This window comes from Pristiophorus japonicus, chromosome 12, assembly GCF_044704955.1.
Source record: "Pristiophorus japonicus isolate sPriJap1 chromosome 12, sPriJap1.hap1, whole genome shotgun sequence".
Taxonomy (NCBI): domain Eukaryota; kingdom Metazoa; phylum Chordata; class Chondrichthyes; family Pristiophoridae; genus Pristiophorus; species Pristiophorus japonicus.
Window position 1 is genome coordinate 207,180,379 of NC_091988.1, and position 72,089 is coordinate 207,252,467.

General features: G+C 46.9%; 1 protein-coding gene across 3 annotated transcripts; it reads left to right on the forward strand.

The window, feature by feature from the left end:
• Positions 1 to 692: 692 nt before the first annotated feature.
• Positions 693 to 43,454, forward strand: tubd1 (tubulin, delta 1). 3 transcript variants are annotated; one of them, XM_070896522.1, is made up of 9 exons: positions 693 to 855; positions 3,041 to 3,191; positions 3,472 to 3,564; positions 10,504 to 10,720; positions 27,824 to 28,055; positions 35,473 to 35,637; positions 40,289 to 40,429; positions 41,723 to 41,906; positions 43,092 to 43,454. In XM_070896522.1, the coding sequence occupies exons 1-9, from the start codon at positions 708 to 710 to the stop codon at positions 43,198 to 43,200; spliced, it is 1,440 nt and encodes a 479-aa protein (XP_070752623.1). In that variant the 5' UTR covers positions 693 to 707; the 3' UTR covers positions 43,201 to 43,454. The 3 variants fall into 3 exon arrangements, with proteins under 3 accessions (XP_070752623.1, XP_070752624.1, XP_070752625.1); XM_070896523.1 differs by lacking the exon at positions 3,472 to 3,564; XM_070896524.1 differs by lacking the exon at positions 41,723 to 41,906 and having other exon boundaries at positions 43,092 to 43,204.
• The last annotated feature ends 28,635 nt before the right edge of the window (positions 43,455 to 72,089 follow it).

Genomic DNA, 72,089 nt, shown 5'->3' on the forward strand with positions numbered 1-72,089 from the left:
CTCCCCTCCCCTCCTTTCCCTCCCCTCCCCTCCCCCTCCTTTCCCCTCCCCTCCCCTCCCCTCCTTTCCCTCCCTCCCCTCCCCTCCTTTCCCCTCCCCTCCCCTCCCCTCCTTTCCCCTCCCCTCCCCTCCCCTCCTTTCCCCTCCCCTCCCTCCCCTCCTTTCCCCTCCCCTCCCCTCCTTTCCCCTCCCCTCCCCTCCCCTCCCCCTCCCTCCTTTCCCCTCCCCTCCCCTCCCCTCCTTTCCCCTCCCCTCCCCTCCCCTCCTTTCCCCTCCCCTCCTCCCTCCCCTCCCCTCCTCCTTTCCCCTCCCCTCCCCTCCCCTCCCCTCCCCTCCCCTCCTTTCCCTCCCCTCCCTCCCCTCCTTTCCCCTCCCCTCCCTCCCCTCCCCCTCTCCCCTCCCTCCCCTTCCTTCCCCTCCCCTCCCTCCTTTCCCCCTCCCCTCCCCTCCTTTCCCCTCCCCTCCCCTCCTTTCCCCTCCCCTCCCCTCCTTTCCCTCCCCTCCCCTCCCCTCCCCTCCTTTCCCCTCCCCTCCCCTCCTTTCCCCTCCCCTCCCCTCCTTTCCCTTCCCCTCCCCTCCTTTCCCTTCCCCTCCCCTCCTTTCCCTTCCCTCCCCTCCTTTCCCTTCCCCTCCTTTCCCTTCAGCCGAAACAGGGTGGTACTGCGCACGCGCGGCCCCTGTGTGTGCACATGCGCAGAGGGGCCCAGATGGCGGCGGTTGTTGTCCAGCTCGGGCAGGGCGGCCTGCAGCTGGGCCGGGCGCTGTTCGAGGAGCTCAGCCGCGATGGGGACAGCGACAGGTCCGCCTCACACCACAGGTTCTTCCACAGCCCTCAGGCCGCAGGCCCCGGACAGGGTGAAGCGACCCCTCCCCCACCCTAGGATGTAGGCCGCCAGCTTTGTGGCCATTGAGTCCATGAGTTTCTCAAGTAGTGATACTAGTGACTAAGCTCCTCACTCTTATTAGCCCCTTGGTTCCTCACTATTTTTGCTATGCATTGTGTGTCTTCTGCTGTGAAGACAGATACAAAATATTTGTTTAAAGTCTCTGCCATTTCCTCATTCCCCATTATACTTTCTCCTGTCTCAGCCTCTAAGCGACCAACACTTCCCCATAATATACCTGTAGAAGCTCTTACAATCTGTTTAGATATTTCTTGCTAGTTTACTCTCATTCTATTTTCTCCCTTTCTATCAATTTTTTGGGTCTTTGCTGGTTTCCTCTCCCAATCCTCATGTTTACCATTGTTCTTCACCACATTATCAGCCTTTTATTTTAATCTAATTCTATCCCTAACTTCTTTAGTTAGCCATGGATGGGTCGCTTTTCCCATAATGTTTTTATTTTTCAATGGAATATATATTCATTGAGAATTTTGGCATATTTCTTTATGTTTAATTGAGGAACAGCAGTGGCAAAAATTAGGTGAAAAACATTTACAAATAAGCTGTCTGGGAAGCATCTGTGGAGAAAGTGCGTTGGCACATTTTCACTCCCTGAGAGAATTATATTCTGTTTAAACAGAAGTGATGTAGTTTATATTGAAATTCAAACTCGCTGCACCATCTCCTCATTGTTTACCAGGACCACAGGATTGTGGCACTCTGGGTCTTTTAGTCTTTTCCTGCTACAATGCAGAAGCTGAGTGCCATCTCAATACTTCCTCCCCTTTTATGCCTTCTCTCAGACCAGGTCCTGTGTCATAAGAGCATAAGAAATAGGAGCAGGAGTCGACCATTTGGCCCCTCGAGCCTGCTCCACCATTCAATAAGATCATGGCTGATCCGATCATCCACTTCCCTGCCCGCTCCCCATAACCCTTTATTCCCTTATTGCTCAAAAATGGCCAGAATTGTAACTACAAAGGTAGTTCAGAAAAATCAAGTTGCTCCCCAAAAAGAGGAGCAACTCCTGGGGAAACTTGGGTCCTAAGTACCCTCGTTTTAGTTTCCCCTATGAGTGGAAATATTCTCTCTGCATCCACCTTGTCAAGCCCCCTCATTATCTTATACGTTTCGATAAGATCACCTCTCATTCTTCTGAATTCCAAGATTGAGCCTATACATATATCTTCATAAGTCAACCCCCTCACCTCCGGAATCAACCCAGTGAACCTTCTCTGAACAGCCTCCAATGCAAATATATCCTTCCTTAAATATGGACACCAGCACTGTATACAGTACTCCAGGTGTGGCCTCACCCATACCTGTACAACTGTAGCAGACTTCCCTGCTTTTATATCTATCCCCCTTGCAATAAAGGCCAACATTCCATTTGCCTTCCTAATTACTTGTTGTACCTGCTTACTATTTGTGTTTCATGCACAAGGACCCCCAGGTCTCTCTGTACTGCAGCACTTGCAATTTTTCTCCATTTAAATTATAATTTGCTTTTCTATTATTTCTGCCAAAGTGGATAACCTCACATTTTCCCACATTATACTCCAACTGCCAAATTTTTGCCCACTCACCTAGCCTGTCTCTATCCCTTTGCAGATTTTCTGTGTCCTCTTCACAATTTGCTTTCCCACCCATCTTTGTATCAACAGCAAACTTGGCTACATTACACTCGGTCCCTTCATCCAAGTCGTTAATATAGATTGTAAATAGTTGAGGCCCCAGCACTGATCCCTGTGGCACCCCACTAGTCACTGTTTGCCAACCGGAAAATGACCCATTTATCCTGACTCTCTGTTTTCTGTTAGTGAGCCAATGCTCTATCCATGCTAATATATTACCCCCAAAACCGTGAACTTTTATCTTGTGCAGTAACCTCTTGCATGACTCCTTATCGAATGTCTTCTGGAAATCCAAATACAACACATCCACTGGTTCCCCTTTATCCACCTTGCTCGTTACATCCTCAAAGAACTCCAGCAAATTTGTCAAACATGATTTCCCTTTCATAAAACCATACTGTCTCTGCTTGATTGAATCATGCTTTTCCAAATGTCCCATTACTGCTTTCTTAATAATGATCATACCTGGATTGTGCATGTTTAGATATTGTAATGTTATCTCCCAGTATCTGTGATTTGCAGCACTGCCGGTAGCTCGGGCTGTTCTAGTCGACATGGAGTCAAAGGTCATCAGTCGCACTTTGTCCCAAGCTACAAAATCCGGGCGGTGGAGATACGGAGATCAGTCCTACTTCTGTCAGAAACAAGGATCCGGAAACAACTGGGCAAATGGGTAAGAATGAATCGACCTGTGAGCATAGCGTTCTCTGACCTTTCCTTTAGTGATCCTTTTCTTTGAGACACCAAACCAGCAAAGTCCCTTGCAATAACACTCGGTGATCGGCTTGTGACACTTAACATCATTGAAGGAAAATGTAATTTCCGGAAGTGTCAGTCAATCTTCAGTATTTATGAATGAATGTCTGTACACTGACCGGAGTGTGTCAGTCACTCATTGTTTCATTGCTTTGGAATGTTGATCAGAGACGGCCATTTTCTTCCCTGTTCCCCAGACCCTTTCCTGAAGGTGCTTATACTGGGTATGGTTCTCGTGCTGTTCGCAGCCCTCGTTCGATAGTTCGAATCTGCAACCCTCTAACTCCGAGGTGAGAACTAAACTGAGCCGTGCTGGTCCGAAAACGAGCTTTTATACAGAATATTATGTAATAGTGGTCTGAAATACTCTGCATGCTTTTAATAGCATAGCAGTCATGGCACACTCTCTCGCCTCTGAATCAAAGGGCTCAAGTCCCACTCCAACAACTTGAGCACATAAATCTAGGCTGACATTACAGTGCAGAGCTGAGGGAGTGCTGCACTGTCAAGAGATGCTGTCTTTCGGATGCAATATTAAACCGACTGCCTGCTCAGGTAAAAGATCCCATAGCACTATTTCGAAGAAGAGTAAGAGAGTTATCCCCGGTGTCCTGGCCAATATTTGGGTGTGCTTATTTGTATTACAAAAATGGCCACCTGCACCACCTTTTGTTTATGATTGCCCCCCTTGGAGGATAAACCACACCCTGAAGTGTAACTGGAACCGCCCATCCCAAGGTCTCACTGACTTTGCAAATTGTAACTCGATCCACTTTGACTTCCTGAAGTGACAGAGGACAGAGCCCTCCCCCAGCTGAAGTGGCTTAGCCCAGTGCAAGTGCATCCTCTCCCCACGCCCCCCCCCACCCCCCTCCCCTCCACTGCAGATGGGGCAGGCATTGTGTACAGATTGTTAGCAAGTTTATCGGATATGAAGTGAATAGTCTGTGTTGTGATTTCTAGGTATAATCCACTCCAACAATGTCCCTTATAGGGAGTTGGAAAAACATCATGCATCTTCCCCAAGTTCCCTCCTGCTCCACCCTGCCCCTCGCTCTCTTCCCCCGGCCCCCCTCGCTCTCTTCCCCCGGCCCCCCTCGCTCTCTTTCTCCCCCCCCCCCCCCCCCCCCCCCCCGGCCCCCTTCGCATTCTTTCCTTCCCCCGCCCCCCCCCCCCACACAAGCAGGTCTGTCAAAAAAAAAAGTGCAGTACAAATAGTTACACTGCAATATTTATCCCTCAATCAACATAACAAAAAAAGATTATCTGATCATTATCACGTTGTTGTGGGAGTTTGCTTGTGCGCAAATTGGCTGCCATGTTTCGCACATTACAGTGACTCATCATCATAGGCGGTCCCTTGGAATCGAGGAAGACTTGCTTCCACTCTTAAAATGAGCCCTTAGGTGGCTGAACAGTCCCAATACGAGAACCACAGTTCCTGTCACAGGTGGGACAGATAGTAATTGAAGGAAGGAGAGGGTGGGACTGCTTTGCCGCACGCTCCTTCCGCTGCCTGCGCTTGATTTCTGCATGCTCTCGGCGATGAGACTCGAGGTGCTCAGCGCCCTCCCGGATGCACTTCCTCCACTTAAGGCGATCTTTGGCCAGGAACTCCGGAGTGTCAGTGGGGATGTTGTACTTTATCAGAGAGGCTTTGAGGGTGTCCTTGTAAGGTTTCCTCTGCCCACCTTTGGCTCGTTTGCCGTGAAGGAGTTCCGAGTAGAGCGCTTGCTTTGGGTGTCTCGTGTCGGGCATGCGAACTGTTGTGTATCTGTAAAGCATGCACTCCCATGTTCCGCCACCAGGGCATTCATCCCCTGAAGTCCCAAGGGATCCCAGCATATAAGGCCTGTTCCTCACTCTGGAGTGTCTTAATAAAGACTGAGGTCACTGTTACTTTAACCTCCCTGTGTGCAGCATCATCTGTGTTAGGAACACAATAACTGGTGACGAGAATACGAATCCAACGCAAAGATGCAGCAAACTGTGGGCATCCTGGAGAAGTTCTCGGAGGGTTAGGACTGGGAATCCTATGTCGAACGGCTTGACCAGTACTTTGTAGCCAACGAGCTGGACGGAGAAGGAAACGCTGCAAAAAGGAGAGCGGTCCTCCTCACAGTCTGCGGGGCACCGACCTACAGCCTCATGAAGAATCTTCTGGCTCCAGTGAAACCCACAGATAAGTCGTATGAGGAGCTGTGTACACTGGTTCGGGAGCATCTTAACCCGAGGGAGAGCGGGCTGATGGCGAGGTATCGGTTCTACACGCGCCAGCGATCTGAAGGTCAGGAAGTGGCGAGCTAAGGCGACTTGCAGGACAATGTGAGTTTGATGACTACCTGGAGCAAATGCTCAGAGACTTTTTTGTACTGGGCATTGGCCACGAGACCATCCTACGAAAACCTTTGACTGCAGAGACACCAACCCTCAGTAAGGCCATTGTGATAGCACAGGCGTTTATGTCCACCAAACAAATCTCTCAGCACACAAGTGCTAGCAATGTTCATAAATTAACTGGAACTGTGTTTGCGAGCAGAAATGTACAGGGCAGAACCCACGAGTCTGCAACTGCCAGCAGGCCTCAGGTGACCCAGATGACTCAGTCCCCAACAAAGGATGAATGCAAGACAATTCACACCTTGTTGGTGTGGAGGCTTCCATTCAGCCTATTCATGCCGCTTCAAAGGGTATGTTTGCAAGAGCTGTGGAACAATGGGGCACCTCCAACGAGCTTGCAAACGAGCTGCAAGCTCTGCAAAACCTGCTAACCACCACATGGCAGAGGAAGATCGGTCCATGGTGGATCAAAGCAATTTCGAGCCTCAGAGAGAGGAGGCAGATGCTGAAGTACATGGGGTGCACACATTTTCGACGAAATGTCCACCTATAATGCTAAACGTAAAATTGAATGGCTTACCCGTAGCCATGGAACTGGATACTGGCGCTAGCCAATCCATCATGAGTAAAAAGATGTTTGAGAGACTGTGGTGCAACAAGGCACTCAGACCAGCCCTGAGCCCCATTCACACGAAACTGAGAACGTACACCAAAGAGCTTATCACTTTCCTGGGCAGTGCCATGGTCAAGGTCACCTACGAGGGCACGGTGCTCGAACTGCCACTCTGGATTGTCCCGGGCGATGGCCCCACACTGCTTGGAAGGAGCTGGCTGGGCAAAATCCGCTGGAACTGGGAAGACATCCGAGCGCTATCACATGTCAATGAGGCCTCATGTACCCAGGTTCTTAACAAATTTCCTTCCCTTTTGGAGCCAGGCATTGGAAACTTTTCTGGGGCGAAGGCGCGGATTCACTTGGTCCCAGAGGCACGACCCATTCACCACAAGGTGCGAGCGGTATCTCACATGATGAGGGAGAGAATGGAAATCGAGCTGGACAGGCTGCAACGCGAGGGCATCATCTCCCCAGTGGAATTCAGCGAGTGGGCCAGCCCGATTGTTCCAGTACTCAAAATTGATGGCACGGTCAGGATTTGTGGCGATTACAAAGTAACTATTAATCGTTTCTCGCTACAGGACCAATGCCCGCTACCTGAGGCAGATGACTTATTTGCGACGCTGGCAGGAGGCAAGACGTTCACCAAGCTCGACCTGACTTCGGCCTACATGACGCAGGAGCTGGAGGAGACTTCGAAGGGCCTCATCTGCATCAACACGCACAAGGGACTGTTCATCTACAATAGATGCCTGTTTGGAATTTGGTCGGCTGCAGCAATCTTCCAGAGAAACATGGAGAGCCTACTCAAGTCGGTACCACACACGGTGGTCTTTCAGGACGATATATTGGTCACGGGTCGGGACACCGCCGAGCACCTACAAAACCTAGAGGAGGCCCTCCAGCGACTGGATCGCGTAGGGCTGCGGCTGAAGAGGTCGAAATGCGTCTTCATGGCAACAGAAGTGGAGTTTTTGGGGAGAATGATCGCGGCGGACGGCATTCGGCCCACAGACGCCAAGACAGAGGCTATCAGGAATGCGTCCAGGCCACAGAACGTCATGGAGCTGCGGTCGTTCCTGGGACTCCTCAATTATTTTGGTAACTTCCTACTGGGGTTAAGCACCCTTTTAGAGCCCCTACATGTATTATTGCGTTAAGGTGAGAACTGGGTATGGGGAAAAAATAAGTAATTGTTTTTGAGAAAGCCAGAAACATTTTATGCTCCAACAAGCTGCTTGTGTTGTATAACCTGTGTAAAAGACTTGTGCTAGTATGTGACGCGTCGTCGTACGGAGTCAGGTGTGTATTACAACAAGCTAACGTTGCGGGGAAGTTGGAACCTGTCGCCTATGCTTCCAGGAGCTTGTCCAAGGCCAAGAGGGCCTACAGCATGATTGAGAAAGAGGCATTAGCGTGTGTGTTCGGGGTAAAGAAAATGCATCAGTACCTGTTTGGCCTCAAATTTGAGCTGGAAACCGATCACAAGCCCCTCACATCCCTGTTCGCTGAAAACAAGGGGATAAATACTAATGCCTCAGCCCGCATACAAAGGTGGGCACTCACGCTATCAGCGTATAACTATACCATCCGCCACAGGCCAGGCACCAAGAACTGTGCGGATGCTCTGAATCGGCTACCATTGCCCACCACGGGGGTGGAAATGACACAGCCTGCAAACTTGTTGATGGTGGCACAGCCCGCAGACTTGTTGATGGTCATGGAAGCGTTTGAAAATGATAAATCACCTGTCACGGCCCGCCAGATTAGGACTTGGACCAGCCAAGATCCTCTGCTGTTCCTAGTAAAAAACTGTGTACTGCATGGGAGCTGGGCCAGCATCCCCGTTGAAATGCAAGAGCCAATCAAGCCGTTCCAGCGGCGAAAGGACGAGCTGTCCATTCAGGCAGACTGCCTGTTGTGGGGTAACCGTGTAGTGCTACCAAAAAAGGGCAGGGAGACGTTCATCTCGGATCTCCACAGCACACACCCGGGTATAATAATGATGAAAGCGATAGCCAGATCCCACGTGTGGTGGCCCGGTATGGACTCTGACTTAGAGTCCTGTGTACAGCAATGCAGTGTATGTGCTCAGTTGAGCAACGCGTCCAGAGAGGCACCACTAAGTTTGTGGTCCTGGCCCTCCAGATCATGGTCGAGGATCCATGTCGACTATGCGGGCCCGTTTCTCGGTAAAATGTTCCTGGTGGTGGTGGATGCTATTTCAAAATGGATTGAATGTGAAATAATGTCGGGAAGCACCGCCACCATTGAAAGCCTGAGGGCTATGTTTGCCATCCACGGCCTGCCTGACATACTGGTCAGTGACAACGGGCGATGTTTCACCAGTGCTGAATTTAAAGAATTCATGACCCGCACTGGGATCAAACATGTCACCTCGGCCCCTCCAATGGGCAGGCAAAGCAGACAGTACAAACCATCAAACAGAGCCTTAAACGAGTCACAGAAGGCTCACTCCAAACTGCTCAGCTACCGCACAAGACCCCACTCGCTCACAGGGGTGCCCCCGGCTGAGCTACTCATGAAAAGGACACTTAAAACCAGACTCTCGCTGGTTCACCCCAACCTGCATGATCAGGTAGAGACCAGGCGGCAGCAACAAAATATAAACGATGGTCGCGCCACTGTGTCACGGGAAACTGATCTCAATGACCCTGTGTATGTGCTAAACTATGGACATGGTCCCAAGCGGATCGCGGGCACAGTGATAGCTAAAGAAGGGAGTAGGGTGTTTGTAGTCAAACTAGACAATAGACAAATTTGCAGAAAGCACCTGGACCAAACGAGGCTGCGGTTCACAGACTGCCCTGAACAACTCACAGCAGACACCACCTTTTTCGAGCCCACAACACACACCCAAAGGATCAACGATACCACACCGGACCAGGAAACCGAACCCATCACGCCCAACAGCCCAGCAAGGCCAGGCTCACCTTGCAGCCCTGCAGGGCTAACAACATGCCAGCCCAGCAAGGGCACAGCCAACACACCAGAACAGACATTTGTACCGAGGCGGTCCACCAGGAAAAGAAAGGCTCCCGACCGCCTCACGGGGAGTCATGTGTATCTGTAAAGCATGCACTCCCATGTTCCGCCACCAGGGAGCTCATCCTCTGAAGTCCCAAGGGATCCCAGCATCCCTTGGGAGCACTGTATATAAGCCGGCCCCTAATGTTTGTTCCTCACTCTGGAGTGTCTTATTAAAGACTGAGGTCACTGTTACTTTAGCCTACCTGTGTGCAGCCTCATTTGTGTTAGGAACACAATACAAACTATGTGGTCTGACCAGTGGAGCTGATCAAGTGCAGTCAGTGCTTCAATGCTGGGGATGTTGGCCTGGTCGAGGACGCTGATACTGGTGCGCCTGTCCTCCCAGGGGATTTATAGGATCTTGCTGCGACATCATTTCTCCAGCGACTTGAGGTGTGTACTGTACATGGTCCATGTCTCTGAGCCATACAGGAGGGCAGGTATTACTATAGCCCTGTAGACCATGAGCTTGGTGGCAGTTTTGAGGGCCTGGTCTTCAAACACTCGTTTCCTCAGGCGGCCGAAGTCTGCACTGGCGCACTGGAGGCAGTGTTGAATCTTGGCGTCAATGTCTGCTCTTGTTGATGAGGCTCCCAAGGTATGGGAAATGGACCACGTTGTCCAGGGCTGTGCTGTGGATCTTGACAACTGGGGGGCAGTGCTGTGCGGTAAGGACATGCTGGTGGAGGACCTTTGTCTTACGGATGTTTAATGTAAGGCCCATGCTTTCATACGCCTCAGTAAATACGTCGACTGTGTCCTGGAGTTGAGCCTCTATGTGCGCAGACGCAGGCGTCGTCCGCGTATTGTAGCTCGACAACAGAGGACCTGGCCTGGAGGCGGCGAAGGTTGAACAGGTTCCCACTGGTTCTGTAGTTTAGTTCCACTCTAGCAGGGAGCTTGGAGCAAGGCAGCGAGGAAGTGACTGCACTCCTAAAGTACTTCATTGGCTGTAAAACACTGAGACATCCGGTGGCCATGAAAGGCGCTTTATAAATACAAGTGTTTTTCTTTATTGTTTGTGTAATCTTGATGTGTGCAAATTAGCTGCTGCATTTCCTACGTTATAACAGTGATTACACTTCAAAAGTACTTTATTGGCTGCAAAGCACTGTGGGAGGTTGTGAAAGGCGCTATAGAAATGCAAGTCTGTCTGTCTTTTCTGTTTTTCCCTCCCCTAAACACTCGTGCAACATTGTTTTCTGTATGTTTTGGTGCTCAGGTTCTGTGTCCATGGACCTCGGCATGAAGAAGCTGTGATGGACCTGGTCCGACGGGAGGTTGAGAAGTGTGAGCGGCTCAGTGGCTTTTTAACAATGATGAGTGTGGCTGGAGGGACCGGGTCTGGGCTGGGAACCTACGTCACTCAGTGCCTGAGGGACACGTACCCAAACTCATTCATACTGAACCAGCTCACCTGGCCTTATGGAACTGGAGAGGTAGGAGAGATCTCTGGTGTTAAGTCTAATTAGAGAAATGGCGGGGAGCTCAGTCCTGTGGAGTGCATGTCCTGTGACGTGGGAAGTCCTGGACGCTTTGCACGGCCTAGACAACCATGTGTGTAGGAGGTGTCTCCAGCTTCAACTATTCGAGCTTCGCGTTTCGGAGCTTGAGGTGCAGGTGGAGTCATAAGAACATAAGAAATAGGAGCAGGAGTAGGCCATATGGCTCTCTGAACCTGTTCAGCCATTTAATATGATCATGGCTGATCTGATTATGGACTCAGGTCCAGTTCCCTGCCTGCTCTCCATAACCCCTTATTCCCTTATCGGTTAAGATAAGTCAATATGGTGCATCGGTGAGGCTGAGAGCTACGTGGATAGCACGTTTCAGGAGGTGGTCACCCCGCATCTTAAAAGTGTGCAGGTAGAGGGCAAGTGAAGTAAGAACACTAAGCAGGTAGTGCAGGAGTCCTCCCATGAGTCCATCTCGCTTTCAAACCGATATTCACTTCTGAGTATCGGTAAGGACAATGGTGCCTCTGGGGAGTGCAGCCAGAACCAATTCCAAGGCACCACGGGTGGCTCAGCTGCACAGGGGAGGGACGAAGAACAAAAAGGCCCTAGTGATAGGGGATTCTATAGTTAAGGGAACAGACAGGCGTTTCTGCGACCGTAGACGTGACTCCAGAATGGTATGGTATCTCCCTGGTGCTAGGGTCAAGGATGTCACAGAGCGGACGCATTCTGGGAGGAGAGGGTAAACAGCCAGAGATTGTGGTCCATATCGGGACCAACGACATAGGTAGAAAGAGGGATGAGGTCCTACAGGCAGAATTTAGGGAGCTAGGAAGAAAATTAAAGGGTAGGACCTCAAAGTAGTAATCTCTGGGTTGCCACATGCTAATGAGTACAAGAATAGAAGGATAGAGAGGATGAACACGTGTGGCTGGAGAGTTGGTGTAGGAGGGAGGGCTTTAAATTCTTGAGGCATTGGGACTGCTTCTGGGGGAGATGGGACCTGTACAAACCAGACGGGTTGCACCTCAACAGTACCGGGACCAATATCCTCACGGGAAGTTTTACTAAGGCTGTTGGGGAGAGTTTAAACTAGCTTGGCAAGGGGATGGGAACCTGAGAATAGATTCAATAGGGAAGGAAGTAAAGCAGAAATTGGATAGCAAGAATTTAGAAAGCGAATCTATAAGACAGTGGAATCAAGGAGGTCATCCTGTGCTGAATGTTATATGCAAGGAATATAGCGAATAAGGCGGATGAGCTAAGAGCACAGGTAGATACTTGGGAGTATGACATTATAGCCATTACAGAGACATGGCTGAAAGAGGGACAGGTTTGGCAGCTCAATATTCCTGGTTACAGGATTTTTAGACAAGACAGAGAGGGGGTAAAAAGGGGGGGGGTATTGATTTTTTTTTTAAAGTATTACAGCGGTGAGGAGGAAGGATCCTCTTGGAATGAGTGACCATAGCATGGTTAAATTTCAAGTTCAGATGGAGGGTGAGAAAGTTGGATCTCAAACCAGCGTACTAAGCTTAAATAAAGGAGACTATGAAGGTATGAGGGCAGAGTTGGCTAAAGTGGACTGGGAAAATAGATTAAAGTGTAGGACGGTTGGTGAACAGTGGTGTACATTTAAGGAGATATTTCACAGCTCTCAAGAAAAATATATTCCAGTGAGGAGAAAAGAGTGTAAAAGAAAAGATAGCCATCCATGGCTAACTAAAGAAATAAAGGACGATATCCAATTAAAAACAAGGGCATACAAAGTGGCCAAAACTAGTGGGAGGACAGAAAATTGGGAAGCTTTTAAAAGTCAGCAAAGAATGACTTAAAAAAAATGATTAAGAAAAGGAAGATAGACTATGAAAGTAAACTAGCACGAAATATAAAAACAGATAGCAAGAGATTTGAATGTAGGGAGTATGATTAAGAAGTTTGCAGACGACATTAAAATTGGCTGTGGTTGATAATGAAGAGGAAAGTCATGGGCTGCAGGAGAACATAAGATCATAAGAAATAGGAGCAGGAGTAGGCCATTTGGCCCCTCGAGCCTGCTCCACCATTCAATAAGATCACAGCTGATCTGATCATGGACTCAGCTCCACTTCCCCGCTCGCTCCCCATAACCTCTTATCCCCATGTCATTTGAATAAATTTAAGACAGAAATAAACAGTTTCTTAATGTCCCAGCTTCCACAGCTCTCTGAGGCAGCGAATTCCACAGATTTACAATCCTTTGGGAGAAGAAATTTCTCCTCATCTCTGTTTTAAATGGGTGGCCCCTTAATCTAAGATCGTGCCCTCTAGTTCTAGTCTCCCCCATCAGTGGAAACATCCTCTCTGCATCCACCTTGTCAAGCCCCCTCATAATCTTATACGTTTCGATAAGATCACCTCTCACTCTTCTGAATTCCAATGAGTCGAGGCCCAGCCTACTCAACATTTCCTCAAAAGTCAACCCCTTCATCCCCAGAATCAACCTAGTTAATCTTCTCTGAACTGCCTCCAAAGCAAGTATATCCTTTCGTAAATATGGAAACCACAACTGCACGCAATATTCCAGGTGTGGCCTCACCAATACCTTGTATAGCTGTAGCAAGACTTCTCTGCTTTTATACTCCATCCCCTTTGCAATAAAGGCCAAGATACCATTGGCCTTCCTGATCACCTGCTGTACCTGCAGACTATCCTTTTGTGTTTCATGCCCAGGTCCTGTTGTACTGCGGCACTTTGCAATCTTTCTCCATTTAAATAATAACTTGCTCTTTGATTTTTTTCTGCCAAAGTGCATGACCTCACACTTTCCGACATTATACTCTATCTGCCAAATTTTTGCCCACTCACTTAGCCTGTCTGTCATTTTGCAGATTTTTTGTGTCCTCACACATTGCTTTTCCTCCCATCTTTGTATCATCAGCAAACTTGGCTACGTTACGCTCAGTCCCTTCTTCCAAGTCGTTATTATAGATTGGAGGATATAGGAGGATATAAATCTACTGGTCAGGTGGGCAGAGCAGTGGCAAATGGAATTTAATTCGGAGAAATGTGAGATAATGCACTTGGCTAATAAGGAAAGGGTATACACACATTAAGCGGTCGGCCATTTAATAGTGTAGATAAACAAAGGGACCTTGGAGTGCTTGTCCACAGATCCCTGAAAGTAGCAGGCCAGGTGGGTAAAGTGGTTAAGAAGGCATACGGAATGCTTGCCTTTATTGGCCAAGGCATAGAATACAAGAGCCCGGGAGGTTATGCTTAAATTGTATAATATTCTGGTTAGGCCACAGCTGGAGTACTCTGTGCAGTTCTGGTCACCGTATTATAGGAAGGACGTGATTGCACTAGAGAGGGTGCAGAGGGGATTTACTAGGATGCTGCCTGGAATGGAGAATCTTGGCTATGAGGACAGATTGGATAGGCTGGATTTGTTCTCATTGGAACAGAGGAGGTTGAGAGGAGACCTCATTGAGATGTACAAAATTTTGAGGGGCCTGGACATAGTGGATATCAAGGGCCCATTTCCATTGGTGGAGAGGTAAATTACGAGGGGCATAGATTTAAGGTGGTTGGTGGAAGGTTGAGGGGATTTGAGGGGAAGCTTCTTCACGCAGAGGGTTGTGGGAATCTGGAACTCACTGCCTGGAAGGGTGGTGGATGCAGAAACCCTCACCACATTTAAAATGTGCTTGGATGGGCACTTAAAGTGCCGTAACCTGCAGGGTTACGGACCTAAAGCTTGTAAGTGGGATTAGACTGGATAAGCTCTTGTTGGCTGGCGCAGATACGATGGTAAGTACTCAGGGGATCGAATACGGCCAGGGTGATTACCTGGACTAGTTTTGATCACCTGGATGGGTCGTGAGGAATTTTCCCAGATATTTTTTCCCCACTTGGCCTGGGTTTTTATCTGGTTTTTGCCTCTCCCAGGAGATCGCATGGCTCCAGTTGAGGTGGAGTGTAGAATGTTGCGATGCATGGGGTGTTGCAGTTGTGTGGGACGGACTGGTTGGGCTGGGTGCTCTTTGCCTTTCCACCATTGTTCATTGTTCATGGGTTTATATGTAACCTTCAGGGCTGCTGACCGAGGGCCGTGTGGCTCTTTGTTGGCCGGCGCGGACACGATCGGCCAAAATGGCTTCCTATGTTTTATGTAAATTTTACGTAAATTTCTATGTTTCTAACCAGTCCATGCCGTGTTTATGCTACACTCGAACCGCCTGATATCTATCAGCATAACCCTGTATTCCCTTCTCCCTTATATACTTGTCCAGCCTCCCCTTAAATGCATCGATACTATTCACTTCAACCACTCCACATTCTCACCACTCTCTGGGTAAAGAAGTTTCTTCTGAATTCCCAATTGGATTTCTGGGTGACTATCTTATATTGATGGCCTCTAGTTATGCTCTTCCCTACAAGTGGAAACATTCTCTGTATCCACTTTATCAAAATCTTTCATAATTGTAAAGACCTCTATTAGGTCACTCCTCAGCCGTATTTTTTCAAGAGAAAAGAGACCCAGCCTGTTCACCCTTTCCTGATATATATACCCTTGCATTTCTGGTATCATCCTTGTAAATCATCCTCTCCAGTGCCTCTATATACTTTTTACAATATGGCGACCAGAACTGTACGCAGTGCTCCAAGTGTGGTCTAACCAAGATTCGATACAGGTTTAACATAACTTCCCTACTTTTCAATTCTATACCGTTGCTTTTTTTACGGCCTTGCTAACCTGTGTCGCAACCTTGAGCAATTTGTGTATTTGTACTCCCAGATCCCTTTATTCCTCTACTCCCTAGACTTGCACCCTCCAAATAATAAGTGTAAAATGTAATACCTCATATTTATCTGTGTTGCTCTTCATTTACCAATTATATGCCCATTCTTCAAGTTTACTAATGTCCTACTGTAATTTATTGTAGTCCTCAGTATTGACTTGCACCCCACCCCCACCCCCCTCCAATTTGGTGTCATCCGCAAATTTAGAAATTGTGTTTGAGTCCAAAGTCTAAATAGTTCATATAAATTGTGAACAACAGTGGTCGCACTGATCCTTGTGGAACACCACCTTCTGCCACTGTGAATAGCTACCCTTTACCCCTACTCTCTGCTTTCTGTCTTGAAGCCAGCTAGCGATCCATTCTGCTACTTGTCCCCTGACTGCATTCTTTGACCTTGTTCATCAGTCTATTATGGGGTACCTTATCGAAGGTCTTTTGAAAATTAAGATAAATCATATCTACTACATTACCATTGTCTACTCTCTGTTACCACATCAAAAAGTTCAATGAGGTTGGTTAGGCAAGACTTTCCCTTTTGAAATCCATGCTGACTATTCGTTATTATAATTTTTGGTTTCTAGATGTTTTTCTGTTTTCTCCTTTAGTAGGGATTCCATTATTTTTCCTATCGCCGATGTTAAACTGACTGGTCTATAATTCCCTGGACATGTTCTATTCCCCTTCTTAAATCATCATCATCATAGGCAGTCCCTCGGAATCAACTTACTTGCTTCCACTCTAAAAATGAGTCGTTAGGTGGCTGAACAGTCCAATACGGGAACCACAGTCCCTGTCACAGGTGGGACAGATAGTCGTTGAGGGAAAGGGTGGGTGGGACAGGTTTGCCGCAAGCTCTTTCCGCTGTGTGCACTTGATTTCTGCATGCTCTCGGCGATGAGACTCGAGGTGCTCAGCGCCCTCCTGAAAACACTTCCTCCACTTAGGATAGTCTTGGGCCAGGGACTTCCAGGTGTCAGTAGGGATGTTGAACTTTATCAGGGAGGCTTTGAGGATGTCCTTGTAACGGTTCCTCTGCCTAACTTTGGCTTGTTTGCCGTGAAAGAGTTATGAGTAGAGCGCTTGCTTTGGGAGTCTCATGTCTGGCATGCGAACAATATGGCCTGCCCAGCAGATCTGATCAAGTGTGGTCAGTGCTTCAAAGCTGGAGATGTTGGCCTGGTCGAGGACGCTAACGTTGGTGCGTCTGTCCTCCCAGGGGATTTGTAGGATCTTGAAGAGACATCATTGGTGTTACTTCTCCAGCGACTTGAGGTGTCTACTGTACATGGTCCATGTCTCTGAGCCATACAGGAGGGCGGGTATTATTACAGCACTGCAGACCATGAGCTTGGTGGCAGATTTGAGGGCCTGGTCTTTGAACACTTTTCCTCAGGCGGCCAAAGGCTGCACTGACGCACTGGAGGCGGTGTTGAATCTCATCGTCAATGTCTCCTCTTGTTGATGAGAAGCTCCCGAGATATGGGAAGTGGTCCACGTTGTCCAGGGCCGTGTCGTGGATCTTGATGACTGGGGGGCAGTGCTGTGCGGCGAGGACAGGTTGGTGGAGGACCTTTATCTTACGGATGTTTAGCGTAAGGCCCATGCTTTCGTACGCCTCGGTAAATACGTCGACTATGTCCTGGAGTTGCAGCCTCTGTATGTGCGCAGATGCAGGCGTCGTCCGCGTACTGTAGCTCAACGACAGAGGTTGGGGTGGCCTTGGACCTGGCCTGGAGTCAACAAAGGTTGAACAGCTTCCCACTGGTTCTGTAGTTTAGTTCCACTCCAGCGGGGAGCTTGTTGACTGTGAGGTGGAGCATGGCAGCGAGGAAGATTGAGAAGGGGTTTGGGTGATGATGCAGTCCTGTTTGACCCCAGTCCGGACGTGGATTGGGTTTGTAATGGATCCGTGGTAAGGATCACTGCCTGCATGTCGTCGTGGAGCAAACAGGATGGTGACGAACTTTTGGGGGCATCTGAAATGGAGAAGGACACTCTATATAGACCCTCGCGGTTGACCGTGTCAAAGGCCTTTGTAAGGTTGAAGAAGGCCATATATAAGGGCTGGTGCTGTTCCCTGCAGCTGTCGAGCTGTAAAAATCTTTCCGTTGTGCCTCGTAGGGGATGAAATCTGCATTGTGACTCCGGGAGGAGCTCCTCAGCCACAGGGAGAAGACGGTTGAGGAGGACTCTAGCGACGACTTTCCCAGTGGCTGATAACGGAGATTCCTCTGTAGTTGCCGCAGTCGGACTTGTCCCTTTTTTTAAAGATGATCACGATCACTGCATCTCTAAGATCTCCCGGCATGCTCTCCTCCCTCCAGATGAGAGAGATGAGGTCATGTATCCGTGCCAACAGTGCCTCTCCGCCGTACTTCAGTGCCTCAACAGAGATTCCATCCGCTCCCGTAGCCTTGTTGTTCTTAAGCTGTTTTATGACATTTTCTACCTCGTGCAGTGCTGGGGTTTTACTGAGATGGTGGTGGGTAGCATGCTGCGGGATGGAGTCGAGAACACTAGAGTCAAAGGCAGAGTCTCGATTGAGGAGATATTCGAAGTGCTCCTTCCAGTGGCCCTGACTGCTCGGTGTCCTTGATGAGTGTTTCCCCATTCTTGACCAGCAGTGGGGTGGGGCCTTGGGTGTTTGGACCATAGGCCCTTCTTAAATATAGGCATTATGTTAGCTATCCGCCAGTCCTCTGGCACTACACCTTTTTCTAAAGAATTATTAAATATCTTTAGTAATGCCGCTGCTCTCTTCCCTAGATTCTTTTAAAATGTGTGAATGCAATCCATCCGGAGCAGGGGTTTTATCCTCGGAGTTTGATTCGTTGATTTAATATATCCCCTCTCTTTTAAATGTACTTATCTCATCATCCAGTGTCATGTCCATCTGTTCTATCTCCCAGGTAATTTAGTTTTATCATTCCTCTTTGCCTTCCTAATTGTTTCTTTGACTTCTCTCCTAATCTTTTTGTATTCTCCCTTATCATGCACTCCCCTGCTGTCTATGTACTTGGTCTATGCCTCTTTCCTCACCCTCAATTGTTCCATTGTGGCTTTATTCATCCATGGAGTCTCATTAGTGTTTAGCTTGTTCTTTCCTTTCAGCAGAATATATTCCCATTTTAAATGTTTCCCATTGCTGTTCTATATCGTTGTTTGCCAATATTGTTGCCCTTTTTATTTTCCCAAGTTCGATTCTCAGCCCCTTAAAATCAGCTTTTCTCCAATCTATTACCTTGGTTTTCATCATACTAATGCTCTTCTCAATTATCATCTTGAGGCTTATTATATTATGGTCACTATTGCCGAGATGTTCCCCTACTTTTACTTCTCTTATCTGCTCTGGTTCATTCCCCATTACTAGATCCAAAAGTGAATCCTCCCTTGTTGGGCTTTTTACATACCGGGTTAGAAAGGAGACCTGTACACATTGTATTAACTGCATTCCCTTATCCCCTTTACCTACCTCTTCAGTCCAATGAACATCAGGGTAGCTGAAATCCCCCATGATTATTATTCTAAGTTTATTACTCATTTCCCAAATTTGTCTGCATATTTCTTCCTCACCTCACTTCCACTATTAGGTGGTTTGTAGACAACATGTACTAGTGCTTCATCCTTTATTATCTTTTATCTTTATCCATATGGATTCCATTTTTGTCTTGCTGATAATTGCCATTATGTGATCCCTAATAAATACAGCTACTCTACCTTCTTGTCATCTTGTATTTAGTCTCAGTCTTTTTCTGTATTAACTACACCTTCCAATTTGGTGTCATCTACCAATTTTGAAATTGTACTTCCAATTCCTGAGTCCAAATCGTTGATGTAAATGGTGAACAACAGTGATCCCAGCATTGATCCTTGTGGAACACCACTTTCCACCATTTGCCAATCTGAGTAACTATCTTTCACCCCTACTCTCTGCTGTTTGCTGTTCTGTAGCCGGTCTGCTCTCCATTCTGCTACTTGTCCCCTGACTCCACACTGACATTAGTCATCAGTCTACTATGCAGTACTTTATCAAAGGTCATTTAGAAATCTAAATATATCACATCATCTACATTTCCCTTATCAACCCTTTGTGTTACTTCAAACAATCTGTTAAGGTTGGCCAAGCACAACCTTCCCTTTTGGAATCCGTACTGCCTGCTCTTTATTATATTTTCAGTTTTTAGATGGTTTTCCTTTACATCTTTCAGTAAGGATTCCATTATCTTTCCTGCCACTGACGTTAAGCTAATTGGTCTATAGTTCTCTGGACTTGTTCCATCTCCCTTTTTAAAAAATATGAATCATATTATCAGTCCATCCGCCAGTCCTTCGGCACTATTCCCTTTTCTAATAAATTTTTATATACATGTAATAGTGCCTTTGCTATCTCTTCCCTAACTTATTTTAATAACCGCGGATGCAATCCATCCGGACCAGGAGTTTTATCCTCTCTAAGTCTGATCCATTATCCCCCGCCCCCCTTTCTATCTTAAATGTTTTTATATCTTTTTTGATCTCTTGTTCCAGATATACCTTTTCTCTAATGTTCACTATATTTTATAATTAAGAACATAAGAAGTAGGAACAGGAGTAGGCCATTTGGCCCCTTGAGCTTGCTCTGTCATTCAGTAAGATCATGGCTGATCTAATCATGGACTCAGCTCCACTTCCCTGCCCGCTCCCTATAACCCTTCACTCCCTTATCACTCAAAAATCTGTCTATCTCCGCCTAAAAATATATTCAATGATCCAGCCTCCACAGTTCTCTGGGGCCGAGAATTCCATAGATTTACAACCCTCAGAAGAAATTTCTCCTCATCTCAGTTTTAGTTTCCCCTATGAGTGGAAATATCCTCTCTGCATCCACCTTGTCGAGCCCCCTCATTATCTTATAAGTTTCAATAAGATCATCACTCATTCTTCTGAACTCCAATGTGTATCGGCCCAACCTACTCAATCTATCCTCATATGTCAACCCCCTCATCTCTGGAATCAACCTAGTGAACCTTCTCTGAACAGCCTCCGATGCAAGTATATCCTTCCTTAAATACGGAGACCAAAACTGTACGCAGTGCTCCAGGTGTGGCCTCACCAATACCCTGTACAGTTGTAGCAGGACTTCTCTGCTTTTATACTCTATCCCCCTTGCAATAAAGGCCAACATTCCATTTACTTCCTGGTTACTTGCTGTACCTGCATACTAACCTTTTGTGTTTAATGCACAAGGACCCCCAGGTCCCTCTGTACTGCAGCACTTTGCAATTTTTCTCCATTTAAATTATAATTTGCTTTTCTATTATTTCTGCCAAAGTTGATAACCTCATATTTTCCCACATTATACTCCATCTCCCAAATTTTTGCCCACTCACTTAGCCTGTCTATATCCCTTTGCAGATTTTTTGTGTCCTCCTCACAATTTGCTTTCCCACCCATCTTTGTATCATCAGCAAACATTACACTCGGTCCCTTCATATAGATTAATATAGATTAAATAGTTGAGACCCCAGCACCGATCTCTGCGGCACCCCACTGTTTGCCAACCGGAAATTGACCAATTTATCCCGACTCTCTGTTTTTTGTTGGTTAACTAATCCTCTATCCATGCTAATATATTACCCCCAACCCCGTGAGCTTTTATCTTGTGCAATAATCTCTTATGTGGCACCTTATCGAATGCCTTCTGGAAATCCAAATACATCACATCAACTGGTTCCCCCTTATCCACCCTGCTCGTTACATCCTGAAAGAACTCCAGCAAATTTGTCAAACATGGTTTCCCTTTCATAAAACCATGTTGGCGCTGCTTGATTGAATCATGCTTTTCCAAATGTCCCACGACTGCTTCCTTTATAATGGACTCCAGCATTTTCCCAACCACAGATGTTAGGCTAACTGGTCTATAATTTCCTGCTTTTTGTCTACCTCCTTTTTAAAATAGGGCATTACATTTGCGGTTTTCCAGTCGGTTCTGGGACCGCCCCAGAATCCAGGGAATTTTGGTAGATTACAACCAATGCATCCACTATCTCTGCAGCCACTTGGCTTACATTCTAGGGTCTTAAGACATCAGATCCAGAGGACTTGTCTGCCTTTCGTCCCATTATTTTACCGAGTACTACTTCATTAGTGATAGTGATTGTATTAAGTTCCTCCCTCCTTATAGCCCCTTGATTGGGATGTTTTTAGTGTCTTCTACCGTGAAGACTGATACAAAATATTTGTTCAATGTCTCTGCCATTTCCCTGTTCTCCATTATTAATTCCCTAGTTGCATCCTCCAGGGGACCAACATTTACTTTAGTCACTCTTTTCCTTTTTATGTACCTGTAGAAACTTTTACTATCTGTTTTTATATTTTGTGCTGGTTTACTTTCATAATCTATCTTCTCTCTCTCAATCATTTTTTTTGTTCTCTGCTGGCTTTTAAAAGTTTCCCAATCTTCTGGCCTCCCACTAGTCTTGGCCACATTGTATGCCTTTGTTTTCAGTTTCATACCCTCCCTTATTTCCTTAGTAGGAAGACGTCTCTCCCTCGGGGCGGACTACCTGATCTAGGTAATCGACACCTCCTCCTTCGCTCTCCATATAATGACCACGGAATCAAACAAACGAAACCTTAGGCTCAGCTGGTTTTATTTCGAACAATTGCAAGGGAAGGTTCAATCGTGGAACCTTCAAAATACAAGAGGTTTCAAGTATAATTTACACAGGTTTTGGAGTGGAACTATCCTCCTACAAAATCATCGATAGGTCTATTGCTATCAGTGGAGTTACATTGATTTTTCGTCTCTTATCAGACTGGCTCTGAGTGGTACATGCAATTGTCTATCTCCCATCATATGTTAATTGTGATGAAGTAGTACTCGGTAAAATAATGGGACGAAAGGCAGACAAGTCCTCTGGATCTGATGTCTTAAGACCCTAGAATGTAAGCCAAGTGGCTGCAGAGATAGTGGATGCACAGAAAATAGGTGCAGAAGTAGGCCATTCGGCCCTTCGAGCCTGCACCGCCATTCAATGAGTTCATGGCTGAACATGCAACTTCAGTACCCCATTCCTGCTTTCTCGCCATACCCCTTGATCCCCCTAGTAGTAAGGACTACATCTAACTCCTTTTTGAATATATTTAGTGAATTGGCCTCAACAACTTTCTGTGGTAGAGAATTCCACAGGTTCACCACTCTCTGGGTAAAGAAGTTTCTCCTCATCTCGGTCTTAAATGGCATACCCCTTATCCTTAGACTGTGACCTCTGGTTCTGGACTTCCCCAACATCGAGAACATTCTTCCTGCATCTAACCTGTCTAAACCCGTCAGAATTTTAAACGTTTCTATGAGATCCCCTCTCATTCTTCTGAACTCCAGTGAATACAAGCCCAGTTGATCCGGTCTTTCTTGATATGTTAGTCCCGCCATCCCGGGAATCAGTCTGGTGAACCTTCGCTGCACTCCCTCAATAGCAAGAACGTCCTTCCTCAGATTAGGAGACCAAAACTGAACACAATATTCCAGGTGAGGCCTCACCAAGGCTCTGTACAACTGCAATAAGGCCTCCCTGCCCCTGTACTCAAATCCCCTCGCTATGAAGGCCAACATGCCATTTGCTTTCTTAACCGCCTGCTGTACCTGCATGCCAACCTTCAATGACTGATGTACCATGACACCCAGGTCTTGTTGCACCTCCCCTTTTCCTAATCTGTCACCATTCAGATAATAGTCTGTCTCTCTGTTTTTACCACCAAAGTGGATCACCGCTGACCTCAAAGAAAGCTGCCCACAAAGATACAGTGATCTCTGTGGCGTGAATTTGAGCTGTCCCGATCTTTATTTAAATCTGGCGTCAAATCAAGCAGATCCTAAGCCTCCAGCAACAGTGAAATCATCAAGCTAGCTAAGCAGCCAATCACATTAAATAATTCTCAGACAGCAAACCAGGAAATAAATGCAGTGATTCTAATTTACTTTTTATAAGTTCTGTGATTTGCCCTGTGCCATAGTCTATATGATGCCTGAAGTAACTGTTCCCAAATACTGGCTTTCTTGGCTCTTAGAGACCTCTAATCAAAATTGTAACTGTTGATTTCTGCTATTTCATTGTGTTACTAAGGTTAAGGATGATTTAACCATACAGTTTTACTTCATTATAAGTGTGCTATATCTACATAATCAAGTGTTACATACAATAGGCAATTATAATCCACACCATCACCGATTCGTCAGACCCTCCTAAAACTGATCAGTTCACTACCTTCAAAATTGTGTTCTGACCACCTATCTGCCTGCTCTTTGCCTGTTATAACTGTATATCCCTTACATTAGTTAGCCACGATGACTATCCCTTCTCTTAGTCTTTCCTTCTCATTGGGATATATTTTTGTTGCGTGTTATGAAATATCTCCTTAAATATCTTCCACTGCTCATCAACTGTCCCATTCTTTAGTCTATTTTCCCAGTCCACTTTAGCCATCTCTGCCCTCATACATAGAAACATAGAAAATAGGTGCAGGAGGAGGACATTCGGCCCTTCGAGCCTGCAACGCCATTCAATAAGATCATGGCTGATCATTCCCTCAGTACCCCTTTCCTGCTTTCTCTCCATACCCCTTGATCCCCTTAGCCATAAGAGCCATATCTAACTCCCTCTTGAATATATCCAATGAACTGGCACCAACAACTCTCTGCGGCATGGAATTCCATAGGTTAACAACTCTCTGAGTGAAGAAGTTTCTCCTCATCTCAGTCCTAAATGGCCTACCCCTTATCCTAAGACTATGCCCCCTGGTTCTGGACTTCCCCAACATCGGGAACATTCTTCCCGCATCTAACCTGTCCAGTCCCGTCAGAATCTTATACGTTTCTATGAGATCCCCTCTCATCCTTCTAAACTCCAGTGAATAAAGGCCCAGTTGATCCAGTCTCTCCTCATATGACAGTCCAGCCATCCTTGGAATCAGTCTGGTGAACCTTCGCTGCACTTGCTCAATAGCAAGAACGTCCTTCCTCAGATTAGGAGACCAAAACTAACACAATATTTCAGGTGAGGCCTCACCAAGGCCCTGTACAACTGCAGTAAGACCTCCCTGCTCCTATACTCAAATCCCCTAGCTATGAAGGTCAACATACCATTTGCCGCCTTCACCGCCTGCTGTACCTGCATGCCCACTTTCAGTGACTGATGAACCATGACACCCAGGTCTCGTTGCACCTTCCCTTTTCCTAATCTGCCGCCATTCAGATAATATTCTGCCTTCGTGTTTTTGCCCCCAAAATGGATAACCTCACATTTATCCACATTATACTGCATCTGCCATGCATTTGCCCACTCACCTAACCTGTCCAAGTCACCCTGCAGCCTCTTAGCATCCTCCTCACAGCTCACACCGCCACCCAGTTTAGTGTCATCCGCAAACTTGGAGATGTTACACTCAATTCCCTCATCTAAATCGGTAAAATATATATTGTAAAGAGCTGGGGTCCCAGCACTGAGCCCTGCGGCACTCCACTAGTCACTGCCTGCCATTCTGAAAAGGATCCGTTTATCCTCTGCTTCCTGTCTGCCAACCAGTTCTCTATCCACGTCAATACGTTACCCCTAATACCATGCGCTTTGATTTTGCACACTAATCTCTTGTGCGGGACCTTGTCTGAAGCCTTTTGAAAGTCCAAATACACCACATCCACTGGTTCTCCCTTGTCCACTCTGCTAGTTACATCCTCAAAAAATTCCAGAAGATTCGTCAAGCATGATTTCCCTTTCATAAATCCATGCTGACTTGGACCGATCCTGTCACTGCTTTCCAAATGCGCTGCTATTTCATTCTTAATGATTGATTCAAACATTTTCCCCACTACTGATGTCAGGCTAACCGGCCTATAATTACCTGTTTTCTCTTTCCCTCCTTTTTTAAAAAGTGGTGTTACATTAGCTACCCTCCAGTCCATAGGGACTGATCCAGAGTCGATAAACTGTTGGAATACCTTTGTCATCTCCTTTATTTAAGCTTAGGACACTGGTTTGAGAACCAACTTTCTCACCCTCCAACTGAATTTGAAATTCAACCATATTATGGTCACTCATTCCCAGAGGATCCTTTACTCCGAGATCGTTTAATAATCCTGCCTCATTATACAGTACCAGATCTAAGCCTGTTCCCCGGTTGGTTCCGCAACATACTGTTCAAGGAAACTATCCCGGATACACTGTATGAACTCCTCCTCAAGGCTACCCTGGCCAATTTGCTTTGTTCAATCAATATGAAGGTTAAAATCGCCCATGATTATTGCAGTTCCTTTATTACAAGCCTCCATTATTTCTTGATTTATACTCCGCCCAACAGTGTAGCTACTGTTAGGGGGCCTATAGACTACGCCCACCAGTGACTTTTTCCCCTTATTATTCCTTACCTCCACCCAAACTAGTTCAATATCTTGATCCTCTGAGCCAATATCGTTTCTCACTAATGCACTGATCTCATCCTTTATTAACTGTGCTACCCCACCTCCTTTTCCTGTCTATCTGTCCTTCCGAATTGTCAAATACCCCTGAATATTTAGTTCCCAGTCTTTGCAACCACATCTCTGTAATGGCAATCAGATCATACCCATTTGTATCTATTTGTGTCGTCAAGTCATCTATTTTGTTACAAATAGTCAGGGGAGCAGACAGGCGTTTAGACAAAGAGCTTTTACATTCAGGTTCCCATCCCCCTGCCAATCTAATTTAAACCCCCCCCCAACAGCACCAGCAACCCCACCCCCCGCGAGGATATTGGTCCCGGCTCTGTTGAGGTGCAACCCATCCGGCTTGTGCAGGTCCCACCTCCCCCAGAAACGGTCTAAAGCCCTCCCTCCTGCACCATCTCTCCAGCCACGTATTCATCTGCTCTATCCTCCTATTTCTGTACTCACTAGCTCGTGGCGCCGGGAGTAATCCGGAGATTACTACCTTTTGAGGTCCTGCTTTTTAATCACCTAGCTCCCTAAACTCTGCCTGAAGGACCTCATCCCTCTTTCTACCTCTGTCATTGGTCCCGATATGGACCACGGCCTCTGGCTGTTCACCCTCTTCCCCCCCAGAATGCCCTGCAGCCGCTCAGTGACATCCTTGACCCTGGCACCGGGGAGGCAACATACCATCCTGGAGTCATGTCTGCGGCCGCAGAAACGCCTGTCTGCTCCCCTGGGTATTGAATCGCCTACCACTATAGCTCTTCCATTCTTCTTCCTCCTCACCCCCCTCCCCTCCGTGCAGCTGAGCCCCCCGTGGTACCGTAGTCTTGGCTCTGGCTGCACTCCCCAGAGCCACCGTTGCCCCCATTGGTACTGAGAAGAGAATACCGATTGGAGAGCGAGATGGACTCGGGGCACTCCTGCACTATCTGCCTGGTCCTCCTCTTCTGTCTGCTCACTCTTAAGCTGCGGGGTGACCACCTCTAGAAACGTGTTACCCACGTAACTCTCAGTCTCACGGATGCACCGCAGTGACTCCAGCCGCCGCTCAAACTCCAAAACTGGAGCTGGAGACACCTCCTGCACACGTGGTCGTCCCAGCTGCACGAAGCGTCCAGGACTTCCCACATGCCACAGGATGTGTAATCTATGGGACTGAGCTGCACTGTCATCTCTCTAGTTACACTTGGAACTATCAAGCAGAAATAAACTCTAAACCTTAGCAAAACACACCCAGCAACTACTCAGCAATCAGCTGATTTAACTAACCTTTATTTAAAGACTTAAGTACTAACTTAACACAGGGAAAAAAAAACACTTCCCAATTAGCTACTTCCCTTGTGCCGACGTCACTTTTAATCACTGACGTCCCTTTCGAATGTTGCCTTTTAAGCCTCCACCTCCGCTCCCGCTGCTGCTCCCACGCAGGTCCGTTGCCTCTCTGAAATATCACTTACCTATTTGTAATCTTCCCCTATTCTCCAAAGTCCCACTCTTTCCAAATTCCCGAATCAACCACTCTGTTTAACTCCACTCCGTTTAAGACCTCTGTGCAGATCACTGTGTGCTCTGAAAAACTGCTGATTTTTATACCTTTCGGAGCTACTCCCAAGTTACAAGTACAGAAACGCTCAGGCTGTTCGTCTTCTCTCATAACTTGCTCCTCGGAATGAGTTGCTGAGTTAGGTTGTTATTGGCCTACGCACCATGTTGAGAGTATAATTGGTGTGAAGGGAAAGGCTAGCAAGGTAATCCGATCTTGCCCTTTGGCCTGGATAATGCAGAGGCCATTTGGCCTTTTTGTGTTTTTACATTTCTTTTTCTCTGAAGGAGCATTTTGTTCTTTGCCAGGTTATTGTCCAGAATTATAACGCAGTGCTGACACTGTCTCACTTGTATCGATCGTCGGATGGGCTTCTCATTCACGAGAATGACACTGTTCACAAGATTTGCTCCCAGCTGATGAACATAAAGCAGATCTCCTTCACAGACATCAATAAAGTAATTGCTCACCAGCTCGGGAATATCTTGCAGCCAGCATACACCAATTGGGATATGTTGGAATATGGCACAAATCCTCTCGGTAAGAAGCAACACAGTTTTATCCACAGTGCTCTTTTCCTTTCATTCTTTTCCCCAGGCTGTAGTAACTTTCTCGTCAGGTAAGTAAGATGTAGATTGTTCTTCATTTACTCAGGAAAATGGGAATATTTGTCACTAGGAGGCTGAAGTTTCATGATGTGAAAGTATCATTCCTCTAATCTAGGGAATGTTTCAACCAATTGCTAAAGCATTTAACCACATTACACATAGCCAGTGAGTACTTATGTGAACTGTAAGAGTTACTCAGCCCCAGCCCCATAACACACACATGTTCTCTCTGATGTGCTCACTCTCACTTGCACATGCACACTCTTTCCCTTTGCGCGTGTGTGCACTCATGCTCACTATCGCTCACGTTTTCTCTTGTGCATTCCCTTACACTTTCCTTTGCATGCAGGGATTCTTTATCTCTCGCACAGCACACTCTCATGAGTGCATGAGAGTACGCACGCTCACTCTCCTGTGTGCTCTCTCACGCTTCAGTTAAATCGGGTTGCTGAAGTCTCAGTGGGTTTGACTGCCTTTTGTTAGGCCAGGTCACTGTAAGCAGCCTCCACAACTACTGTAATTTTTGATTCAATCACTTCAGGTGTGTAGCAGGATGTCACTGAATATTTCAGATCATATCACCATTTCTAACAATTGGGCTATCAATGTCTGTCTAAAATTTCTTCTGTCTAAAATTGAGACAGGCAAAGTCCTATTAAACTGTCCCACGCAAGCATCACGATACAGACATACCCCTCCCGGAACCATGGCATCTCCTGGGAGAGGCAATAACCAAATTAAAAACCCTGGGCATTTGGGAAAAAAACCTTTCAAAATCATGAGAGGGCTAGACAGGGTAGGTAGAGAGAAACTGTTCCCATTGGCAGAAGGGTCGAGACCCAGAGAACACAGATTTAAGATGATTGGCAAAAGAACAAAAGGCTACATGAGGGGAAAACCTTTTTATGCAGTGAGTGGTTAGGATCTGGAAAGCACTGCCTGAAAGGGTGGTGGAGCAGATTCAATCGTGGCTTTCAAAAGGAAATTGGATAAGTACTAGAAGAAAAAAAATTGAAGGCTACGGGGAAAGGGTGGGGGAGTGGGATTGGCTGAAGTGCTCTTGCAGAGAGCCGGCACGGGCTCGACGGGCCGAATGGCCTCCTGTGCTGTAACCGTTCTGTGATTCAGTCTATGAAACCTGGAACATTCCCCTCCGATCCACGTAGATGATCAAAACTAGTCCAGGAGCTCACTCTGGCCCTGGTTAATGTTGTACTCTACCAACCTCTTGTACAAGGTGAGGTCCGGCCCAGCCGGAAACAGGTCCAGCTCTTGCTTGAGGAAATTTAGCAAATCAGTATCCACCGCACGATACGGCGGCCTGGTCCAGAGTCCAATATTTTATGGTAAATGAACCACCACCTCAAATCTAATCTAGATCTGGCCTTATACAACTTAAAATTATGACCCCTACTCGAACAGAACCTATTCCCATCTTCATTTGATAAACCTTGATCAGATCACCTGTAAGTCTACACTTCTCGAAAGTGTAGTCCCAGCTCATTGAGCCTTTCTGGATAACTCTGATGCTTTGAACTGGGAATGAATCCAGTGACTCTCCTCTGAACTCTTTACAAAGTCTCCATATCACCCACCATGTGAGCAGACCAAAACTGTACACAGTATTTTAACTGAGACCTGAACAGGTTCTTGTACAGGACAGAATAGTGTGTTTTGTTTAGTAGTTGTGAAACAGTTGGCTTGAAGCTGTGACAATAGCTGGGCAGGAGGATGGAATCTGTGGCCAATGTATGGAGCTTGTGGAGGGGGCTGAACACACTGGCTTCAGTCCTCCCAATGTTTAACTGGAATAATGCAGAAAATAATGGGGCTAAAGAGTGACAAATCCCCAGGAACAGATGATTTCCATCCCAGGGGTTTAAAGGAGGTAGGTGAGCACATTGCAGATGCCCTAACTTATAATCTTCGAAAGATCTCTTGATTTATGAACCGTTCATTTAGATTGGAAAATTGCACATCACTCCGCTGTTTAAGAATGGTGAGAAAGGGATATCAGGGAATGATAGACCAGTTAGCCTAATGTCTGTGGGGAAACTGCTAGACTCCACGATTAAGGATAGAGTGACTGAACACCTTGAAAATGTTCAGTTGATGAGAGAGAGCCAGCATGGGTTTGTGAAAGGTAGATCATGCCTGACAAACATGATAGAATGTTTTGAGGAGGTGACTAAAGTAGTGGACAGGGAGCGGTCTATGGATGTTATTTATAATGGACTTCCAGAAAGCATTTGATAAAGTTCCTCATGAGAGACTGTAAGCTAAGGTAGAAGCCCATGGAATTGAGGGCAAATTATTGACCTGGTTAAGCGGCAGGAGACAGTAGGGATAATGCATAGGTACTCGAATTGGCAGGATGTGACTAGTAGTGTCCCACAGGGATCTGCATTGGGGGCTCAACAATTTGTAGTATTAACGACTTAAATTATGGCATAGAAAGCCATATATCCACATTTTCTGATGACACAAAGATAGGTGGCATTGTAGGCAGTGTAGATGAAAGCATAAAATTACAAAGGGACATCGTCACCATCATCATAGGCAGTCTCTCGAAATCGAGGAAGACTTGTTTCCATTCTAAAAGTGAGTTCTCAGGTGACTGTACAGTCCAATACGGGAGTTACAGTCCCTGTCACAGGTGGGACAGACAGTGGTTGAGGGAAGGGGAGGGTGGGACAGGTTTGCCGCATGCTCCTTCCGCTGTCTGCGCTTGGATTCTGCATGCTCTCGGTGACGAGACTCGAGGTGCTCAACGCCCTCCCAGATGTTCTTCCTCCACTTAGAGCAGTCTTTTGGCCAGGGACTCCCAGGTGTCGGTGGGGATGTTGCACTTTATCAAGGAGGCTTTGAAGGTGTCCTTGAAACATGTCCTCGGCCCACCTGGGGCTCACTTGCCCTGTAGGAGTTCAGAGTAGAGCGCTTGCTTTGGGAGTCTTGTGTCGGACATGCGGACGATGTGGCCCGCCCAGCGATGCTGGTCAAGTGTGGTCAGTGCTTCGATGCTGGGGATGTTGGCCTGATCGAGAACACTGACGTTTATGCATCTATCCTCCCAGGGGATTTGCAGGATCTTGAGGGAACAGCGTTGCTGGAATTTCTCCAGCGATTTGAGATGTCTTACTGTATACTGTACATGGTCTACAGCATCGATAGATTAAGTGAATGGGCCAAACGATGACAAATGGATTTCAGTGTAGGCAAATGTGAGGTCATCCATTTAGGACCTACAAAGGATCGAACAGGGTAATTTCTAAATGGTGAAAAGCTTAAAAACAGTGGAGGTCCAAAGAGACTTGGGGGTCCAGGTACATAGATCATTAAAATGTCATAAACAAGTACAGAAACTAATCGAAAAGCCTAATGGAATGCTGGCCTTTATATCTGGAGGACTAGAATACAAGGGGGTAGAGGTTATGCTGCAGCTGTACAAAAGCCCTGGTAAGCCCACACCTGGAGCACTGTGAGCAGTTCTGGGCACCACATCTGAGGAAGGATATATTGGCCTCGGAGGGAGTGCAGCGTAGGTTTACCTGAACGATACCCGGACTCCCAAGAGAGAGATTACACAAATTAGGCTTATATTCCCTAGAATTTAGAAGATTAAAGAGTGATCTGATCAAAGTTTTCAAGATATTAAGGGGAACAGATAGGATAGCTGGAGAGAAACTATTTCAGTAGTTGGGGAGTCAAGGACTAGAGGGCGGGAGTCGAAAAATTAGAGCCAGATCTTTCAGGGGTGAAATTAAGAAACACTTTTACACAGACAGGATTGTGGCAGTTTGGAACTCTTTTCCACTAACAGCAATTGATGTTAGGTTTTAAATTGGAGATTGATAGACTTTTGTGAACCAAAGGTATTGAGGCCCAAAGGCAACTGTATGCAGTTAAGACACAGGTCAGCCATGATCACATTGAATGTCGGAACAGGTTCGAGGGCTGAAATGGCCTACTCCTGTTGGTTATGATAGATTGGGAAGATTCATTAAAAGGCATGACGGTGGATAGGCAATGGCTAATATTTAAGGAACGAATGCATGAATTGCAACAGTTATACATTCCTTTCTGGCGTAAAAACACAAAAGGAAAAGTGGCCCAACCATGGCTAACAAAAGACATTAAGGATAGTATTAGATCCAAAGAGGAGTTATACAAAGTTGCCAGAAAAAGTAGCAAGCCTGAGGATTGGGAACAGTTTAGAATTCAGCAAAATAGGACCAAGAGATTGATTAAGAGGGGAAAAATAGAGTATGAGAGTAAACTTTAAGGAACATAAAAACCGACTGCAAAAGTTTCTACAAGTACATAAAAAGAAAAAGATTAGTGAAGACAAATGTAGGTCCTTTACAGACAGAAATGGGAGAATTTATAATGGGGAACAAGGAAATGGCAGAACAATTAAATAAATACTTTGGTTCTGTCTTCACGGAAGAGGACACAAATAATGTCCCAGAAATGCTAGGGAGCCAAGGGTCTAGTGAGCAAGAGGAATTAAAGGAAATGATTATTAGTAAGAAAATAATGCTGGAGGAACTAATGGGACTGAAGGCAGTTAACTCCCCAGGGCCTGATGATCTGCATTCCAGAGTACTAAAAGAGGTAGCCTTGGAAATAGTAGATGCATTGGTTGTCATCTTCCAAAATTCTATAGATTACAGAACAGTTCCTGCAGATTGGAGGGTGGCAAATGTAACCCCACTATTTAAAAAAGGAGGGAGAGAGAAAACAGGGAACTACCGACCGGTTAGCCTGACATCAGTAGTCGGGAAAATGCTAGAGTCTATTATAAAGGATGTGATAACGGCACACTTAGATAATATCAACGGGATTAAACAAAGTTTATGAAAGGAAAATCATGTTTGACAAACCTACTGGAGTTTTTTGAGGATGTAACTGATAGAATAGATGTCGTGTATTTGGATTTTTAGAAGGCCTTTGATAAAGTCCCACATAAGAAGTTAGTGTGCAACATTAAAGCACATAGGATTGGGGATAATGTATTGGCATGGATTGAAAATTGATTAACTGACAGGAAACAGGGAGTAGAAATAAGTGGGTCTTTTTCGGGGTGGTGGGCAGTGACTAGTGGGGTACCACAGGGATCAGTGCTGGGGCCCCAGCTATTCACAATATATATAAATGATTTGGATGAGGGAACCAAATGTAATATTTCCAAGTTTGCTGACGGCACAAAACTAGGTGGGATTTTCAGGAGGATGCAAAGATGCTGCAAGGCGATTTAGATAGGTTGCATGAGTGGGCAAACACATGGCAGATGCAGTATAACGTGTTATCTATCCACTTTGGTGGGAAAAACATAAGGACAAAGTATTATTTAAATGGTGATGGCTTGGGAAGTGTCGATGTACAGCGGGACCTGGGTGACCTTGTACACCTGTCATTGTAAGCAAACATGCAGGTTCAGCAAGCAGTTAGGAAGGCAAAAGGAAGCCTTCATTGCAAGAGGATTTGAGTACAGGAGCAAGGATGTCTTACTACAGTTATACAGGGCCTGGAGTATTGTGTGCAGTTTTGGTCTCCTTACCTAAAAAAAAGGATATACTTGCCACAGAGGGAGTACAACGTAGGTTCACCAGACTGATTCCTGGGATGGCAGGCCTGTCGTATGAGGAGAGATTGGGTCGACTAGGCCTGTATTCACTATAGTTTAGAAGAACGAGGGAATCTCATTGAAACTTATAAAATTCTGACTGGGTTGGATAGACTGGATGCGGGGAGGATGTTTCCCCTGGCTGGTAAGTCTAGAACAAGGGGTCACAGTCTCAGGATACGGGGTAGGAAATTTAGGACTGAGATGAGAAATTTTTTCACCCAGAGGGTGGTGAACCTGTGGAATTCTCTACTACAGAAGGCTGTGGAGGCCAAGTCATGGAATATATTTAAGAGGGAGATAGATAGATTTCTAGACACAAAAGGCATCAAGGGGTATGGGGAGAAAGCGGGAATGTGGTGTTGAGATAGAGGATCAGCCATGAACATATTGAATGGCGGTGCAGGCTCGAAGGGCCGAATGGCCTATTCATGCTCCTATTTTCTATGTTCCTGTGTTCCTATGGAGGTAGGTTCCTGTGTTCCTTGGCAGCTTATCCAGGATGCTGGACAAGCGGTCTTATTATTACTCATTCTTGGGATGTGGGTGTCGCTGTAAAGGCCAGCATTTATTGCCCTTGAGAAGGTGGTGAGGAACTGCTACAGTCTGTGAGGTGAAGGTACTCCCACAGTGCTGTTAGGTAGCGAGTTCGAGGATTTTGACCCAGTGATGATGACGGAACAGCGATAATATTTCCAAGTCAGGATGGTGTGTGACTTGGAGAGGAACTTGGAGGTGATGGTGTTCCCATGCGCCTGCTGCCCTTGTCCAGGCAAGTGGAGAGTATTCTATCACACTCCTGACTTATGCCTTGTAGATGGTGGAAAGGCTTTGGGGAGTCAGGAGGTGAGACACTTGCTGCAGAATACCCAGCCTCTGACCTGCTCTTGTAGCCACAGTATTTATGTGGCTGGTCCAGGTAAGTTTCTGGTCAATGGTGACCCCCAGGATGTTGATGATGGGGCATTCGATGGTGGTATTGCCGTTGAATGTCATGGGGAGGTGGTTAAACTTGATCTTGTTGGAGATGGTCATTGGCTGGCACTTGTGCAGCGCGGACATTGTCCCGGCCTTGCATGTGGACATGGGATGCTACATTATCTGAGGAGTTGCGATTGGAACTGAACACTAATCTTCAGTAAACATTCTAAACTTCTGACCTTATGATGGAGGGAATGTCATTGATGAAGCAGCTGAAGATGTTTGGGCCTAGGACACTGCCCTAAGGAACTCTGCACAGGGATTAAAAGAGGCGGCGGTGGGGTAGAGCTGGGTGTCATAAGCGTACATGTGGAACCTGACCCCATGTCACTGAGGGGAAAAGACTACCCCAGAAATGACGGAAAATGAAGTGTTCTGCTGGACAATGCATTGGAACACAGGTGAACGATACCACAGGAGGTTGGTACAAGAGGGTGTGCCCTCAGTGCCTCACTCAGTCATTGCACCATGTCTTTCTATACAGACCACAACCTCCAGACCTCCCTTAGTCCTCCCTTAGTCCTCTTTCCTACAATCTGCAGGCTGGCTCTGTCTAACCACTAATCAATCATTTATCTCTTCTTGCTTCCCACCTTGCTGTTGTCCCCCTCTGCGGGCTTTGGCTTTTCCCCTAGCCTCAGTCTAACAGAAAATATTGGATTATCACAGTCAACTGCAGACCTGGGCATAAATCAGTCATCCCAAAGTTAGCAACTGACCGTTGCTTTTCGTCTGTCTGCAGGTGATCTTCTGGAGAGTTTGGTGACACATCCAGAGTATAAATTACTGAGCATGATGACTATCCCACAGATGTCAGACACATCTCTGCAATTCAGCACGTTTACCTGGCCAGCGCTTTTGAAGCACCTGCGACAAATGCTGATCGCCAACACTAAAATGGAAGCAGGTTAGTGATTGTCTTCAACAACGTGCATTTATATCGTGCCTTTAACTTGGAAAAGCATCCTCATGGCTTCACAGCGCCACAGGAGGAGATATTGGGAGGGGCGACCAAGGAGGTTTTAAGGGGGATCTTAAAGGAGGTGAGGGAGGCAGAGAGGTTTAGGGAGGGAGTTCCAGAATATGGGGCCTAGACGCCTGATGGTGCAGCCACTAATGGAGAGGATGCACAAAGCGCCAGAGTCAGAGGAACGGAGAGTTGGGGTGGTGGAGGGCGGAGGAGGTTACAGAGATGGGGAAGGGTGAAGCCATGGAGAGATTTAAACACAAGGATGAGCGTTTTACATTTGAGACTTTGGGAGACTAGGAACCAGTTATGAGGGTGACGGGCAGTGTTCGGTTTTGTACTGAGTGGGCCACAACCTCTTCATCCGTGGGCAACGTTTACACCAACAATGGCAGCAACAGCAACGACTTCAAAGCATATATACAGAATGCCATATTACCAGCCCACGTCTCAAGTCATGCGACAATCAGACAAGGGTCGATTCAAGTTTAACGTAACTTCTCTGCTTTTGAATTCTACTCCTCTAGAAATGAGCCCCTGTGCTTTATTTGCACTTTTATGGCTTTTTCAACCTGTGTTGCTACTTTTAATGATTTGTGAATCTATACCCCGAGATCCCTTTGCACCTCTCCCCATTTAGTCTCTTATTTACCAAGGAGTATGCGGCCTCTTTATTCCTCCTACCAAAATGCACCACCTCACCCTTATCTATATGGAAATTCATTTGTCATTTACATGCCCATTCCGCAAGTTTGTTTACAGTAAAATTACCCCCCCCCCCCCCCCCCCCCCCCGCCGGCAATTTGAATCCTTCAGCAGACAGAGCTGCTCATTGGGTTGGCCTGGAGAAAGTGAGGTGTCTGAACAGTTCTAAAAATATAAGCCTGACCACACAAGTCTGACTTTCAAAAGAAGGCTTCAATCTGCCCCACTTTTTATGTTATTAAGGTTTTTATTAACTTTCATCAGCAACAAGATTAAAACCATAAATTCACCCCTGGTGCAATATTGGATTTATTAAACAGTAGCAAATAAAAGTTAAACTTGTGTTAATCATTCTTCTTCCTTCTGCTAAAATACTGCCTTACTTCACTCAATGATTGAAAGTCTGATCTTACAAACCCATCTGCAGTCTGATATCCGACAGCAACAAAGTCCCTTCTTGCTCACCTGGTGCAGGTAAAACTCAGCGTCTCGCTCACCTGTACAGGTTTAATAAGCTGAGGTACAAGGGGTTATCTCCCCACCCATTGTTAAAGCTTCGTCCAGCCCCATAGCGGCGGCTGACTACACTGAGCCGGAATGGCCCGCTCCGGACTGGCCCCGGCTCGGAATGGCCCGCTCCGGACTGGCCCCGGCTCGGAATGGCCCGCTCCGGACTGGCCCCGGCTCGGAATGGCCCGCTCCGGACTGGCCCCGGCCCGGAATGGCCCGCTCCGGACTGGCCCCGGCCCGGAATGGCCCGGCCCGGAATGACCCGCTCCGGACTGGCCCCGGCTCGGACTGGCCCCGGTTCGGAATGGTCCGCTCCGGACTGGCCCCGGCTTGGAATGGCCCGCTCCGGACTGGCCCTGGCTCGCAATGGCCCGCTCCGGACTGGCCCCGGCTCGGAATGGCCTGCTCCGGACTGGCCCCGGCTCGCAATGGCCCGCTCCGGACTGGCCCCGGCTCGGAATGGCCCGCTCCGGACTGGCCCCGGCTCGCAATGGCCCGCTCCGGACTGGCCCCGGCTCGGAATGGCCCGCTCCGGACTGGCCCGTGTGGACCGCAGTTTGTGTAACTCGGGCCCCTGGAACTGTGGCGCCAAAGGAGAAGGAAGGAGACGCTGCCCTCATCACCATGGCAACCGGCTCCTCTACAGCTACTGCCTGCAGCACGTGGAACTTTTCAGCGAGCGACACAACCAACCCCTCACCCACTCCTCGTCCTGTGGCCGCTGCCCCAACTCTCTTGTTGCTTTCCAATTGGGATCGGCTCAGCAGTCGCAACACTCGCTAACGACTCTGTCTGCATTCCGGACCATTGTGTATTGGGCCCCTCCCCAGCTCCAGCTGCCCGGCAGTCCAATTCTCTACAGATTTAATTTGAAGTGCAAGTGAGCTCTGGGACGTGTGCGCAGCAGCGCACCTTGGAGGGAACAGTGGTGACAGGTGAGTGGAACTTGGTGTAGAATTGAATATTGCCGGCAGAGATTTGGATGAGCTAAAGTTTAGGATGGAATGTCATCCAGAAAAGCATTGACATAATCAAGTTCTGGAAGTAACAAAAGTATGGATGAGGGTTTCAGCAGCAGAAGGGTTGAGGCAGGCGATGGTTTACCCTGAGACAATGGCCGAGGAGGGGGCTGCAATCCGTGCCAGAGGTGCGGAGTTTGTGTTGGGAGCAGAAGACAGTGCCCAAGATTGAATATTGGACATGCAGCCTGATTCAGAGAGGTAGTTGAGAGATCAAAACGGGTAATGAAAAGGCTGAGCTCAGTGTTAGCAGCATACGTATGGAAGGGTTCCCAGTGTATATGGATGATGTAGACGAGGGTATTTGGGAGTGAAATGAGAGACGTGGGTTCAGGGCAAGGAGTAGACTGGGCAAGGCGAGGGGGGAAAGCAGCTGAACAGCTGGTCTCCATCTTCGTGACAAAGTCCCAGAGCTCCTTGCACTTGTAAGAGAGAGTGACGGAGGCAGGGGAGAGGTGTTTAAGGAGATGATTGTTTGTGGAGAAGAGAAAGCCGCTGGTTATCTTTGCTCTCCAGGGAGATCCTGGAGTCGTGAGCGGTGTTAGCGGAGTGAATCGCACTCTGAATTTCTCGAGCATAGCACCGTGGTGGGGGGGGGGGGGGGCAGGACGGGCACTGCGGGGGGGGGACAGGACGGGCACCGCGGGGGGGGGGGGGGTGGTTGTGAGGAACAGGATGGGCACCGCGGTGGGGGGGGGGGGTGAGGGGACAGGACAGGATGGGCACTGCGGGGGGGGGGGGGGGGTGAGGGGACAGGATGGGCACTGCGGGGGGGGGTGAGGGGACAGGACGGGCACTGCGGGGGGGGACAGGACGGGCACCGCGGGGGGGGGGGTGGGGAACAGGATGGGCACCGCAGTGGGGGGGGGTGAGGGGACAGGATGGGCACTGCGGCGGGGACAGGATGGGCACCGGGGGGGGTGGGGAACAGAATGGGCACCATGAATCGCACATTGCACACCCTCCCCAACCAAATCACGCACAAAATCTCACATTGCAAACTCAGACTGAGTTGAGTTTAAAACTTGGAATCTCTGTATTGGATGAGGCAAGTTGGCATGTCGAGGAAAGGTTGATGGATGTGTAAAGCAGACATTTAGATGGGAGAATCCTCAACAACTGGCAGGAACACGAACCCACACCCACACTGAATGTAGAGTTTCCTTCAGCCAACAACTTTGATGAAATGCAGTTCAGAAGTGTACAATTATTAACGCTGATTGTGACACAAAAGCATGTGGTTATCGAATATTACTTCAACCAATGATCATTTTCACCATTACTAACTGTACACACTTGAGTTAATTGTCATTTCTGAGAGAAATGATTTGCAGTGGCTTGGCCCGCCAGCCTGGGTATATTGAAATGAAGGCTACCCAGTTAGAGACAGGCTCGATGTAAATGATGGTGCTTTGCATTGTCACAGGAGAGGGTTTGATAAAAATTTTAACATGGTTTTAATTTTGCACCTGATCATTTTTGTACTATTTTGGAATAAATATGACAAACATTCACGGTGGTTTAATTTTCACAATAAAAGAGCATTGCACCAAGGGTCCAGGAGAATGGTCCCACTGCACTAAGACAGTGGCGTCACCTCCATTGTAACTGCTTAATTGCACTTCCTTGATCTCAGCAGGGTACCTAGGTAAGTAAAGGTGAGGTCTTTTGCCACACAAAGCAGGGGCAGAGTTTTGGTACTTGTGACTTGTTTCTGATGGGCACCAGCACTAATGTTCTGCAATGTTGTAGGTTAGTGTGGCTCTGTTGGTAGCACTCATACCTTCATCTCAGAAAGGTGTGGGTTCAAGTCCCTCATCAGAGTTTGAGCTCAGGGTCTACTGCAGTACTGAGTGAGCGCTATGCTGTCGGAGGGGCAGTAATGAGGGAGTGCTGCACTGTTGGAGGGTCAGTACTGAGGGAGCGCTGCACTGTTGGAGGGACAGTACTGAGGGAGCGCCGCACTGTCGGAGGGACAGTACTGAGGGAGCGCCGCACTGTCGGAGGGGCAGTACTGAGGGAGCGCCGCACTGTCGGAGGGGCAGTACTGAGGGAGTGCTGCACTGTCGGAGGGACAGTACTGAGGGAGTGCCGCACTGTCGGAGGGGCAGTACTGAGGGAGCGCTGTACTGTCGGAGGGCAGTACTGAGGTTAACGTGCTGTACACAGGAACAGGAGGAGGCCATTCAACTCCTCAAGCCTGTGAAACAGGAACAAGAGACCACCACTCAGGCACTCAAGTCTGTTCTGTTTTTTATGCAAGTATTTAGTTTCCTGTCCAGCACGAGAAGTATGTTTGAAAGTGTCAGTGCACAAACAGGGGGCACATCTCCATATATGGCCTGGATCTGTTTCAGGTATTGACTGGCGAGTGACGCTGCCTGTAACAGGACTGCCTCCAGCTGCAGAACCTTCCCGGAACAGGAAGCTACACTTCAATACCTCTCTGGCCAACCTGCTGATATTGCGAGGGAAGGAGGTGCAGGACGCTGACACAAGTGAGTCAAGTTTGTCATCTTCACATCTACACAGGATCACAGGGTTTAATTGAGCGCTAACTTGGCATGGCTGGTAGTAGCTGTGGGTTCAAGTCCCAAGGGGATCAAGGGGTATGGAGAGAAAGCAGGAAAGGGTTACTGAAGGAATGATCAGCCATGATCTTATTAAATGGTGGTGCAAGCTCGAAGGGCCGAATGGCGTACTCCTGCACCTATTTTTCTATGTTTTCACTCTAGAACTGGAAAACATAGTCTAGGCTGACACCTCAGTGCAGCACTGAGGGAGTGCTACATCTTTGTAGGTACCATCTTTCTGATGAGACGTTAAATTCAGTCCCCATCTGCTTGATGCAGTGGTTCAGGCGGATGTTCTAGAACCCAGGGCTTTACTTGAAGTTCTACAGACAGCACCAACAACCAATAGACTGCTCATTCATCTCCTCTGCTGTTAAGACTTTGTGTGCACATTGGCTCACAGAACATCAGTAGCTATAAAAATAGAAATTCAGGATGTGATCAGTTCAATAAATTCTCCTTTTTTTCCCTGCTCTTCCTCTTCCTCTCCTCCTCCTTCTGTCACTCCCACTTCCTCTTTCTACCAGCATTGTGCATTCTCCTGCTCTTCCCCCATATCCTACCATGTACTCCTTTTATGTACCTTGGAAGGATGAAATGCCAGAATTCAAACTTGTTCTTTTCTGATGAGAAGCGACCATTGAGCCCCGGATCCCGTTACTCTCTGATCCCGATGGTCGGCCAAGTGTTCGGAGCACTCCATAAATGGGCACCTCTGCTAATCTGGATATTAATCCATGTTATTCTCCTTCAGAATCTTTGCACAGCAAATCTGAATTTCACACCAGAAACAGTTTGGGGTATCAGTTAGTGGACATCTGGAATTGTACATCCTTTCCCATCACAGCATTTACAAACGGTTTGAATCGGTGGGACTGAAACAAAAGATTGCACAGATCTGCTCAGTGCTTTAACTTATTTGGTTTTCAGAATTTGAGATATTAAATTGCAACATCATGACTAACTTGAGTATTAAAAAGCTATAAACTAAATAAACTATGTGCGGTTATGTACAGTTTTGTACAGCAATAACTTTAAAAGAAAGCAAACAAGTAACAGTAGCACTGGAGCAATTTTCACTGTGTGGGAAAAACCTGCTTCTAGTTCTGAGCTCTTGTCTCGACTTTAAACTTGTGGCTGGACCCTCCTCCTGAAACATCCTTCCCCTGGCCCCAGTCTGGCACTTGGTTAACCCGGGATGATGATGTGCTTTTTCAGGTGCTTTTAAAGAGCAGGTACTGTACACCTCCTGGATGCCTGCAGCTTCTGCCCTCAGCATATGGAGCACCTCCCAGCCCTTCAACAAGTATGAGAAATCAGCGACTGTTGTCAGCAACAGCCAGAGCCTCCTGCAGCCCCTGGACACTGCTGTGACCAAAGCTTGGGACATGTTTGCCTCCAGGTTGGTATTAATTTGTGGTGTTGAAATACAAGTTCCCTGCATAGTTTTCTACTATTCATTTACTTTTTAATGCCCTTTATTTACATTTTATGGAGGTAATTTATTTGCTTTTTCCTGTAATTTTCTCCCCTTTGTCCCTCTGGCTTGTGACGAGAGGAGCGGTTTGCAGCTTGCACCAGCCTTTGCTATCATCATCATCATCATCATCATCATCATAGGCAGTCCCTCGAATCGAGGATGACTTGCTTCCACGTCAAAAAGTTCACAGGTGTTTCAATGAAGGACCTAAAATTCCAGGTCCGAATTACATGTTGAAGGGTGGAAGATGCCAGTGCGTGGATTTTTTAACGTGGGATGACCGTTGCACACCAGCCACCACACGGGCTTGACAGAGCGAGGGCTTGGTCCAGTAGCAAGGGTTAACCAAGACGACTGGAGATCAGCTCTGCGCACACATGTCGTAGTGTGGGCTGGCCCGTGCTGCCCCTGGGCCCTCACCTCTTCTGGGCCCCAAACTCGCGCCTCTCCTGTGCCCTGATCACGTCCCTCTACAATCTCTCGCCGGTCCTTCGCCCCGACCTCGCCGCTCCTTCCCACGCTCCAATCACCGACCTGGATCTTGATGACATCACTTTTCACTGCCATTGCTCTCCTGCTCCAGCACGTGCTGCTCCCTGGTGCTCGCAGGCTGGGGGCCACTCAGCCTGCTGGGCTAGGCCGCCACCGCTCCTTCCACTCCCCGGCCTGCTCCGATGGTGCTCGCAGGCCGGGGGCTCGTGCAGACGTGCGTGCTGCGTTAAGGAATAAAAAATCAGCCTTTGCTAATGCCCAGTGTTGCTGGAGACTATAAATCAGCTGTGACTCTCCCCTGATTATTTTGCACCTTCCCGTGTGTGAGATCGGTGCCTCCACTCCACACCCGTGTGCTCGATGGGATGTGTGAGCCCGCTCTGCTCAGTGTCCTTGTTATTGCCATGTCTGACGCCAGCTTTTTTACTTACTATTTATTTATTTACTTTTTAATCTTAGTTTCTGTTAGCTGGCGGTATGTGTCCCAGGAAAACTACCACTGTCACCGTATAGGCCTAGAAATCATTTTAGTTTAGCCAAAAATTACATTTATGTTTTCCAGATCTTTATTTTCATCTGTTCAGGATTTTTTGATTTTGTGACTTTGTTGTTTAGGGCGTATGTGCATCAGTATGTGAAGCACGGAATCTCAGAAGAGGATTTTCTGGACAGTTTTACAACTATGGAGCAGGTCATTGCAAGTTATTCCAACCTTGGATTATAAAGGGGACCTTACAGGACCTGAATCCTTGGTGTAAGATGTGTATAATTATATTTAAATTGCATGCGAGCTTGTGACATTTTCCTGCTCCTCGTGACGAGGTAGACAATTCGAAGAATAGTTTGACTCGCCCATAACTCACTCCAGCTTCAATTCCCGACAGGTAACCCTTGTGGCTTTTGAATTGGTATTTGTTGTATTTAAAAGTTGTACAATATTGTAAAGAATATAATGTAATATAAAGAATTACAACATTTGTAGTTTGTGTCTAACAATTTTCTCATAAGTGTCTACAATCAGTAAATCTCTGCTGAGCCTAACTGAAGTCTCCAGCAATCACTGGATTGCTGGTCCAGTGAACAGTGAACAGTCGAGCTCTGCTCCCATGCTGCAGCCCCTCAGTGACGAGTGGCCCAAGGACAGGCTGAGATACAGCCTGTTGACTTTCGCTGTGTTTTGGCAAGGTATGGGAAGGTTATTAGCAGCTGTGAAATATTCCAGGAGGAGTCAGAACCTTTAAGGTAACAAGGGGAAGAAGCAGAAGAAAGCCCCCATGTACTGTGCCGTTGATGGGACATTATAAACAATTCTCTCTCTCTCTCTCTCTCTCTCTCTCTCTCTCTCTCTCTCTCTCTCTCACTACATTTCTAAACTGCGATTATGTCATAGGGAAGAGATGCTTCTGCCGTGGAACAATGGGAAGTTGCAGGATGTCACCCGATGGAATCCTGGGGCCATAAGCAGCAGACAGTCGCACAGCAGCGACCAGAACAAAGAACTCAGTTTATAAAGAAGAGTTAACAGCTATTATAAATAACCTTTGAGTCCTGCATTGCAAAGGGGAAAAGGGTGCTTTGGTTTCTCTTTGTTGCAGCCGAGACCTGTGACCTACAAGATATGAGTCCTTCTTAATTCAGAACTTCTAGATGTGCGCCAGAAGGTGTTCGTCCAGCCCATGTCTCTGAGATTCAGGAGCGAGTTTGGCCGGAAGAATGAGGAGAAGCAATATAAACTAAAGGGTACATTTTAAAGGGGGTGCAGGAACAGGGAGACCTGGGGGTGTCTGTACACATATCGCTGAAGGTGGCAGTGCAAGGTGAGGAGGCTGTTAAAAGTGTCATATGGGATCCTGGGCTTTATAAACAGAGGCATAGAGTAGAAAAGCAAGGAGTGCGTGCTAAACCTTTATACATCACTGGTTCGGCCCCAGCTGGAGGATTGTAGCCAATTCTGAGCACCAAGCTTTAGGAAGGATGTCGGGGCCTGGGAGAGGGTGCAGGGGAGATTGACCAGAGCTAGAGATGAGGGACTTCAGTTCTGTGACGAGATTAGAAAAGCTGGAATTGATCTCTTTAGAGCAGAGAAGGTTGAGAGGATATTTGATAGAACTGTTCAAAATCATGAGGGGTTTTGTTGAGTAAATAAGGAGAGACTGTTTCCAGGGGCAGGAGGGTCGGTAACCAGGGGGACACAGGTTTAAGGCGATTGACAGAAGAACCAGAGGGGAAGATGAAGATTTTTTTACGCAGCGAGTTGTTGTGATCGGGAACGCGCTGCCTGAAAGGGCGGTGGGAGCAGATTCAATTGTAACTTTCAAACGGAATTAGGAAATACTTGAAAAGTAAAAAAATATACAGGGTATGGGGAAAGAGCAAGGGACATGGGACTAATTTGATAGCTCTTTCAAAGAGCCAGCACAGGCACGATGGGCTGAATGAGTCGATTCTATAAATTCCTTCTGCTTGTCTCAAGTTGATTTGTGTATCACTATTGCAGCTGGCTCCCATTCATAAACTGAAGACATCTGTTCCTCCCGTGCACTCCACGGTGTCGGTGGTGCTGCGGGTGTGAGGTACTGCAGCAAAGGTTAAATTGAAACGTAAATAATTCACGCCACAGTGCTGAGCTAACTGAGTACAGACTGAAAATCGAACCTGGATCGTTCCTGCTCATTTCATGGTTTAAAAAATGACTGTGGTTTACTGCTTCAGCATTTCAAGGTCCATACTTGTGTGAGAATTAAATGGACAGTGACATGTCCTGCAGGTGATAGAAATGGGCACATATTTCAAAATATGAAAGGTTACTGGGTGTTTGAAAATGCCATTGTGCAGTTGAATCATCAACAAACGGCCTTGCAATAAATCAGCTTTAATTAAAGGTGTTTGGGGATTTATTACATGGAATAGAGAGATTGCAACACTTGGCAGCTGACTACCAGAACCAAATACCTTTTTTAATTTATTGTTATTATTGAGAGAAATAGAATAGGAACAGTAAAGCTGCACCAACCACTCTGTGGCCTGAGGAATTCTTCCCCCAGTGTTGTTGCTTCAAACTCTGCCTCTTGTACACAGGAGTTTAACTACAGAATCAGTCATCACCAGCTGAAGCACTGTTGCCGAAATACACCTCTGCCGGCTCTCTGTAAGAGTACCTCAGCTAGTCCCACTCCCCCGCTCTTTCCCCGTAGCCCTGCGAATTATTCTCCTTCAGTTACTTATCCACTTCCCTTTTGAAAGCCACGATCGAGTCTGCCTCCGCCATCCTTTCAGGCAGTGCATTCCAGCTCCTAACTGTTATGTATATTAACTGGGTTTTACCTGCCACCGGAGGGCGTGACTGTTGGAGTCCTAATGGTCACTGGCAGACATGTGCAAGCTGTGTATATAATGTTGACAGCCATGTTGAATCCTCACTTTGAGAATAAATAAACTGGAGTAAAGTCATGCCTGAACTAGCTCACCGTACTTAGCCTTGTGGAGTTATTTGATACTTAACAATTGGCGACGAGTTAAAAATACGAACTTTCACGCAACCGTGTCTGTTGGAATTTTGGAGAGATTCGTGGAAGGGGAAGACTGGGAGGATTTCACTGATCGCCTCAACCAGTACTTCGTAGCCAACGGATTGGAAGGAACCCATAACACAATTAAGCAGGGTGGTTCTCCTCGCCATTGTGGGTCAAAAATTTACGGCCTTGTCAAGAATCTACTCTCACCGACTCGACCAATGGAAAAGACTTACGATAGATTGCGTACAAAGGAAAGCATAATCATGGCAAGGTATCATTTCTATATGCACAATCGTTCCAAGAGCCAGGACGTGGCGGAATTTGTCACCGACTTGAGATGTCTTGCTGGGCCGTGCAAATTTGGAGCTGTGTTGGAGGAAATGCTGCGGAACTTTTTCGTGCTTGGCATTGGCCACGAGGTCATCCTTCAAAAGCTGCTGGCTGCTGCATCTCTAGACTTGAGCAGAGCCATCACGATCGCCCAGGCATGCATGTCCGCGGACGAAAACGCGAAACAGATATCTTCCCAGCACAAAACTCACCAGCAAGTACTGTGCATAAAATAATATCGTCGGCAGGCAGAGCTGCATATGGCAGGACCTACTCGTCCATGTTCATACGACCTGCTCAAAGTCCGCCGTCGGGGGGTGAATCAAATCTCGCCTTGTTGGCGTTGCGGGGACTATCATCGGGCTCATCAATGCCGATTCAAGCAATACGTGTGCAAAGACTGTGCAACAATGGGGCACCTTCAGCGAATGTGTCCACAAGCGTGCTGCGACACACCACGTGGCTGAGGATGATCGATCCAGTGTGGATCAAGCGGCACAGGCAACTCAACCCGAGGTACAAGATGAAGAAGTGTATGGGGTACATTCTTTTACCAAAAGTCACCTGATAATGCTGGAAGTTAAATTAAATGGGGTTCCAGGATCCATGGAATTGGACACAGGTGCGAGTCAGTCAATAATGAGCCAGAATGCTTTCGAAAAGCTGTGGGACACGAAGGCAAAAAAAAACAAACTGAGCCCCATTCAATGCGAAGCTACAAACCTACACCAAAAAGCTCATACTAGTCATTGGCAACGCGGCAGTAAAGGTATCGCACGATGGAGCTGTGCATGATTTATCGTTGTGGATCGTTCCAGGCAATGGCCCAACGCTGTTCGGCAGGAGTTGGTTTGAGAAAATTAAATTAAATGGAACTGGAACGATATTAAAGCCTTATCATCAGTGGACAACGTTTCGTGTGCTCAAGTGCTGAGCAAGTTTCCCTCATTGATCGAACCAGGCATTGGCAACTTCATGGGAGCCAAGGTACAGATCCACCTAGGCCCGGATGCAAGACCCGTCCATCACAAGGCTCAGGCGGTTCCATACATGATGAGGGAGAAGGTCGAGATCGAACTGGACAGACTTCAATGGGAAGGAATCATCACCAGTCGAGTTCAGCGAATGGGCCAGTCCAATTGTCCTGGTGTTGAAAAGTGAAGGCGCGGTCAGGATCTGCGGCAAATACAAGGTAACGATCAACCTAGTCTCTATACAGGATCAGTACCCGTTAACCAAGGCTGATGACCTGTTTGCAATGCTAGTGGGAGGGGAGGGGGGAAGTCGTTCACCAAATTGGACCTGACCTCCGCTTACATGACACAGGAGCAGGTCGAATCATCGAAAAAACTGACGTGCATCAACACGCACAACGGACTGTTTATATACCACACCTGCCCTTTCGGGATTCACTCGGCGGCAGCCATATTTCAGAGAAACATGGAGAGTTTGCTGAAGTCCGTCCTGAGAACCGTCATGTTCCAAGATGACATCCTGATCACTGGTCGCGACACCACCGGACACCTGCACAACCTGGAAGAGGTTCTACGTCGTCTGGACAGAGTGGGACTCAGGCTAAAATGCTCCAAGTGCGTTTTCATGGCACCAGAAGTCGAATTCCTAGGGAGAAAGATTTCAGGAGACAGCATCAGGTCCACAGACTCGAAGACAGAGGCCATCAAGAATGCACCCGGACCCCAGAGCGTGATGGAGCTGTATTCGTTCCTGGGTCTTCTCAGCTATTTCGGTAACTTTCTACCTAGTTTGAGCACATTGCTCGAGCCCTTGCACATGTTTCTGAGAAAGAGTAACGACCGGGTTTGGGGCAAATCTCAAGACAGAGCCTTTGAGAAGGCCAGGAACGTGCAATGTTCCAATAAATGACTGGTACACTATGACCCATGTAAGCGACGCCTCCTCATATGGGGTCGGTTGTGTGCTCCAGCAAGCCAATGTATCAGGCCAACTCCAACCAGTTGCATACACGTCCGGAAGTCTGTCTAAGGCTGAAAGAGCCTATAGTATGTTAGAGTAAGGCTTTAGCATGTGTGTATGGGCTTAGGAAAATGCATCAATACCTGTTTGGACCAGTTTGAGTTTGAAACAGACCACAAGCCGCTCATTTCATTGTTTTCTGAGAGCAAAGGTATAAACACCAATGCCTCGTCCCGCATCCAAAGATGGGCACTGACATTATCCGCTTATGAATATGTCATCCGCCACAGACCAGGCACTGAAAACTGTGCTGATGCACTTAGCCGGCTACCATTGCCCACAGCCGGGGTGGAAATACCGCAGCCCGCAAACTTGCTGCTGGTCATGGATGCCTTCGAGAGCGAGGGGTCACCCATCACGGCTTGCCAAATTAGGACCTGGACCAGCCAGGATCCTGTACTAACAAGCATAAAAAGGTGTGTCCAAAATGGAAATTGGTCTGCCATTCCCAGGGAAATGCAGGATGAAATTAAGCCTTATAGCTGCCGCAAAGATGAATTGTCTATTCAGTCTGATTGTCTGTTATGGGGTAATTGTGTTGTTATGTCAAAAAGAAAGGCAGGGAAACTTTTGTGCAAGATTTATACAGTACCCACTCGGGCATTGTCATGATGAAGGCCATTGCCAGATCTCACGTTTGGTGGCCCGGCATTGACTCGGACTTGGAGTCATGCGTGCATCAGTGCAACACTTGCATGCAACTGAGTAACGCACCTGTGGAGGCTCCGCTGAGTCTGTGGTCATGGCCATCCAAACCGTGGTCAAGGATCCACATAGACTTCGCCGGCCCCTTTCTCGGCAAAATGTTTTTAGTGGTAGTGGACGCTTACTCCAAATGGATTGAATGCGTATTCATGTCATCCAGCATGTCCACAGCCACTATTGAAAGCCTCCAGGCCATGTTCGCCACCCATGGCCTGCCCGACGTCCTTGTCAGCGACAATGGACCAAGTTTCACCAGTTCGGAGTTCCACGAGTTTATGACCCATAATGGCATCAAGCATGTCAGGTCTGCCCCTTTCAAACCCGCGGCTAACGGTCAAGCGGAGCGGGCTGTCCAAACTATTAAGCAGAGCCTAAAACGCGTGACTCATGGCTCCCTACAGACCCGCTTGTCCCGCATTCTGCTCAGTTACCGGACAAGACCATACTCGCTCACCGAGGTTCCTCCTGCCAAGCTGTTAATGAAGAGAGGCCTCAAAGCCAGGCTCTCCCTTGTACACCCGGGTCTCAATGATCATGTCGAAACCAGAAGGCAACGGCAGCAATGGTACCACGATTGCACGGCCGTATCACGTGACATTGCTGTTCTTGACCCTGTGTTTGTCCTGAATTATGGTCCAAAGTGGGTTGCTGGCACGGTTTTGGCCAAGGAGGGGAATAGGATGTTTGCAGTCAAACTGTTAAATGGCCAAACGTGCAAGAGGCACATCGACCAAACCAAACTACGATTCACAGATGACCCAGAACATCATCATCGACCAACCAACACACATCCAAAAATCAGTTGATCCTTGTGTCATTCACGAAGACGAACCTACCATCCCCGACAGTTCTGTCAGACCGACTGCTCCGCAATGCAGTCCTACTAACTCACCCAAGCTTGAGTTCGAACTGAGAAGATCAACCAGGGAGCGGAAGGCCCCGGACCCTCTCACCTTGTAAATACAACCTGTACCAAGAATTTTGGGAGAATGATGTTATGTATGTTAACTGGGTTTTACCTGCCACCAGAGGGCGTGACTGTCGGAGTCCTGATGGTTACTGGCAGACACGTGCAAGCTGTGTATATAATGTTGGCAGCCATGTTGAATCCTCACTATGAGAATAAATAAACTGGAGTAAGGTCATGCCTGAACTAACTCACCGTACTTAGCCTCGTGGAGTTATTCGATACTTAAAACTAACCACTCGTATAAAAAAGTTTTTCCCCATCTCGTGTTTGGTTCTTCTGGGAAACACCTTAAATCTGTGTCCTCTGGTTCTCGACCCTTCCGCCAGTTTCTCTCTATCTACTCTGTCCAGACCCCTCATGATTTTGAACACCTCGATCAAATCTCCTCTCAACCTTCTCTGCTCCAAGGAAAACAACCCCAGCTTCTCCAGTCTATCCCCGACACTGAAGTCCCTCATCCCTGGAACCATTCTCGTAAATCTTTTCTGCACCCTCTCTAAGGCCTTCACATCCTTCCTAAAGTGCGGGGCCCAGAATTGGACACAATACTCCAGTTGGGGCGAACTAGTGTTATATATAGGTTCGTCATAACTTCCTTGCTTTGTACTCTGTGCCTCTATTTATGAAGCCCAGGATCCCGTAAGTTTTTTTAACTGCTTTCTCAACCTGCTCTGCCACCTTCAACGATTTGTGCACATATACCCCCAGGTCTCTCTGTTCATGCTCCCCCTTTAGAATTGTACCCTTTAGTTTATATTTCCTCTCCTCATTATTTTTACCGAAATGTATCACTTCACCCTTTTCTGCATTAAATGTTATCTGCCCCGTGCCCGCCCATCCCACCGGCCTGTCTGCCTTCCTGAAGTCGATCACTCTCCTCACTGTTCACTATACTTCCAAGTTTTGTGTCATCTGTAAATTTTGAAATTGTGCCCTATGCACCCACATCCAAGTCTAATATATATCAAGAAAAGCCGTGGTCCCAGTACTGACCCCTGGGGAACACCACTGTCTACCTTCCTCCAGTCTGATAAACAACCGTTCACCACTACTCCCTGTTCCCTGTCACTGAGCCAATTCTGTATCCATGCTGCCACTGTCCCTTTTATTCCATGAAGGACCAGAGAAAATCAAGACATTTTTGAGATGTTGAGACCAAAATATTATAAAATAGCAATAAGGGAAACGTCTCAATGCCCCAACTGAAATGTGTGTGTACCTGTGTCTGCCCGTATAATGTATATCCATGTGTACATTTATATTTTTTAATGTTCTTTACTGTAAGGTGAAGTGTCAGTGTTGGTGCGTGGAACCCTGGTGTTGGCATTAAACGTCCCTAGTCATTCCCCATACAGCACAGCTACCTTCACCTTAATCCCATCTCAAATGGAGACCCTCATTGCACCAGTGTCAACTCTTCCATTTCTTTCATTATTGTAGGCCCATGGAACGAGGTTGCTAATTTGTGCCCAATTAAGGCTAGTCTTCTGCTGCAGGATTGTTCATTAGGACTGAGCTGAAAAACTGAATGCTCATTTCAAAGAAGATTTTTGATGAGAGAATGAGGAGATTTTATCCCATTAATTTGTGTACATAGCACAACAACATCAGATAGGAGAGAGTGTACACCAAGCAGCCAGGGGCAGAGTGTTCATTGTGAGAAAGCACAACACTGACAGTATTTAATTTAACTTTTTGCGCAAACCCAAACAGGATGGACAGCAGTCTGCTGTAAGACCAGGGTGTTTACTGTAGTCAGAACCCTGTCCACAACAATGTTTTCCAGGATTGTTTGCCGTAGGCAAAACTCTGATCCACAGAATTAAATGTTTCTTGAACAAGTTACAGGAAAAATAAAATAAGCAGAAAGTTAGAAACAGAGGCATAGGAGAAGGAAATCCAGTAAAGATAAGGAATTAGAGCTCTGCGCAATTCCCCCGCCGAGTTTAGCATATCGCTGAAACCACAATCTGCCCTGAACTAGCATGATAGGGCAGTGCTTTAAAATGGAACTTCCTTTTGTAAAAGTGCAAACTTGGTAAAGTTCAATTAATACAGCTAAAAATGGGTTTATCCCAAAAAAATAAGCATTTTAAATCAGTGTCAATGCACCACCTAGATTAAATTTAAAACCCAAATATACAAAACTATTTTCTAGTTAGATTGGGGTACAGTAGTGAGTGCCTCAGTAAATGTTTTTAAAAAACCATTCAAAACCTTTCAAAACATACATACAAAGTGTCCTTGCACCCAAAAGTTCCAGCTTAATTCTTGTAATCTCCTCGAAGGCCTGCAAACGAGTGCAATTAGCGGAAATTCCCAATGGTGATTAATTCATCCTGGAGGCATGCCCTGATTCTAGCACAATGTTTTTAAAATAAGCACAAAAGATTGGGGAAACTCAAGTTGTGCTGAATGCAATTTGTGCTTAAAATGCAGCGATCTTTTGCGCCGGTTACGCCGATATCGGGGGAATAGCATTGACAAAAACAACGCAATCAAGTGGAGATTCCAGGCCAATAGGCAGCAGTGGCTTGTTCAGAAACATTTAAAGTTTCTGTAGGAAGGGACTGTTATGTATTTAACCATTGGCAACCTGTATCACACCACCACCAGAGGACCTAACTGTTGGAATCCCAAGGGATCCCAGCATCCCTTGGGAGCACTGCATATAAGCAGACCACCCACACGGTACCTGCACTCTGGAGTCTAATTAAAGAGCTACGGTCACACTTACTCATTGCTTACAGTACTCAGTTTCATCCTTTATTATGAGTGTAACAATTGGCGACGAGGTAACGAACAGCCGCATGAAAATGCAAAGTACAGTTGGTATCCTGGAGAAGTTCTCAGAAGGGGACGATTGGGAGGCCTTCGTGGAGAGACTCGACCAATACTTCGTGGCCAATGAGCTGGAAGGGGATGAGAATGCTGCCAAACGAAGAGCGATCCTCCTTACCATCTGTGGGGCAACAACCTATGGCCTCACGAAGAATCTTCTAGCTCTGATAAAACCAACAACAAAATCCTATGAAGAAATGTGTACGCTGGTCCGGAAGCACCTAAATCCTAAGGAAAGCGTTTTGATGGTGAGGTATCGGTTCTACACGTGTCAACAGTCGGAGGGCCAGGAAGTGGCGAGCTTCGTCGCCGAACTAAGGCACCTTGCAAGACATTGCGAATTTTATGGATTCCTTGAACAAATGCTGAGAGACTTTTTTGTGCTTGACATTGGCCTTGAGGTAATCCTTCGCAAACTATTGACTGTTGAAATACAGAATCTGAGCAAAGCCATAACGATAGCCCAGGCATTTATGTCCACCAGCAATAACACCAAACACATTTCACAGCATAAAGAGGTTTCGGCCAGTACTGTGCATAAAGTAACGTTGTTTTCGAGCAGAAATATACATAGCAGAACGTACACGCTGGCTGCTGCACGACCTCAGATGACACAGAGTCCGCCATCAATCATTAATGTGAGGTAGTTAACACCTTGTTGGCGCTGTGGAGGTGATCATCGGGCCCATCAATGCCACTTCAAGCACTATGCATGCAATGGCTACAGAACAATGGGACACCTCCAGCGAATGTGCAGGCGAGCTGCAAACCCTGCAAACCACCACATTGCAGAGGAAGATCGACCCACAGTGGATCAGGCTGAATTGAGACCTGAACCGAGGAGGCAGAAGTGTATGGGGTACACACCACGAAATGTCCACCAATAATGTTAAAAGTTGAACTGAACGGAATTCGAGTATCCATGGAACTGGACATGGGTGCGAGTCAGTACATAATGAGCAAAAAGGCCTTTGACAGGCTGTGGTGCAACAAGGCACACAGGCCCAAACTCAGCCCCATTCACACCAAGCTAAGAACTTACACCAAAGAACTGATCCCTGTAATTGGCAGTGCAGAAGTCAAAGTCTCCTATGATGGAGCAGTGCACGAACTCCCACTATGGATCGTGCCAGGGGATGGCACCACATTGTTCAGCAGAAACTGGCTGGTAAAAATCCGCTGGAACTGGGACGACATCCGAGCGCTTTCGTCCTTTGACGACACTTCATGTGCCCAGGTTCTGAGCAGATTTCCATCGTTGTTCGAGCCAGGCATTGGAAGTTTCTCGAGGGCGAAAGTGCAGATCCATTTGGTTCCCGCTACATGACCCATCCATCACAAGGCATGGGCGGTACCGTATATGATGCGAGAGAAAGTGGAAATTGAGCTGGACAGGCTGCAGCGAGAAGGCATCATTGCACTGGTGGAATTCAACGAGTGGGCCAGTCCGATTGTCCTGGTACTCAAAGGTGACGGCATGGTCAGACTATAAAGTAACGATTAACCGTTTTTTGCTGCAGGACCAGTACCCACTACCCAAGGCAGACGACCTATTTGCGACCCTGGTTGGAACAAAGACGTTCACCAAGTTGAACCTGACCTCGGCCTAAATGACGCAGGAGCTGGGGGAATCTTCGAAAAGCCTCACCTGCATCAACACACACAAAGGTCTGATCATCTATAACCGGTGTCCGTTTGGGATTCGGTCGGCCGCAGCAATTTTCCAATGCAACATGGAGAACCTGCTAAAGTCGGTTCCTTGCACCGTGGTTTTCCAGGACAACATACTGGTCACAGGTCGGGACACCATCGAACACTTGAAGAATCTGGAAGAGGTTTTAAGTCGGCTAGATCGCGTGGGACTCAGGTTGAAACGCTCGAAGTGTGTTTTCCTGGCGCTAGAGGTCGAATTCTTGGGAAGAAGAATTGTGGCAGACGGCATCAGCCCCACTGACGCCAAGACGGAGGCCATCAAGAACGTGCCAAGACCGTAGAATGTGACGGAGCTGCGGTCGTTCCTGGGGCTCCTCAACTATTTTGGTAATTTCCTACCCGGGTTAAGCACCTTGCTAGAACCCCTACAAATGCTACTGCGCAAGGGAGACGACTGGGTATGGGGGAAATCGCAAGATGATGCATTTGAGAAAGCCAGAAATCTGTTATGTTCAAACAAACTGCTTGGTCTGTATAAGCCATGTAAACAATTAGTGCTAGCTTGCGATGCGTCGTCATACAGGGTTGGGTGTGTGTTACAACAGGCTAACGAATCAGGGATCTTGCAACCGGTTGCTTATGAGTCCAGGAGTCTGTCCAAGGCCAAAAGGGCCTACAGCAAGATTGAAAAAGAGGCTCTGGCGTGCGTTTACGGGGTGAAAAAAATGCACCAGTATTCACTTGGTCTCTTGAGCTTGAAACTGACCAGAAGCCGCTCATATCGCTATTCTCAGAGAGCAAAGAGATTAACACCAATGCCTCTGCCCGCATCCAAAGATAGGCACTCACGCTGTCGGCATACAACTATGTAATCCACCACAGACCAGGCACAGAGAACTGCGTTGATGCTCTCAGTCGGCTACCATTGCCCACCACCGGGGTGGAAATGGCACAGCCTGCAGACTTGCTCATGGTGATGGATACATTCGCAAATGAAAAGTCACCCGTTACAGCCTGCCATTTCAGGACCTGGACCAGCCAGGACCCTTTACTCTTCCTTGTAAAAAAAACTGTGTCCTCCATGGGGGAGGTGGGACCAGTACAAACCGGATGGTCTGCACCTGGGCAGGACCGGAAACAATGTCCGAGGGGGAGTGTTTGCTAGCGCTGTTGGGGAGAGGTTAAACTAATATGGTAGGGGGATGGGAACCTATGCAGGGAGACAGAGGGAAGTAGAATGGGGTCAGAAGCAAAAGATAGAAAGAAGAAAAGTAAAAGTGGAGGGTAGAGAAACCCAAGGCAAAAAGCAAAAAGGGCCACAATACAGCAAAATTCTAAAGGGGCAAAGGGTGTTAACAAGACAAGCCTGAAGGCTCTGTGCCTCAATGCGAGGAGTATTCGGAATAAGGTGGACGAATTAACTGTGCAGATAGCAGTTAACGGATATGATATAATTGGCATCATGGAGACATGGCTCCAGGGTGACCAAGGCTGGGAACTCAACATCCAGGAGTATTCAACATTTAGGAAGGATAGACAGAAAGGAAAAGGAGGTGGGGTGGCATTGCTGGTTAAAGAGGAAATTAACGCAATAGTAAGGAAGGACATTAGCTTGGATGATATGGAATCGGTATGGGTGGAGCTACGGAATACCAAAGGGCAGAAAACGCTAGTGGGAGTTGTGTACAGACCACCAAACAGTAGTAGTGAGGTTGGGGACAGCATCAAACAAGAAATTAGGGATGCGTGCAATAAAGGTACAGTAGTTATCATGGGCGACTTTAATCTACATATTGATTGGGCTAACCAAACTAGTAGCAATGCGGTGGAGGAGGATTTCCTGGAGTGTATTAGGGATGCTTTTCTAGACCAATGTGTCGAGGCACCAACTAGAGGGCTGGCCATCCTAGACTGGGTGATGTGTAATGAGAAAGGACTAATTAGCAATCTTGTTGTGCGAGGCCCCTTGGGGAAGAGTGACCATAATACGGTAGAATTCTTTATTAAGATGGAGAGTGACACAGTTAATTCAGAGACTAGGGTCCTGAACTTAGGGAAAGGTAACTTCGATGGTATGAGATGTGAATTGGCTAGAATAGACTGGCAAGTGATACTTAAAGGGTTGACGGTGGATAGGCAATGGCAAACATTTAAAGATCACATGGATGAACTTCAACAATTGTACATCCCTGTCTGGAGTAAAAATAAAACGGGGAAGGTGGCTCAACCATGGCTAACAAGGGAAATTAAGGATAGTGTTAAATCCAAGGAAGAGGCATATAAATTGGCCAGAAAGAGCAGCAAACCTGAGGACTGGGATAATTTTGTAATACAGCAGAGGAGGACAAAGGGTTTATTTAGGAGGGGAAAAATAGAGTATGAGAGGAAGCTTGCTGGGAACATAAAAACTGACTGCAAAAGCTTCGATAGTTATGTGAAGAGAAAAAGATTAGTGAAAACAAACGCAGGTCCCTTGCAGTCAGATTCAGGTGAATTTATAATGGGGAACAAAGAAATGGCAGACCAGTTAAACAAATACTTTGGTTCTGTCTTCACGAAGGAAGACACAAATAACCTTCCGGAAATACTAGGGGACAGTGGGTCTGGTGAGAAGGAGGAACTGAAGGAAATCCTTATTAGGTGGGAAATTGTGTTAGGGAAATTGATGGGATTGAAGGCCGATAAATCCCCGGGGCCTGATAGTCTGCATCCCAGATCCCTAGAATTGGTGGATGCATTGGTGATCATTTTTCAACGGTCTATCGACTCTGGATCTGTTCCTATGGACTGAGGGTAGCTAATGTAACACCACTTTTTAAAAAAGGAGGGAGAGAGAAAACGGGTAATTATAGACTGGTTAGCCTGACATCAGTAGTGGGGAAAATGTTGGAATCAGTTATTAAAGATGAAATAACAGCACATTTGGAAAGCTGTGACGGGATCGGTCCAAGTCAGCATGGATTTATGAAAGGGAAATCATGCTTGACAAATCTTCTAGAAATTTTTGAGGATGTAACTAGTAGAGTGGACAAGGGAGAACCAGTGGATGTGTATTTGGACTTTCAAAAAGCTTTTGACAAGGTCCCACATAAGAGATTAGTGTGCAAAATCAAAGCACATGGTATTGGGGGTAATGTACTGACGTGGATAGAGAACTGGTTGGCAGACAGGAAGCAGAGAGTCGGGATAAACGGGTTCTTTTCAGAATGGCAGGCAGTGACTAGTGGGGTGCCGCAGGGCTCAGTGCTGGGACCCCAGCTATTTACAATATACATTCATAATTTAGATGAGGGAATTGAGTGTAATATCTCCAGGTTTGCAGATGACACTAAGCTGGGTGGCAGTGTGAGCTGTGAGGAGGAGTAGGACGCTAAAAGGCTGCAGGGTGACTTGGACAGGTTAGGTGAGTGGGCAAATGCATGGCAGATGCAGTATAATGTAGATAAATGTGAGGTTATCCACTTTGGTGGCAAAAACACAAAGGCAGAATATCATCTGAATGGTGGCAGATTAGGAAAAGGGGAGGTGCAACGAGACCTTGGTGTCATGGTTCATCAGTCATTGAAAGTTGGCATGCAGGTACAGCAGGCGGTGAAGAAGACAAATGCTATGTTGACCTTCATAGCTAGGCGATTTGAATATAGGAGTAGGGAGGTCTTACTGCAGTTATACAGGGCCTTGGTGAGGCCTCACCTGGAATATTGTGTTCAGTTTTGGTCCCCTAATCTGAGGAAGGACATTCTTGCTATTGAGGGAGTGCAGCGAAGGTTCACCAGACTGATTCCTGGGATGGCAGGACTGACATTTGAGGAGAGACTGGATCGACTGGGCCTGTATTCACTGGAGTTTAGAAAGATGAGAGGGGATTTCATAGAAAATATAAAATTCTGACAGGACTGGACAGATTAGATGCAGGAAGAATGTTCCCGATGTTGGGGAAGTCCAAAACCAGGAGACATAGTCTAAGGATAAGGGGTAAGCCATTTAGGACTGAGATGAGGAGAAACTTCTTCACTCAGAGAGTTGTTAATCTGTGGAATTCCCTTCCGCAGAGAGTTGTTGATTCAAGTTCATTGGATATATTCAAGCGGGAGTTAGATATGGCCCTTACGGCTAAAGGGATCAAGGGGTATGGAGAGAAAGCAGGAAAGGGGTACTGAGGGAATGATCAGCCATAATCTTATTGAATGGTGGTGCAGGTTCGAAGGGCTGACTGGCCTACTCCTGCACCTATTTTCTATGTTTCTATGCGAGCTGGTCCAGTGTCCCAGCGGAGATGCAGGAAGAGATTAAGCCATTCCACAGGCGCAAGGACGAAATGTCCTTACAGGTGGACTGTCTTTTGTAGGGTAATCGCGTGGTCTTGCTCAAGAAAGGCAGAGAAACGTTCATACGTGACCTACATGGCACCCACCCAGGCATTGTAATGATGAAAGCCATAGCCAGATCCCATGTGTGGTGGCCCGGCATCGACTCAGATTTAGAGTCATGCGTGTTCCAGTGCAAAACTTGCTCTCAACTGAGCAATGCACCCAGAGAGGCACCGCTAAGTTTGTGGTCGTGGCCCTCCAAACCGTGGTCTAGGATCCACGTTGACTATGTGAGCCCATTTCTAGGCAAAATGTTATTGGTTGTTGTGGATGCTTATTAAAAATGGATTGAATGTGTAATAATGTCTGTAAGCACGTCCAGCACCACCATCGAAAGCCTATGAGCCATGTTTGCCACACACGGCCTGCCTGATGACCTTGTCAGCGACAATGGGCCGTGTTTCATCAGTGCTGAATTCAAGGACTTCATGACCTACAATGGGATCAAGCACGTCACATCTGCCCCGTTCAAGCCCGCATCCAATGGCCAGGCTGAAGGGGCAATTCAGACCATTAAGCAAAGCTTGAAACGTGTGTTGGAAGGCTCCCTACAGACCCGACTGTCCCGAGTCCTGCTCAGCTACCGCACCAGACCCCACTCGCTCACCGGGGTTCCCCCAGCTGAGCTGCTCATGAAAAGGGCACTCAAAGCAAGGCTCTCTGTTGTCCACCCTGATCTCCATGATCATGTCGAGGGCAGGCGGCATCAGCAAAGTATGTACCATGATCGCGCAAATTTGTCACGCGATATTGAGGTCAATGATCCTGTGTTTGTACTCAATTATGGACATGGTCCTAAATGGCTCGCTGGCACGGTCATAGCCAGAGAAGGGAGTAGGGTGTTTCAGGTCAAATTGATCAATGGACTAATGTGCATAAAGCATTTGGACCAAATCAAATAGCGGTTCACCAACACCTACAAGCAACCCGAAGAGGACACCACCAACTTTGACCCTCCAACACACACACAAGTGGCAACTGACATCATGGTTGACCACGAAGCCGAACTCACCATCCCCAGCAACCCATGCCCAACAGCCCAGTGAAGAACTAACCAACTCACTCACACCCGCATTTGTACTGAGACGATCGACAAGGGAGCGAAAAGCCCCAGATCGTCTCACCCTGTAAATAAGTGTACTATTGACTTCACGGGGGAGTGAGGTTATGTATTTAACCCTTGGCAACCTGTATCACATCACCACCAGAAGGCATACCTGTTGGAGTCCCAAGGGATCCCAGCATCCCTTGGGAGCACGGTATATAAGCAGGCCACCCACGAGGTACCTGCACTCTGGAGTCTAATTAAAGGAGCTACGGTCACACTTACTCATTGCTTACAGTACTCAGTTTTATCCTTTATTGTGAGCGTAACAGGGACCATCTCAAAACTGAGAGTGAAAAGGGACAATGTGAGAGATGTAAAGATGGCTTGGGAGGTTGTTGTAATGATTCAGCAACTGAGAAATTTACTGGGACTTTCGACAAGTTCATCGGTCTGTCTTTCTGTACTCTACTCCATTGCACCCCTTTTGTTCAACAGCGAGGGAATCAAGACATTGTGCAGGAACTCGAGGAGTTTGCAGTAGCCCTGTCTCAACAAACAGGCTGTAAAGCAGTTTTGTAAACATGCCTTTGTTAACTACGCAAAGAGTAGGAACTGATTTAGGAAGAGAAATAAATAAAAAATCTCACAGCAAAGATCAGAGATTAAAATTGTTGAGATAACAGAATTGAAGTAAAAGATCAACAAGTCCTTTTGTGTTGCATGTGCTGTCTCTCTAATGTGTGTCCTTTCTGCTGTTTCATGCTGCAGTGTCTCAGAACTAAAAGCAGTTTAACTCTCTGTAGTCCCTGTCGTTGCTGTTAACAGTAATGTAAGCATTTTGATCAGTGTCTTTTCCATGAGCATATGCCGTCTTACGTTTGTTCATTGTTTTTTTGGTATATGTATGTTTTGGATCGATAATAATAGACCCAGGTTCGGGATCCGGATTAATGTTAAATAAGAGACAAGACAAATTAAGTAAAGATAAAACACTGTTTACTGAGAGAAAAGAAACATAATACAGTTTACAAAGAAAAGAGAAGTATGATAAGATGCAACAAAGCTCACAACCTTCGGCCCGTCGGGAACTCCACAACGACGGCTGGTCAGGAGCCTTGGGGGTCCCGGCACTGCTCGCGAATCACGGTCCAAGGTGAAGCTCAAAGAGCTAAGGGACAGTTCGTTCCTTTATACTATTGAACATACATGGGTGCATGTGGCTTATGGCCAACTCCGAATCTGTAAGGCCCCAGCTGTTCTTCCACAAAGCATGAGACCTCGAGGCGCCGACCGTCCCATAAACAAGATGGTGTGTGCATCAAGGTCTCTCTCTCTCTCTCTCTCTCTGCACCAACAACATTCCACGGGGCATGAAGCAGAAACACACTGTAAATGTCGGAGTATCATAATTAACCCTATGTGATTAACCCTATACAATACAATGTACAAATATGTTGATTTTACGATATTGAATTCTGGTTCGGGGTCTGAAAACAGAAATGAACAGACTGCGGTCTAATTGAATTATAAATACTGCTTTTCTATTGGTGGCCACTTTAGAAAACTGGTTATGTAAATTAAGTGAAAAGTCTCTAATTCACGATTTGGTATTATCACATAAAATTTGTCACTTTTGAGTTAATCAACTCATAACAAGGAATCAATATTTGAAGATGGTTGAGAGCAAATAAGGCTTGAATGATTGAGTGTGTTTAGGGTACCTGGAGTTGTTGTGAGAGCGTGAATGTTGTTAAGAGTATGTTCATTTTCATTTAGGACTGTGGCCCAAAATGTAGGACAATTAAGGATAGCCTTTGTACTTTCAGTAAAAAGTGCTTGTCTAATATGATTTTATTGTGACTATAACTTACATTATGCCGTTGTTAAAATGAAGTTTTTTTGTTAAAAGGTAAAAGCAGCTTTGGAGTTTTATAAAGTTACAGTTTGAACTTTTTCAAAGTATTTCTAGTAATTGAGCAGGAAGTCTGAAAGGGCTATTGTGCTGGTTGACTCTTCCCCCAGCCCCAGGGGCTTTTCCCACAGACTGCAGCCACGGTGCGCCGGTGGTGGAGGGAGTGAATGTTTAAGGTGGTGGATGGGATGCCAATCAAGCGGGCTGCTTTGTCCTAGTAACTAGTAGAGTGGATAAGGAGAACCAGTGGATAAGGGAGAACCAGTGGATGTGGTGTATTTGGACTTTCAAAAGACTTTTGACAAGGTCTCACACAAGAGATGAGTGTGCAAAATTAAAGCACATGGTATTCAGAATAATGTACTGACGTGGATAGAGAACTGGTTGGCAGACAGGAAGCAAAGAGTGGAATAAACGGGTCCTTTTCAGAATGGCAGGCAGAGACCAGTGGAGTGCCACAGGGTTCAGTGTTGGGACCCCAGCTATTTACAATATACATTAATGATTTAGATGAAGGAATTGAGTGTAATATCTCCATGTTTGCAGCTGACACTAAGCTGGGTGGCAGTGTAAGCTGTGAGGAGGATGCTAAGAGGCTGCAGGATGACTTGGACAGGTTAGGTGAGTGGGCAAATGCATGGCAGATGCAGTATAATGTGGATAAATCTGAGGTTATCCACTTTGGTTGCAAAAACAGGAAGACAGATTATTATCTGAATGGTGACAGATTAGTAAAAGGGGAGGTGCAACGAGACCTGGGTGTCATGGTACATCAGTCATTGAAAGTTGGCATGCAGGTACAGCAGGCGGTGAAGAAAGCAAATGACATATTGGCCTTCATAGCGAGGGGATTTGAATATAGGAACAGGGAGGTCTTACTGCAGTTATAAAGGGCCTTGGTGAGACCACACCTTGAAGAAGGACGTTCTTGCTATTGAGGGAGTGCAGCGAAGGTTCACCAGACTGATTCCCGGGATGGCAGGACTGACATATGAAGAAAGACTGGATCGACTAAGCTTATATTCACTGGAATTTAGAGAGGGGAAACATATAAAATTCTGATGGGATTGGACAGGTTAGATGCAAGAAGAATGTTCCCGATGTTGGGGAAGTCCAGAACCAGGGGACATAGTCTAAGGATAAGGAGTAAGCCATTTAGGAACATAAGAACATAAGAATTAGGAACAGGAGTAGGCCATCTAGCCCCTCGAGCCTGCTCCGCCATTCAATAAGATCATGGCTGATCTGGCCATGGACTCAGCTCCACTTACCCGCCCGCTCCCCGTAACCCTTACTTCCCTTATTGGACCGAGATGAAAAGAAACTTCTTCACTCAGAGAATTGTGAACCTGTGGAATTCTCTACCACAGAAAATTGTTGAGGCCCGTTCATTAGATATATTCAAAGGGGAATTAGATGTGGCCCTTATGGCTAAAGGGATCAAGGGGTATGGAGAGAAAGCAGGAATGGGGTACTGAAGTTGCATGATCAGCCATGATATTGAATGGTGGTGCAGGCTCGAAGGGCCGAATGGCCTACTCCTGCACCTACTTTCTATGTTTCTATAATCTTCTATGATTCTAGTTATTGACCCAGTTGCCATAGGGAACAGTGTTTCTTTACCAACAGTATCAAAACCTCACATCTTGAAAACCTCTGTTCGGTCACCTCTTAACCTTCTCTGTTCCAAGGAGAACAGTTCTAACTTTTCCAATTTTTCCTCAAAACTGAAGTCCCTCGTCCCTAGTAAACACCTTGTGGTAAACCTCCTCTGTACTGTTTCTTGAAGGGCGGCGCCCAGAATTGTCCAGTGTTCCAGCTGAGGCCTAACCAGTATCTAACATGATCTCTTTACCTCTAAGCCCAAGTAACCCCTATTCTTTTTAACCACCTTATCAACTTGCCCTGCCACCTTTAGATTGGAAAATTGCACGTCACGCGCTATTTAAAAAAGGCAAGAGGGGAAGCCGGGAATTATAGACCAGTTAGCCCAACATCTGTAGACCAGTTAGGGAATTGGCACGAGAGAGTAGGGATAATGGGCAGGTACCCTAATTGGCAGGATGTGACTAGTGGTGTCCCGCAGGGATCAGTGTCGGGGCCTCAACTATTCGCAGTATTTATTAATGATGCAATAGCTTGCCGATGACACAAATAGAGGCGACATTGCAATAAATGTAAATGGAAGCATAAAATTAGAGATATTAATAGATTAAGTGAATGGGCAAAACTGGCAAATTGATTTCAATATAGGCAAGTGTGAGGTCATTCACTTTTGACCTAAAAAGGATAGATCAGAGTACTTTCTAAATGGTGAAAAACTAGAAATAGTGGAGGTCCAAAGAGATTTGAGGGTCCATGTGCATCATCATAGGCAGTCCCTCGGAATCGAGGAAGACTTGCTTCCACTCTTAGAATGACTCCTTAGGTGGCTGAACAGTCCAATACGAGAGCCCCAGACTCTTGTTACAGGTAGGACAGATAGTCGTTGAGGGAAGGGTTGGGTGGGGCTGGTTAGCTGCACGCTCTTTCTGCTGCTTGTGCTTGTCTTCTGCATGCTCTCGGCGATGAGACTTGGTGTTCGGCGCCTTCCCGGATGCACTTCCTCCACTTAGGGCGGTCTTGAGCCAGGGACCCCCAGGTGTCGGTGGGGATGTCGCACTTTATCAGGGAGGCTTTAAGGGCGTCCTTGTAACGTTTCCGCCGCCCACCTTTGGCTCGTTTGCCGTGAAGGAGTTCCGAGTAGAGCCGCTTGCTTTGGGAGTCTCGTGTCTCGCATGCGGACAATGTGGCCCGCCCAGCGGAGCTGACCAAGTGTGGTCAGTGCTTCAATGCTGGGGATGTTAGCCTGGACAAGGACGCTAATGTTGGTGCGTCTGTCCTCCCAGGGAATTTGTAAGATCTTGCGGAGGCATCGTTGGTGGTATTTCTCCAGCGACTTGAGGTGTCTACTGTACATGGTCCATGTGTCTGAGCCATACAGGAGGGCGGGTATTAGTACAGCCCTGTAGTCCATGAGCTTGGTGGTAGATTTGAGGGCCTGGTCTTTGAACACTGTCTTCCTCAGGCGGCCGAAGGCTGCACTGGCGCACTGGAGGTGGTGTTCAATCTCGTCGTCAGTGTCTGCTCTTGTTGATAAGAGGTTCCCGGGGTATGGGAAATGATCCACGTTGTCCAGGGCTGCGCTGTGGATCTTGATGACTGGGGGGCAGTGCTGTGCGGCGAGGACAAGCTGGGGGAGGACCTTTGTCTTACAGGTGTTTAGCGCAAGGCCCATGCTTTCGTACGCCTCAGTAAATATGTCGACTATGTTCTGGAATTCAGCCTCTGAATGTGCACAGACGTAGGCATTGCCTGCATACTGTAGCTCAATGAGAGGTTGGGGTGGTCTTGGACCTGGCCTGGAGACGGCGCAGGTTGAACAGGTTCCCACTGGTTCTGTAGTTTAGTTCCACTCCAGTGGGGAGCTTGTTGACTGAGGTGGAGCATGGCAGCGAAGAAGGTTGGGGCGATGACACAGCCCTGTTTGACCCCGGTCCGGACGTGTATTGGATCTGTAATGGATCCTTTGGTAAGGATCACGGCCTGCATATCGTCGTGGAGCAGGCGGAGGAACTTTTGGGGGCATCCGAAACGGAGGGCGCCGCTCCATAGACCCTCGCGGTTGACCGTGTCAAAGGCCTTTGTACGGTCGAAGAAGGCCCTGTATAAGAACATAAGAAATAGGAGCAGGAGTAGGCCATACGGCCCCTCGAGCCTGCTCCGCCATTCAATAAGAGCATGGCTGATCTGATCATGGACTCAGCTCCACTTTCCTGCCCGCCCCCTTATTCCCTTATCGGTTAAGAAACTGTCTATTTCTGTCTTAAATATATTCAATGTCCCGGCTTCCACAGCTCTGAGGCAGCAAACTCCACAGATTTATAACCCTCTGAGAGAAGACATTTCTCCTCATCTCAGAATAAGGGGCCGCCGATTTAAAACTAAGTTTATGCCCTCTAGTTCTAGTCTCCCCCATCAGTGGAAACATCCTCTCTGCATCCACCTTGTCAAGCCCCCTCATAATCTTATACATTTCGATAAGATCACCTCTCATTCTTCTGAATTCCAATGAGTAGAGGCCCCAACCTACTCAACCTTTTCTCATAAGTCAAACCTCCTCATCTCCGGAATCAACCGAGTGAACCTTCTCTGAACTGCCTCCAAAACAAGTATATCCTTTTGTAAATATGGAAACCAAAACTGCACACAGTATTCCAGGTGTGGCCTCACCAATATCCTGTATAGCTGTAGCAAGACTTCCCTGCTTTTAAACTCCATCCCCTTTGCAATAAAGGCCAAGATACCATTGGCCTCCCTGATCACTTGCTGTACCTACATACTAACCTTTTGTGTTTCATGCACAAGTTCCCCCAGGTCCCACTGTCCTGCAGCACTTTGCAATCTTTCTCCATTTAAATAATAACTTGCTCTTTGATTTTTTTTCTGCCAAAGTGTATGACCTCACACTTTCCAACATTATACTCCATCAGCCAAATTTTTGCCCACTCACTTAGCCTGTCTATGTCCTTTTGCAGATTTTTTGTGTCCTCCTCACACATTGCTTTTCCTCCCATCTTTGTGTCATCAGCAAACTTGGCTACATTACTCTCAGTCTCTTCTTCCAAGTCGTTAATATAGATTGTAAATAGTTGGGGTTCCAGCACTGATCCCTGCGGCACCCTACTAGTTACTGATTGCCAACCCGAGAATGAACCATTGATCCCGACTCTCTGTTTTCTGTTAGTTAGCCAATCCTCTATCCATGCTAATATATTACCCCCAACCCCGTGAACTTTTATGTGGTGCCTGGTCAAATGCCTTCTGGAAGTCCAAATACACCACATCCACTGGTTCCCCTTTATCCACCCTGTTCATTACATCCTCAAAGAATTGCAGAAAATTTGTCAAACATGACTTCCCCTTCATAAATCCATGCTGACTCTGCCTGACTGAATTTTGCTTTTCCAAATGTCCTGCTACTGCTTCTTTAATAATGGACTCCAACATTTTCCCAACCACAGATGTTGGGCTAACTGGTCTATAGTTTCCTGCTTTTTGTTTGCCTCTTTTTTTAAAAAGGTGTGTTACATTTGCAGTTTTCCAATCTGCTGGGACCTCCCCAGAATCCAGGGAATTTTGATAAATTACAACCAATGCATCAACTATCCCTACTGCTACTTCTCTTAAATCCACTGGACCTGATGGCTTGCATCCTAAGGTTTTATCTGCCTTTCGTCCCATTATCTTACTGAGTACCACCTCCTTAGTGATTGTGGTTGTGTTAAGTTCCTCCCCCCTATAGCCCCTAGACTATCCACAGTTGGAATATTGTTTTTGTCCTCTTCCGTAAAGACTGATACAAAATATTTGTTCAGAGTTTCTGCCAACTCCATGTTCCCCATTACTAATTCCCTGATCTCGTCCTCTAAGGAACCAACATTTACTTTAGCCACTCTTTTTTTTCCCCTTTTTGTATACCTGGAGAAACTCATGCTATCTGTTTTTATATTTTGTGCTAGTTTACTTTCATAGTCTATCTTCCCTTTCTTAATCAATTTTTTTTAGTCATTCTTTGCTGGCTTTTAAAAGCTTCCCAGGTCTTCTGACCTCCCACTAGTTTTGGCCACTTTGTATGCTGGTGCTGGCGCTGCTCCCTGCATTTTTCCTGCAGTTGTCACGCTGCAAACATCATATCCATTGTGCCCCGTAGGGGACGAAATCCATACTGTGACTCCGGGAGGAGCTCCTCGGCCCCAGGGAGAAGACTGTTGAGGAGGACTCTAGCGATAACTTTCCCAGCCTAAACGAGAGTTGGCCCTTTCGGGAATGAAGTTAGGAAACATTTGTACACGCAAAGGGTGGAAAGTTTGGAACTCTTCCGCAAACGACAGTTGATGCGAGATCAATTAATTTTAAATCTGAGATTGATAGATTTTTGTTAACCAAAGGTATTTAGGGATATGGAGCAACGGCAGGTAGAAACACAGACGTGGAAAATAGGTGCAGGAGTAGGCCATTCGGCCCATCGAGCCTGCACCACCATTCAATGAGTTCATGGCTGAACATGCAACTTCAGTACCCCATTCCTGCTTTCTCGCCATACCCCTTGATCCCCCTAGTAGTAAGGACTTCATCTAACTCCTTTTTGAATATATTTAGTGAATTGGCCTCAACAACTTTCTGTGGTAGAGAATTCCACAGGTTCACCACTCTGGGTGAAGAAGTTTCTCCTCATCTCGGTCCTATGTGGCTTACCCCTTATCCTTAGACTGTGACCCCTGGTTCTGGACTTCCCCAACATTGGGAACATTCTTCCTGCATCTAACCTGTCTAAACCCGTCAGAATTTTAAACGTTTCTATGAGGTCCCCTCTCATTCTTCTGAACTCCAATGAATACAAGTCCAGTCTTGATATGTCAGTCCCGCCATCCCGGGAATCAGTCTGGTGAACCTTCACTGCACTCCCTCAATAGCAAGAATGTCCTTCCTCAAGTTAGGAGACCAAAACTGTACACAATACTCCAGGTGTGGCCTCACCAAGGCCCTGTACAACTGTAGCAACACCTCCCTGCCTCTGTACTCAAATCCCCTCGCTATGAAGGCCAACATGCCATTTGCTTTCTTAAGCGCCTGATGTACCTGCATGCCAACCTTCAATAACTGATGCACCATGACACCCAGGTCTCGTTGCACCTCCCTTTTTCAAAATCTGTCACCATTCAGATAATAGTCTGTCTCTTTATTTTTACCACCAAAGTGGATAACCTCACATTTATCCACATTATACTTCATCTGCCATGCATTTACCCACTCACCAAACGTATCCAAGTCACTCTGCAGCCTCATAGCATCCTCCTCGCAGCTCACACTGCCACCCAACTTAGTGTCATCTGCAAATTTGGAGATACTACATTTAATCCCCTCGTCTAAATCATTAATGTACAATGTAAACAGCTGGGGCCCCAACACAGAACCTTGCGGTACCCCACTAGTCACTCCCTGCCATTCTGAAAAGTCCCCATTTACTCCTAATCTTTGCTCCCTGTCTGCCAACCAGTTCTCAATCCACGTCAGCACACTACCCCCAATCCCATGTGCTTTAACTTTGCATATTAATCTCTTGTGTGGGACCTTGTCGAAAGCCTTCTGAAAGTCCAAATACACCACATCCACTGGTTCTCCCTTGTCCACTCTACTGGAAACATCCTCAAAAAATTCCAGAAGATTTGTCAAGCATGATTTCCCTTTCACAAATCCATGCTGACTTAGACCTATCATGTCACCTCTTTCCAAATGCGCTGCTATGACATCCTTAGTAATTGATTCCATCATTTTACCCACTACTGATGTCAGGCTGACCGGTCTATAATTCCCTGTTTTCTCTCTCCCTCCTTTTTTACAAAGTGGGGTTACATTGGCTACCCTCCACTCCATAGGAACTGATCCAGAATCTATGGAATGTTGGAAAATGACTGTCAATGCATCCGCTATTTCCAAGGCCACCTCCTTAAGTACTCTGGAATGCAGTCCATCAGGCCCTGGGGATTTATCGGCCTTCAATCCCATCAATTTCCCCAACACAATTTCCCGACTAATAAGGATTTCCCTCAGTTCCTCCTTCTTACTCGACCCTCTGACCCCTTTTATATCCGGAAGGTTGTTTGTGTCCTCCTTAGTGAATACTGAACCAAAGTACTTGTTCAATTGGTCTGCCATTTCTTTGTTCCCCGTTATGACTTCCCCTGATTCTGACTGCAGGGGACCTACGTTTGTCTTTACTAACCTTTTTCTCTTTACATATCTATGGAAGCTTTTGCAGTCCGTCTTAATATTCCCGCAAGATTCCTCTCGTACTCTATTTTCCCTGCCCTAATCAAACCCTTTGTCCTCCTCTGCTGAGTTCTACATTTCTCCCAGTCCCCAGGTTCACTGCTATTTCTGGCCAATTTGTATGCCACTTCCTTGGCTTTAATACTATCCCTGATTTCCCTTGATAGCCACGGTTGAGCCACCTTCCCCTTTTTAGTTTTACGCCAGACAGGGATGTACAATTGTTGTAGTTCATCCATGCGGTCTCTAAATGTCTGCCATTGCCCATCCACAGTCAAGTATCTTAATGATATCTTAAGTATCATCCACCAATCTATCCTAGCCAATTCACGCCTCATACCTTCAAAGTTACCCTTCTTTAAGTTCTGGACCATGGTCTCTGAATTAACTGTTTCATTCTCCATCCTAATGTAGAATTCCACCATATTATGGTCACTCTTCCCGAAGGGGCCTCGCACAATGAGAGTATGTGGAGTTGTTCAGCCATGATCTATTTGAATGGTTGTGCAGGCTGGAGGGGCTAACTGGCTTATTTCTATTCCTACGGATTTGTGTATATGATCACTGTGGTCACTGGTCATCTACACTTTTCAAAATCGTACCATTTATAGTATATTGTCTTTCCATATTAGTCCTCCCAAAGTGCATCACTTCACACTTTGCATTGAACTCCATCTGCCACACTCCTGCCCATTTCGCCATCCTGCAGTCTACAACTATATTCATCACAATCCACTACTTGCCAAGTTTGGCATCATCTGCATAATTTATAGTGCTTCCTACACCCGAGTCTCGGTAATTTTATAAAAATTGAAAAGATGGCGAACTCTGCCTGCACGTGGCCTGAAAGGTCAGGCCAAGTTAAAGGCAGCAGCCATGGAAGTTTGCGTTCCTTCGTTCACCACCTTTACAGCCGGCTGTGCCGCTACAGGCAGGAAGTGGTCCTATGATGCACACGGGGTGTGCTGATTTTGAGTTTCCAGCTTCGGGACCATTAACGTTTACATTGCAACTTCTGTGTTCTGGGTCTCAGGTGGATCGCTATCAGCTGAAGAACGGTCGCCACATCATCATTCTGGCTGAGGGTCGTTTGGTGAATCTTGGTTGTGCCATGGGTCATCCCAGCTTTGTAATGAGCAACTCCTTCACCAACCAGGTTCTGGCACAGATCGAGCTGTGGACCAATCCTGGCAAGTATGCCGTAGGTATACACTTCCTGCCAAAGAAGGTAAGAATTTTATTTTATCTGCAGCAGCAGCTTTCCTCTCCTTTCTCTCCGACATGTACTCGAACCAGGGACTTTCCCCGTCTCTGCAGACCACACAGCAGTCTATCAATCTCCGTTTTGAAGTTTTCATTTGACCCCCGGCCTCAGCAGCTTTCTGGGGAAGAGTTTTCCAGATTCCCACGGCCTTTGTGTGAAGGCACGCTTCCTGACATCACCCTGAACGGCCGGGCTCTAATGTTAAGGTTCTGCTCCTTGTTCTGGGCTCCCCCTCCAGAGGGAACAGTTTCTCTCCATCTATCTTATCAAATCACTTAGTCATCTTAAACACCTCAATTAGATCGCCCCTTAATCTTCTATACTCCAGGGAACACCAACCCAGTGTGTGCACCTGTCCTCGGGATTTAACCCTTTCAGCCCGGGGATCAGTCTGGTGAATCTGGGCTGCCCCCCCTCCGAGGCCGATATACCCTCCCTGAGGGGAGGGGGGTGGGGGGGGAAAACGCAGTGTCCCGGGGGGGTCTGACCAGACTGTACAGCTGAAGCTTCACTGCCTCCCCTCTATTCCAGCCCCGAGATAAAGGCCAACATTCCATTAGCCTGTTTAATTATTTGTGTCTGTCCCTAGCTTCTCGTGATTCCAGTACTTGGATCCCGAAATCTCTCTGCTCCTCCTCCTCAGTGCCTAGCTTCTTGCCATTTATAAAATACTCTCATCGATCTTTCTAAGGTCCAAAGTGGATGACCTCACACTTTCCCACATCAAACTCCATCTGCCACAGTTTTGCCCGCTCACTTAACCCATCAATGTCCCTTTGTAACTTTCTGTTCCCATCGACACTATTTACTGTGCCTCCGAACTTAGTGTCATCAGCAACCTTACTTGGCTCTCTATTCCTTCGTCGAAGTCATGTCTAAATATGGTGAAAAGCTGAGGCCCCAGCCACGATCCGTGGGGGACACCACTGACATTGCCACGAAGCTGTGTGGTCACACTGCTCTCAGCCTCGCACTGGCTTTTCCAATGTTTAAGTTTTGCAAATGCGCAAAACTGTGAATAAGAACATGAGAAGTCGGAGCAGGATTCGGCCCCGGGAGCTTGCTCTGCGATTCAGTAAGATCATGGCTGACCTTATACCTCAACTCCACTCTCCTGCACTATGCCCAGATTGGGCCG

Excerpts from the sequence above, each read along its gene's own strand:
- tubd1 (XM_070896522.1), top strand. The coding sequence starts at position 708 with ATGGCGGCGGTTGTTGTCCAGCTCGGGCAGGGCGGCCTGCAGCTGGGC. Across the intron at positions 856-3,040 it reads GGCCGCAGGCCCCGGACAGG|CACTGCCGGTAGCTCGGGCT; the intron begins GTGAAGCGACCC and ends TGTGATTTGCAG. Across the intron at positions 10,721-27,823 it reads GGCCTTATGGAACTGGAGAG|GTTATTGTCCAGAATTATAA; the intron begins GTAGGAGAGATC and ends GTTCTTTGCCAG.